The following is a 72,089-nucleotide window of genomic DNA, read 5'->3' as shown; positions in this document are numbered from 1 at the left end:
CTAATCTAGGGTTTGAGACTTGCCGGTTGTTGCTTGCTTATCTTGTATGCTTGCTTCTCTTTAATCTTTTGTTGCTTGGGTCTCCTATATGCTTGTATGCTTGCTTGCTCTCTTGTATGCTTGTATGCTCTCTTTTCTTATCTTAATGCTTTTTGTGGCTAGATTTAGGGTTTCTTCTCCAAAGAAGATCAACCATGTACAAGCCCTTATCACAAGCATAAGAGGTAAGCCCCTCACCTTGATCTTTTGTATGCTTGTTTTCTCTCTTGAAGGCTTAACTAGTTGTATTAATAGTTTCTTAAATATAAAAACTTTGCTTATTTTATTGCCTTTTATGGCTAGGTTTAGGGTTTCTTCTCCAAAGAAGAACAGCCGTGTACAAGACCTTCTCACAAGCATAAGAGGTAAGCCTCTTATATATGCACAAGACCTTATTCATGCATGAGGCTCTATGCAATGACTAGGCTCTATGTATATTCTCTATGCAGGCATTAGAGTCTATATATAAAGCTCTATTCATGAGGCTTCTATGTATAGGCTTATATGCATAAGGATATATGCATAGAGATTCTATGCATGAGTCCTCATGCATGAGGCCTTATGTATGCATTAGGCTCTATTCATAAATCTTCTATGCATGAGGCTTCTATGTATAGAGCTTCTATGCATAGGCTCTGCTCTATGCATAGCTTCTATGCATGAGTTTCTATGAATAGGCTCTATGCATATGCTCTATGCATGAGGATTTTCTACGCATGAGGCTTCTATGCATAAGGCTCTATGCATGAGATTCTATGCATTAAGCTCTATGCATGGGAGTTTGCATAAATCTCTATGCATTAGAGTCTATGCATGAGGCTCTATGCAAAATCCTTATGCATTAAACTCTTGCATGAGGTATTTGCGTCATTAAGGCTTTATAGATAAGCTTTTTATATAATGTATGCTCTATGTGAGTTGTGTTTTATGCGTTTATGTTAAAAAACAAATTTAGCATATAGATGTAGCCATCATGGGGTTCATCACCAATAGACCAAGATCGGATTTATGGAGGGGCATCCTCTCATGGGATTCCTGACAATTTAATGCTTCAATCATAGAAGATTCCTGACAATACCACTCGAGTTGTTAATAAACCCCACGATGGGTGTCACCGTGGAATGGGACACACTTAGTAATTGCCCATGGGTATTTCGATGACTAGCTTCCATGCCCCTCTACATGTATGTGTTGAAAGATTGGATCTGCATTCACTCATTATGTGAGGGAGGGGACCGTGCTACTAGACTTGTTGATTATGGGGAAGAAAAGGTTCTCCCAAATATGTGTGCATTTTTGGATGGTGTATTTGCCGGTGTATAGCCATATCACTAACCGCATGTATAGCCTCGTGTTGTATAGCCACACTATAGATTACAAAACAAAAACAAAAGGGGGAGGAATGGGGGAGATGTTTCTCCCCCATTCCTTTATGTAATGAACATTGAAAGCATTTAGATATACTTGAAGCCCCAAAAAAGATAAATTTTGAGAGTCCAAAAAAGGGCACAATTACACTTGTTTTAAGGCATCCTTCTAAATTTGGTTCACCAATTTTTGGAAGGTATAGTAGAATCTGATCTTCCCCATATCATCCATGAAGGGCCCACCACCATCACCCCAAGTCATACTATATGCAATGTCCTCAAGCTCCTATATGGCTATAGTCGCTCGTATAGGAGTGTATCACTAGGCTGGTAGCCATGTAGTGTGGAAAAAATCCGAAGATATCTAAGAGAAATTTTCTTAAGCAACCTAATGGGTGGGGATGCCCTAAAGGACAATAGGGTTATATTTGTCTAATGTAGTTTTTTATATATAAATGTCCCCCCCATCAATCATGGGACTTCACCCTCATCATCCAAGGAATGACCCCACACCTATAAGAAGTCAACATGAGTGGTTGTGCCAAAAGACCTCATATTCATGTGAGTGATGCAAGGGAGAAATTGTGCGTTTATGACCTATCATAATAGCATGTGTGGGATTATGGTCGATTCAAAGAAATAACCAATGTGAATTCTTTGGCAAGTATATATGTTAACTTTTTCTCCCATGCATTAGATTGTTCTATTTATAAGATTATGCATGAATATTAGAACAACGATGAGGAGGAGACTTGACATAGAATATGGGATTAAATGCCTTATTACTCTATCATGAGTGGATTATTACGAATGAAATTTAGAGACCTCCAAGATAATATCAGTGTGAATAAGGTCATGATGAGTGAAGAACCCCTACATGATTAAGAATTTAGCATTGCCACATGAAGTCGAGAAGAAAATTTGGCCATGGACAAGATGCTTGATGACTTCTTTGAGAAAGAAAGAGAGTAGGAGAATAAAATCAAGTCAAAATCATATGGGATAAATCATAATTATGACAAGCAATAAGGACTCCACTATACAGGTATTGAGATATTACGATCAACTAGTGTGGATATAGATTCAATTATATGGAGATTAAGGTATCAAGATCAACTAGTGTGGATATAGACTCCACTATATGAGTTGTTAAGATATTAAGCTCAACTAGTGCAGGTAGGATGACATACCAGGATGATATCTCCACACTTACACCCACTAACGTGGTTGGTGAGATTATGGTTATGCGGCCAATGGTTTATAGGTTATGTAATTGCCACTTTGTTTTTGTAAAGATTATGGTTAATATGCGGCCAATGGTTTATAGGTTATGTAATAGCCACTTTGTTTTTGTAAAGTTATGATATAGTTATAGTGCTAGCTCTCTATAGTCAAGTTCACACTATGGACTAATTTCGTATGCTTTTCATAGAAGAGTACCTTCCCTTATAATATATACTCTTATCTTTACATTATGATTGTCAAGAAGTGAAGAAAGAAAGAAAGAAAAGTCATCCATATCTCTCTTATGTTCTTGACTACTCTTATGTGTGTGTGTCAAGAAGTTTGCTTGTAAGGAACTCAAGCTCACCCTCTCCCCCACATTCTTCTCATGGTATGAGAGTGGTAGTTTATGTGAAGATCTTAGAAGCAAGCAAGAGGTAAGCAAAGGAAGTGGTACACAATCGAAGGATATTTTCATCTCTTTCTCTTTAATTCTCAATCAAATCTCTACAGTTAGTTGTTTCCAATTAGGGATAGAAGTAGCAATACACATTAGAAGGGGGAATTGTCATATCTTAGGGATCCCTCTCACTAAAGAAAGAGCATAATTCATACTAAAAAAAGTGCTCAAATATTTATTTAGAGTCATTTTGTGCCCTATTTTGAGTTATAAGGTTTTTGTAGACATTGTGGACAATGTCTATTTTGTCCTATGTAGTGTTTCTATGTAGGTGCCTTGTTGGATGATGTCGTGAAAGGTATATCTGTTTTGTTTGATGAGTCTATGAAGCTTGGTGATGTTGTGAAGTTTGAAGACCATGTTGATATTGAAGAGTGTGTTGGGGAAGATGAGGTGTTGAATGCCATAACTCTCTCATGATACACTTCACAATTCTCTCTCTCTCTCTCGCAATGATACACTTCACAACTCTTTCTCTCTCTCTCTCATGATACACTTCACATCTCTCTCTATCACGATAGGTATGTAGATGAGGAGTGCTTTAGGATTACAAAACATTATTTTTCTCTCTTTAGGAACTCACAAAACTATAAAAAATATCATTTAATGTTTCCTCTCTCTATCTGTCACACCTCTCTCTCTTCCTCCCCCTCTCTCTCTCTCTCTCATTCGATAATGTATACACTTCGTAAGTAATAATGCGCTTGTTGCGGTTGTCTCACGTTCGATAATGTATTGCATGATGTTGAGTTCAGTAATGTTTGATATATTCTGTTTTTGTTTGTTCATTGATAAGTAATGATACACTTATTGCTGTTTTCTCACGTTTGATGATGTATTGGATGATATTGAGTTCATTAAAATTATTTGATATTCCGTTTTTGTATGAACATTGACGATATTGATATACTTGTTGCTGTTCTCTCACGTCTGCTTGATGTTTATTTCAGTAATGTTTGATATTTTGTTTTTTTATGTTTAGTGTTATTTGCTAGATTTACGAAGACGATCAACATGCTTACTCCCGAAGAGCGCAAAATTGTTCTGCGAGCAATTCGCGTTGAAGCGGTCATCACAGTATCACAATGTACTGATGATGTCGTCAAGAAGATCAACGAGTCTGAGATACTCATGCGAGATCTCATAGACCAAATATGGGAAAATGCACAGCGGCGGCTTCGAAGCGGAGGCAACGCTGAGCTGCTGGATAGACAGAAGATAGCAGATTTCAACCATCAGCACATAACACGAACCATTTTGGGGAGCATGCGAGTAGCGTGCAGTGATCTTCGAGATGCTGCCCCGCCTGAAGCCAACATGCAACGTCTACAATTATGGGACGTTGTATGGAGCGAGCAGAGGGCCAAGAGCAAGCGCATGAAGGCGTTGGATGCAGAGTCCCTCCCGAAAAGAGTGCGAATTGCCCAAGACGTCGCTGCAACGTCCAGTCAGGCAGATGCAAGTGGTACAGGTGTCATTAATCGTACCATCTACAATTCTATGTGCACACATCTTATTGGCATCCCGCACGAAGCTCTTCACGAAGGACGAACAATAGGCTCCGGTGTGTTTGGAACAGTAAAAGAGTATGCAATTAAAGGCATATCATTTTTACCGGAGCACATCACTTTTTGCGGAAAGCACTACAAAGGAGAAGGCAGCGCGAAGTTCGAGAGCTTCCAGGCAGAGCAGGGTATGCAAGTGCTACATCCATCGATTGTCCGATGCATTGCCTTTACAAAAGAGGCTCCTTGGATCACAATTTTCCCGTACTTTAATGGCGGCGCTCTTGGTGATACTCTACTGAAGGTTCCCTTCAGATTCAGTGAGTTCACCAGAGCCATTTTTTGTTTGGATCGAGGATGGAGACAACCGCCGCCTGATAATATCCCTTTAGGTCATCTAGAACTTTCAAAAATAAAAGAGGTAGTAATAAACATGCCACATATTATGCATGCCCTGGTGTAAGGTGTAGCGGCAGCGCATATGGCAGGTATTGTACATACCGACCTACATCCTTTTAATGTAGTGTTGGATTATACAAAAGAGCTAAAGCCACGCATAGGTATTATCGATTGGGGATTGCTGCTGAGAGCGCCCAAAAAACGGGTGTCTCTCAATTTTGTTTATGAAGCAGACAAGAACCCCGAGAAGGTGGCACAGGCAGTCTCCCACGCAGACAGAGAGCGAAATAAACGGCCGTGGATAGCCCCAGAGCTTTATGATCCATTTTTGGCAGATGTATACACTCCTGCATCTGATGTTTTTGCCTTGGGATATTTATTACAAACTTTATATGACTTTTGGAAGAAAGTGCAAGAGTTGTGGATGGATAATAGTTCCCATGACAAAGTTACCATGGATACTATTATTCATAGAGTCAAAAATTGGATGTTTCTGCCTAATCGCGATGAGCGAAAATCAATTTTGCAAGTAGTTGAATTTTTTAGGTCACTAAATACTGACCCTACGAGGGCACAACGTCCTCTTGTAGAGCTATCGGTGGCATTCACCCCGACTTTGTAATGATACAGTATCAAGAGATGAAGTTTCAGGAATTTGAGAATTTGATGTGTCCAATGTTTCAAAATTTTGTTTCTCTTCAAAATTTATTGTGTCCAATGTTTCAAAATTTTGTTTCTCTCTTCATTGGGTCTTTGCAATATCTCTCTCCTCTTCTGGTGTTTAAGTTTATGTTTTCTCTTTAAAATTTGATGTGCGAGCATTGTTTGAAGTGTTTTTGGAGTCAAGTGGATATTTCTCATCGAGTCTTTGCAATACATATCTCCTCTCGTTGTGTTTGACTTCAAGATTTTGAGAGCAATGGTCAATTTATCTTACGTTGATCTTTACAGTTCATTAAAATCCTAATGTCGTTTACGTTCATGCAGATATGGAGCAAGCGCAAGCGAGCGAGCATCAGGAGTTAGCCAAGAAGGCATACGAGAGAATGAAGGCCCTTGCACATGGCCTGACAGCCCGCGAAGCTACAAGAACAGCGTGCAGATTATCGAAATGGACAAATCCAACTTATGCCCAATGGAAAGACATAAACAAACGGGTAACCACAGAGATGATAAAGGCAATATGGCCATGTCCAGATGGCGAGATAAAGAAGGGAAGATGGAAGATTTCTCGTTGCACTAACAATGATATCAAAACTAATGCCGAGCGCATTTTCTTGGAGGTGTACGGCCGTCCTCTCCATAACGCCGACGCTCCACTGTATTTTGCTAAAATGCTATATGCTCACTTTGTACTGGAAACTCCAGTGGACTTCGCCTCCAGAGAGGCCACTGTCAACACCCACGACATACGTGAAGAGACAGTTACATTCACAAGAGAAGAACTTGCTCTTATGGTGGAGGGCGCCGGACTGGAGCTAAACCAGGTCAAAGAAAGCTTAGGGGCACAGCTAGCAGAGAAGGAGAAAGAAGCTGACCGATTAACTCAAGCGTCAACTCCTCCCCCGGCCAATAGAGGAATTCAAGAGCAGCTAACAAAGATCAGCCAAGACGTGCAGAGCATCTCTTCACGTATTGCTCCTGTGCGCCAAGGAAATCACATCTCTCATTTTTTGATACATCCTGATCTTGTGGGAGTTTCTGCTGAGGCTACAAGTTCCTCCACCCCCAATGTCCTGTATGTTACAAAGTATTCGATGGGTGGAGCGGCCAGTATATACTACCATGTGGACACTACTACCACTTAATATGTTTAGTGAGACAAATGCAAAATACTTCCACATGTGCATTGTGCAGTGTCCCAATAAATCAAGGTATTTATACAGTGTTCGGCATGGCTAGCGAATATAAACCACCAAGACCTTTAGATGCAACTCCTAGTGCAATTCGCAATTTATTTCAAGATGAGAGCTAAGAAAAACAAATTCTACTTTTGTATTGATAATTTCTCCAAATATGATCATTTGTACAAGTACTTTTTATTAAATTAATGAAGTGACTTCTTCCTCCATGTCAGTATCTTGCTCCAAAATTCTTTCACCGTTTACTCTCTCGTCTGCTAAATTAAGCTCATCTAAGTCAATGTCTAAATTGTCTTCTATCTCAAGGGTGGTGCACAACGTACGTCCAACATCAAAGTTCTCGTCTACATCTTCACAATTGTACATCCATCTGGGCATATCTTCTTCATACTCTTCGCTTTCGATGTCTCGCAAGATCTTTTCATTGCAGTACATGTAAACAAGTTTATCTGCTCGATCCGCAAGAAGTCGATTGTGAATAGTACTATGAATATATTTATACATGCTCCAGTTTCTTTCTGAGCCTGAGTTTGAAGAGCACTGACTTAGAACCTTCATCGCAAGGTTGCGCAATAAAGCATAATGCTCACCACCATTCATCATCCACCACTTCCATGCAGGTTGCTCTTTAGCCATTTGTTGAACAAGGGAGTTGGAAAATAAACCCTCTTTCAATCGAAATGAGGTCATCTCCTTTATGCACTGTACACGATCATCATCATTATTATAGAAAGTGTTTACCACTTTATAAAAATCTTGCACCACCTCAACGTTGGACATCAAATCCATATTCCAATATTCAGGATCTAACATGTAAGCAGCACTGTGCAGTGGTGAATGCGCTCCAATCCATCTAGCATGAAAGTACTTCAACAGAACTTTTCTTTGTCTACTAGAGAATGGTACACGCCATTGCTTCTCCACCACTGAATGCTCTAATTTCTCAGGACACTCCAAACTCCGCTGGACAGTCCACCATTGCATCCATGCTTTTCCGAGATTAGGCGCTCTTTGATCAAGGCTTCGTACAGCATACATAACAGGCATCATTACATGGTATGCATCCATCACACTGTTCCACCAACTTCTTCTCGTAAGCGCTGCCTTCAAGACTTTGATTTTCTCTTTCACTTTTTCAAGTTGAGTGCTCTCCCAGTCATGAAATGCCATGCATGTAAATGTTTCACAAACTGCATCTTTATTTCTAAGAAGAGACTCAAAAGTGTAAAAGTGAGTGCAAAACCTAGTCTCCGCTGGAAGCTTTAACATAACTGACATGCGAGGTCGAAACATATCCAAAACTCTCTGTCTCTTGAGCATGAATTTCACAAGCTGGCGAGCAGTGTCGACGATTGAGGCAAACCATTTGGTATCATCAGATTTATACCAATCTTTTAATACAAGATTCAAACTATGAGTATTACAGCCTACCGGAAAAATATGTGGATATTGTCGCTGTAGGATTCTGGATGCATTTTTACAATTTTTTGCATTGTCCATGACGACTTGGACTACATTTTTGGCACCCACTTCCTCTATCACAGTGCTAATAACTTGAGCAATGTAAGCCCCAGTTTTGATTGAACCAGCTGAATCCACGGCACGGATGAAAGTCTCACCTCTAGGTGAAATAACCATTACATTAATTAATGGTTTTCTTTGCACATTAGACCATCCATCACTTACTATACTACATCCAGAAAGTTCTATATTGCTAAGAATAATTCTTTGTACACGTTCTTTTACCTGCGCATAACATTTCTCTAATAGATCATTTCGCATAGCATGGTACGTAGGCGGTGAAAACCCTGGTCTAAACTCACCAATTTTCTTCCATGCTCTCTTCCAATGCTCACTGTCCACCATCATCATAGCACTCCCAGAAAAGTAAATCGCTTCAGTAAGGACGAGTTGTGCATCATCGAGTCGACCTTGACGTAGGCTTTCTTGCAATGAAGTTTGACGCATGGGTATATTTCCTACGTCAAAGTTTTGCTTGCAAGAAGATGCACTGGGTAGATTACTTTCTGGCTGCATATTGCCGTTCGGGGTACAAGTAGGCGATGTAGAGGGAGTTTGATGATTAGAAGAACAGTGTTCTTGCTGCCTTGATACATTAACGGGAGGAGTGTCATGTTTTCTTGAATCTTTCTTTTGAATTTCTTCTCTTATGCGTTTGGCCACTATAGGTGCAGAGGGGTGGGTACATGACTTTTTCTTCGGTCCGCCTAAAAAGTGTTCTCTTAGTCGAGGCGCCCCACCTGATTTTACTGCATGGCATAGCTTACACTCCCAATCTATGAATCGATCACCAACGTTAATTGCATATTGCCACTCTATCCCAGGTGCCTTTTTTTTCCTGCTATTTGAAATTTGGACTCTATTGGAGGTACCACTGGATCCAACATTGTCCTCCATCTCAACAAATAGCCTATTCAACCAAGCATATAACAATGAATACACAAATGAAAAAACAACAAATCACTCACGTATAACAAAACATACATCTGCAGACAAAGTACTTCGAAACTATCTTGACAAATACAAAAGATCATCACATAACACAAAACTATTTCAAACTATCTTGCAAGGTCTTACTACAAAACTACTTCGAAACTATCATGCACATTGCACCCCCAATGAAGGATGCCTTTTGTACCCAATTAAGGATACTTTACACAATCAAAGATCTATGCTTGCCCAATACTCTAGTATAGGACAATAGACCTTCTCTAACATTCACAAAAAAAATCAAAGATCTATGCTTGCCCAATACTCTAGTATAGGACAATAGACCCTTGTCTACTCTAAACTATATCAAGTATCAAGAACCAATACAAGCCCCTAAGCAGGACTCTTGGCTCCATCAAACCATTCATAAAGCAGAATGAGGTAGATTACGTACGTGGCTCAAATGCAAAGCTGAATGACTCCAAATTTGTCCCTAAATCTCCGCAAGTATTAGCTACGAACCACACCCTGCCCCCAGTTCAAAGAACTAAGGACGAGTGGCCCAATAGCCTTAGGAGTGCCTACAAGGAAAGACGATAGCCCCTAAAATAAGGACGTTCTTCCCAAGAGGACACTTCTAGCAACTCGAGAGCTCTACAAGTACTTTGAGGAGAGATATCACGCCCCCAAAACAAGGACTATCTTCCCAAAAGTTGTACGACGGGTGTCGGGCAGTGTCTATATACAGAATAATACCCCGCCGGTGTTTCTTGTTTTTCCCGGCGGGCCCGCCGGGCTTTTAGCTTTCCCGGCGGGCCCGCCGGGAAAACCTCATACCCCGGCGGGCCCGCCGAGAATGGTGGAAGCCCGGAGGTATTACTGGAATAGTGGGTTCCGGCAGGTCATTTCTCAGGTCGTGTGAATATACATTGTGATCACAAGTTTTAATATGTTAACAATAGGTTTTGTTAACGTGATCACGAAATTGTGAAGACGTTAATGAAATCCCTGGCCATAAGCAAATTGTGGAATGAAGAAGGAGGGGATGTTGACCAGGGGGTAGAGAAAGTTGTTGATTTGGAGAGTGCTGGAAAAGATGTACTCAATAATGATATGAAATGAGAGTACAAGTGAGTAATAAAAAGCCTAGGGCTAAGTGCCCAACACACATAAGTGTGTTCACATGGGGAAAAACCCTATGTCTAGGGAAAAAGGTCATTGTTTTGCCTTAATGGCCTTAAAGAGCATGCAAGATTGGCCCTAGAGCATCAAAGCATGGCCCCAGGGCCATTCTTGCATGACCCCAAGGCACATAGATCATGTTGGAAATGGCCATGGGGCATCCAAGAATGGCCCTAGGGCCACTCTTGATTCTCTTCTACATGCAATAATGGATATGGGGCCATTCTAGCATGGCCTTGGTGGCACCCAACTTTCTTGCATGCTCTTGGGCATCCAAGAATGGCCCTAGGGCCATTCTTTACTTGCATGCTCCTGGGCATCCTAGAATGGCCCTAGAGGCACTCCTGATGCTCTTCTACATGCAATACTGGATATGAGGCCATTCGAGCATGGCCTTGGTGTGGCACCCAACTTTCTTGCATGCTCTTGGGAATCCAAGAACGACCATAGGGCCATTCTTTTCTTGCATGCTCTTGGGTATCCTAGAATGGCCAATCTTGATGCTCTTGTGCATGCGATAATGGCCCTAGTGCCATTCTAGCATGGCCTTCGTGCCACCCAACCTTCTTGCATGCTCTTGGGAAAATAAGAATAGCCATAGGGCCATCCTTTACCTAATAAATAGGTGCAAGAATGGCCCTAGTGCCATTCTTTTCGTATACAATCGGTGCAAGAATGGCCCTAGGGCCATTCTTTCATGGCAAATAAGGCCACTGTTTTGCTTTACAGGCCTCAAAGAGCATGCAAGATTGGCCCTAGGGCATCAAAGAATGGCCCGAGGGCCATTTCTTGCATGACCCCAAGGCACATAGGTCATGTTAGAAGTGGCCATGGGGCATCCAAGAATGGCCCTAGGGCCATTCTTGATGCTCTTCTAAATGCAAGAATGGATATGGGGCCATTCTAGCATTGCCTTGGTGGCACTAGCTTTCTTGCATGCTCTTGGGCATCGAAGAATGGCCCTAGGGCCAATCTTGCTGCTCTTGTGCATGCAATAATGGCCTAGGGCCATTTTAGCATGGCCTTGGTGCCACCCACCAACCGGGCCATCCTTTTCATGCACAACAGGTGCAAGAATGGCCCCAGTGCCATTCTTTTCATGCACAACCAGTGCAAGAATGGCCCTAGGGCTATTCTTTTGTGGCAAATAAGCCCACTATTTTAAAGGCCTCAAAGAGCATGTAAAATTGGCCCAAGGGTATAAAAGAATGGCTCTAGGGCCATTCTTGCATGACCCCAAGGCACATAGGTCACGTTGGAAATGGCCATGGGGCATCCAAGAATGGCCCTAGGGCCACTCTTGATGCTCTTCTACATGCAAGAATGGATATGGGGCCATTCTAGCGTGGCCTTAGTGGCACCAACTTTCTTGCATGCTCTTGGGCATCCAAGAATGGCCCTAGGGCCATTATTGTCTTTTACAATAGGTGCAAGAATGGCCATGGGGCATCCTAGAATGGCCATAGGGCCAATCTTGAAGGTCTTGTGCATGCAAGAATGGCCCTAGGGCCATTCTAGCATGGCCTTGGTGCTACCCAGCCTTCTTGCATGCTCTTGGGCAAACAAGAATGGCCATAAGGCCATCCTTTTTCATAACATGTGTAACAATGGTCCCAGGGCCATTCTTTTCGTGCACAACTGGTGCAAGAATGGCCCTAGGTCCATTCTTTCATGGTAACTAAGGCCACTATTTTTGCTAATATGAATGAATTATATACCTAGATGAATCCAGGAACATGCCCAAATACTCATGGTAGTTAACCCAGAAGACTATATAACTATCAACGACGCCATTATGCATAGTATAGAGTAGATACTCCGTCATCCCACTAATGTCATCAGTGCTGTAGTGGGTGTAGAACTCTATATCAAGATATGCTCTCACACACGCACTCCACACACAACACACACACACACACACACACACACACACACACAAGAGTGTATATTCAGACAAATGCCTTTGTACTAAGTTTCTGTCAAACCTCTGGAGATGCAAGGTAGACTTAGCCATAATGAATGCTAACACTCACGGAAGTAGCAAATAGAAAGAATTAGTACAACAAATAAGTAGTTGATAGGGCAAATACTATATAATGTATATAGTATATATACATTATAATGTATAGTATATATACTATATATATAATGTTTTGTAGACATACATTATATACTATAATACACTATATATTATATGTTATATACTATTAATACAATGCATATTATTTCATGAACATGGATATAAATGACAAGAAATGGTGGTATGTCATACAAGTTTCTCTTCGTTGTTCAAAGAGCATTTTTCAAGATAGGGATGTTGAAGAGTGCATAGGCGAAGTGGCAGTAAAAAATGAACATGCAGAGGATCAAGTACAAGATAAAGAATGTGAGATACCACAAGATGAAGGTGTCTTTATCCAAGAAAATGGGGAAGAAATTGATTCTGAGCATGATGATGATGATGAGTCCACTACTAGTGGGATAGATATTTTTGTTGATCTTGCAATGGGACATATGGATTATGAGATAGACCGGTTAGCATGTATGGTTTTGATAGAAGCTGTAAGAGATATTGGGCCAAGGTCACCCTAATTCATTAAACAATTGCTCAATTTGCCAGTCTTGATTTAGTCCATATTTGATTGTATTACAATATACTTTGTGCTTCTTCTTCTGTGATATTGGGATATTTTCAGCTCTCGGGAATGTTCTCTGTAATTTCTTGATTTTTTCTGTATGCGACTATATATATAACGGCTATAGCTACGTAATAGCAACATGTGGCTATAGCCACATGGACACTGCGTATTGTAACTGTGTACAACCAATGCACCTGCCTGGGCCCCCTCTCTCTACTCTCTCTCCTCATCATGCGCCTATGCTACCCATCTCGTGGAGAGAGAGAGAGAGAGAGAGAGAGCATATTTTATGAAAAGTAAATAAATAAATATATATGTATATAGACACACACACACACACGCACGCACGCACACACACATGTATGTATATAGAAACAAAGTTCTATTAATGTCTACTAAGGAAGACCAAAATGATCCATGAGACTAATACATTATTACATGAATGAAGCCGATAAGGGCCCAAATCCAGTCCATAAAATGGAACAATATCAAAGTGAACAAAAGACTCATAGCTAGAAAGACATGTCCTAATCCTTATCTCTTATCTCACTACAAGATGCAATATTTAGAGTAGGACAAGCTGGTTGTTGGTCATGAGTTGATCTTAATGGTGAGGCAACATTGGAGGGAGGGAGGGGGAGACCACATTCATCAAGAAGAGCAAAGCTAGGTAGACGCAATATGCTCTTCTTTAGCTATATTTTGTTATTATTATCATCGTTATTGCCATAGTAGTAGAGGCCCATTTATTATTCAAGTCACAGTTAAGGCTTTTTGATTCTTTTATTTCAGATAGATTTTGATATCACATTATATCAATGAGTGCCTTTCTTTATTGATTAAGATTACACATAAAAAGTTGACAATATGTTAATAAATTTATACATTCATTAATTTGTTTAAACTATTTGCAATTATTCTTTCAAATTAAGAATAAAGAATATGCTTACATATAAAAGATTAGACAATGGCTTACCTCCATGTTTCAAATAGTGTTGAATCACCAAGTGTTGTTGATCATGTTCACAACAACCATGTGTTAAATGCCTAAGTGTTAGCCACCAAGAGAGAGAGAAAGAGTGAGATGGAGAGAGAGTGTATACGTAAGTATGCCTTTTATGGGAATAATCACTGAGTGTGTATGTGAGTAAGTGTTACCCAAGAGAGCAAAGAGAGAGTGAGTGTATATGTGAGTAAAAAAGAGACGATAGCCGTTTTTGGTTGTGATTTTATGTTTTTTTTAACAGATGATGGGTGACCTAACACGTCACTTTTGTGATGCATAGTATTACAAAAGTGGCACTAAATGTCACTCCCTGAGTGCCATTAAACATTGCTCTTATTACTATCACTTTTATGACACTAAATGTCACAAAAGTGACGTTTTGTGTGACTCATCATTGAGATTATTTGTGTGTAAAGTGATGTTTTGCTGACGTGCACAAAACGTCACTCTTAACGGTGTCGCTCTTTGGAAAATTTTACACATGATGAAGGTGACGTTTGGAGCGGCGCTAAGCCCGCCTTTCCCTTGTAGTGCTTGGATTGGGGGCCATAATATTCTACTGCACCATTCCATAGTATTATCCTATGCAATTCCAGATTGGGAGCTACACATATAATTTAGGGAGGCTCTCTAGGCAATTGGCCCATGTCGTTCATGGCGTGGTACGAGTTTCTCTCCCCATTAAAAGCTTATGCGTAATTTTTCATATGAAACAAGAAGCATAAGAGGGGGAGAGAGAGCATATTCCATAAAAAGTATATATAATAAAGAGAGTTCTCCTAAGTAACACCAAAATCACCCATATGAGACCAATACATTAATACCTGAGTGAAGCCTTCTATAAAGGCCCAAATCCAGTCCATAAGAAGTGAACAAAAGACACAGCTAGAAAGGCACATATCTTATCTCACTACAAGATGTAACATTTAGAGTAGTACAAGCTGGTTGTTGTGGGGACCACACATTCATCAAGAAGAGCGGAGCTAGGTAGATGGCATAATGCTCTTCTTTAGCCATATTTTGTTATTATGATTATGATCGTTATTGCCCTGGTAGAGGGCCGCACCAGATTAAGCGGCTCGAGTCCATCGCCCCACCATCTCTCTTCCCTTGCGAGAATCCACCGCCAAGGCATTGTCCTCGCAGTAGAAAGCTTTGAAACCTAGTGGGTGCAGCACCTCCTCGTACCTGTTGTGCAATAATACGCAGAGTGATCATCATCAGTCGGATAGGTGTATATAAACAACATCCTAGCTATTACATGTATAGATCAGATGGGAGCTGATCATCTTACGCTTCTTTGGATACGGCGTATGGAGGACCTCCCTTGTGATCATCCAGCTGGAAATTAGCAGATCAGTGCACATAAGTTAATGGCGTTGATCCTCATGTCAAAGAGAGGAGATGAAAAAACGGCGTCGACGTTGAAGCATCTACGATGTATTGAGGATATTATGTGCAGGTGTTTTTGACGTACAGGAAACATGAGCGTGAGCAGCTCTCCGTGCGGCGCCAGCAGCTGTGCCATACGCTTTGCCCAAGCCGGCCTCATAGGTGGCTCCATGGCGCAGAAGAACCTGCGCTATAAAGAAGGACAATATAATTATGATTAATCAGATGTCTTAGCTGCAACTAATTAGTATGATTAGTGAATTAATTTTTGTCGGATATATACGTGTAGTCGAAGATGAGGTCGAAAGGCTCCACTGGATCCCAGGCGTAGAAATCGGCATTGACAAACTCAGTCCACTGGCCGTTTGAAGAAGCAGCAGCTAGCTGCAGCAGCATGACATCAATCACAGGGTAAAAAGCATTTCTATATTAAGTCGGTTCTAGTACGCTATTGTGCGCTGTGCAGGGTTACCATCCATCCATCCATACATACACACACATATATATATATATATGTGTGTGTGTGCGCGCACGTGTGTATGTATATCATCGACGTATAAAATCAGTTGTAGTAGACTAGTGTGCACTCATGTGGGTTACCATACATATACATATTATATGTGCAGCTAGTGTGCAGCGGACTAGCTCTAATTAGCCTATAATATAGGCAACATTTGGCTAAGCATCGACTATCAATCAGCTAGTTACCTTTCCTGCGCGCTTGAGGGCCGCTTCTGAGATGTCAAGGCCCACAACATGGCGGCTCGGCCTTGCCAGCGCCAGCACATCATACCCCTGCATCATCATGCACCCTACTTCTTATCCCAAGGTGAATGTATATATAATGTACACATATATGTCATAAAATATAATATAATATAATATATATATATATATATATATATATAATGTACTACACCACATATTATGCCGGAAGACGAAGAAGGCAGTCAGCAGCAGCAGCTGTTATACGATCATCTCCTCACATTGTGGTGGAGAGAGAGAGAGAGAGAGAGAGAGAGAGAGAGAGAGAGAGCAATTAAATTACATTGTTGTGTTGTTGTTGCTGATATTGAGATGATAAAAATGAGAAATTATTGAGAGAATATAATATATTACCGAGCCACAACCGGGCACTAAAGGCCGGCCTTCTGGAAGCACGCCCTCCTGAGCTGCGAGGTGAGCAATCACCGGAGTCACACCCCCCACGTCCCATGGGGTTGCCTTCTCCTCCCAACACTTTTCCCACACATCTAGTCAAACATTTATAAGAACGCTCTTAGTACACGTTAGATCAGACCAGTACAGCAGTAATCACATGATAAGAGTTGGCCAAAAACATGCAAGATATATGCTTAATCGTTATCCCCGGCATATGTGTAGATAAACAGTGGTTATTAACATCGCCACGTCTTTATTACATATTGGCTAATAATATTTCGAGGACCTACACACCTACCCATGGGTTTGCTGTTCACAAGCTCTCTGACCCTCGCTTCGGCCTTGGTGAGGTGGTGGAACAACGCCCCTTGGACCTTGTTCCCCTTCTCATCAACCAGCAGCTCGGACTCGGCAGGGATGGGAGCCATATTCTCTAATTAATGCAAATACTGTTTGTTTGATCACGATGACACACATACCCACACACACACACACGGGCCGGGGAGGGGAGGGGGGGAGAGAGCTATTAGCCACCACCTGCATTTCCAGGCACGCGTTGCCTCGGATTTTATACACGTCCAAGGGGGCACATGTAGGAACTTCATTGGTTCCCTCCGGTGCGGCACGTCATTCGTGACATAGTTTCGGGTGACTTTACATGAGGACGTTCCTTTTCCTTCCGAGGGCCATTTAAATGTAAAAATGTGATGGAAGTGTTCTTTGTTGCAAAACGAGATATTTTAGGCTTCACTTTTGCACTCTCTCAAGGAAAAACACGTATCATTTTCACTGGTCCGTGACACTGTACTACCAGTGCTCTTTTTACCGCCATACATTTTGAGAGGCAATTGCAAAACTGTGAACATACATTTACCATGGATTGGGAAGAGGCAATCGCAATTTCTAACATACATTTTCTTCGTACTTCAAATTCCTCATTGTAATTACTACATCTTGAAATTCTTTTAAGAGCCATTTTTCCACGATTCCCTCGCAAAATGGTCATATCCTTCCCTGTCATTAAGATCGAATTCCGCGCTTCAATCATAGAAGATTCCTCACAATGCCACTCGAGTTGTTAATAAACCCCACCATGGGCGTTGCCGTGGCATGGGACACATCTAGCAACTGCCCATGTGTCTTTCGACTACCTTCCACGTCCCTCTACATGTATGTGTTGAAAGACTCGATCTGCATTCGCTCGTTATGTGAGCCGTGCTGCTCTAGTTGATTATGGGGGAGGCAAGGGTTCTCCCAAATATATGTGTGCGTTTCGATGGTGTATTTCCTGGGTGTATAGCCATATCACTAACCGCATGCATAGCCTTGTGTTGTATAGCCGCACTGTAGACTGCAAAACCAAAAAAAAAAAGGGGCGGAATGGGGGAGATGTTTCTCCCCCATTCCTTTATGTAACAAACATTTACATATACTTGAAGCCCAAAAAAAGGCAGATTTGGAGAGTCCAAAAAAGGACACTGTAAGTATAATTGTTTGAAGGTATCCTTCTAAATTTGCTTCACCAATTCTTGGAAGGCATCGAAGGACACTGTAAGTATAATTGTTTGAAGGTATCCTTCTAAATTTGCTTCACCAATTCTTGGAAGGCATCGAAGAATCTCTTCCCCATATCATCCATGAAGGGCCCACCACCGTCACCCATGTGAGCTATTTGGCAAGTATATATGTTAACTTTTGCTCCCATGTATGCATTAGATTGTGCATTAATTTTAGGACAAGGATGAGGAGGAGACTTGTCATAGAATGAGGGATTAAATGCCTCATTACTCTATCATGAGTGGACGATTATGGATGGAATTTAGAGACCTCCATGAGAATATTAGTGGGAATAAGGTCATGAGTGAAGAACCCCTACATGATTAAGAAGGTAGCATTACCACATGAAGTCACGAAGGATTTGGCCATGGATGAGATGCTTGATGACGTTGTGTGGTCTCCGGGTGATGGCCTCTATACACCATGAGCAAACACACAAGGAAGAAAAGAAAAGGGATCACAACTGGGGGATGCAGAAATCCCAGATCAAAGGACACCTTTCAGACCTGCTCCTATCACCTTAACTCAAACTGACTCACTTGACAATTCACAACTCTTCAAAACCCTCCCAATCTAGCCCACTCAGTTCAACCAAGCAACAACTCCACGAGATTTTGCACTCATCCCGCCGACATAAAGCAGACACAGTCGGGAAGAAACCGATTTGGGACCAAGTATCTAACTGAGGGATCACTTAGAAAACCCACGGATGCATTCTTGGACAATGCTCAGGTCTTCAACTTTGGCACAAACAAACCCTCTCACGCTATGCTGTCCTCCATGATCATTCAACATCTGTAGGATCTCCAGTCCTCCAGTCTTCAACAAAATCAATTCAACTTGCAGCAGGGCGTTGCCGTGGCATGGATAATATATAGTGTATTATAGTATATAATGTATATATACTAAAAATTATATATATAGTATATATACTATACATTATAATGTATATATAGTATATATACTATACATTATAATGTATATAATATACTATATACATTATATAGTATATGTATATATACTATACATTAAATTTAGCGGTGCATTTGCCCTATCAACTACTTATTTGTTGTACTAATTCTTTCTATTTGATACTTCCCTGCTGAGTGTTAGCATTCATTATGGCTAAGTCTACCCTGCACCTCCAGAGGTTTGACAGAAACTTAGTACAAAGGCCTTTGTCTGAATATATACTCTTGTGTGTGTGTGTGTGTGTTGTGTGTGGAGTGCGTGTGTGAGAGCATATCTTGATATAGAGTTCTACACCCACTATTCAGCCCACTGATGACATTAGTGGGGATGATGTAGTATCTAGTCTATACTATGCATAATGGCGTTGATAGATATATAGTCTTGTGGGTTAACTACCATGAGTATTTGGGCATGTTCCTAGATTCATCTAGGTATATAATTCAGTCATATTAGCAAAAACAGTGGCCTTAGTTACCATGAAAGAATGGCCCTAGGGCCATTCTTGCACCGATTGTGCACAAAAAGAATGGCCCTGGGACCATTGTTACACATGTTGTACATGAAAAAGGATGGCCTTATGGCCATTCTTGTTTGCCCAAGAGCATGCCCAAGAGCATGCAAGAAGGTTGGGTAGCACCAAGGCCATGCTAGAATGGCCCTAGGGCCATTGTTGCATGCACATTGGTGTATTTCCTGGGTGTATAGCCATATCACTAACCGCATGCATAGCCTTGTGTTGTATAGCTGCACTGTAGACTGCAAAACCAAAAAAAAAAGGGGCGGAATGGGGGAGATGTTTCTCCCCATTCCTTTATGTAACAAACATTTACATCTACTTGAAGCCCAAAAAAAGGCAAATTTTGAGAGTCCAAAAAAGGACACTGTAAGTATAATTGTTTGAAGGTATCCTTCTAAATTTGCTTCACCGATTCTTGGAAGGCATAGAAGAATCTCTTCCCCATATCATCCATGAAGGGCCCACCACCGTCACCCACGTGAGCTATTTGGCAAGTATATATGTGAACTTTTGCTCCCATGTATGCATTAGATTAGGTTGTGCATTAATTTTAGGACAAGGATGAGGAGGAGACTTGTCATAGAATGAGGGATTAAATGCCTCATTACTCTATCATGAGTGGACGATTATGGATGGAATTTAGAGACCTCCATGAGAATATTAGTGGGAATAAGGTCATGAGTGAAGAACCCCTACATGATTAAGAAGGTAGCATTACCACATGAAGTCATGAAGGATTTGGCCATGGATGAGATGCTTGATGACGTTGTGTGGTCTCTGGGTGATGGCCTCTATACACCACCAGCAAACACACAAGGAAGAAAAGAAAAGGGATCACAACTAGGGGATGAAGAAATCCCAGCTCAAAGGACACCTTTCAGACCTGCTCCTATCACCTTAACTCAAACTGACTCACTTGACAATTCACAACTCTTCGAAACCCTCCCAATCTAGCCCACTCAGTTCCTGAGTCTGTCCTCCCAGGTCAGCATAGGTCACAAAAAGCTCTGATCTCTAGTATGCTCCTGGTCTCTCTGCTCACCTTATTCTCTAACTGAACTAAACTGACCCTCCTCTGATCTTGCTCTGACCCTCCTCTCACTGAACTAAACTGAGTTCTGCCTCAGAATGCTGACACAGAACTAGCTGACAGAAATATACTAAACAGACTCAGAAGACTCATGTGGAGCAGAAGGCACCACACGTGCCATATGACATTCCCCAATCCTCAGGCTACCCTAGACTAATCAAGATATCACTGTGATGACTTCCAGCTGACTGGCCCACAACTGCTTTCGAACTCTGTCCTCTCAAAACTGATCCATCTGCCTCATTTGAAGTAGACACTCTCTCCTCTGAGTCAGCTCACACTCTCAAGCCCTCAAAACATTCAAATCCAACCACGATCCATAATTGCATACCCTCAGCTTATAGTAACAAATAAGTTGTTGCCTCAGAAACACATATCCACTTACCCTTCTGATTTTTTACTACTACTGACAGTCTCGAGACTATCAGACCAAGTTCACAAGAACTTCTTCTAAGCCCACACAAGCCAATCCAAGGTCCCTATACCATCAACTTACCCTTCTAATTTTTGACTAATTGATAGTCCCCAGACTGTCAGACCAAGTTCTCAAGCACTTCTTCTAAGCCGAGACAAGACAATCCAACCATCAACTGACGTTTATGAAGTCCAATTGACATAGAACCAACTTTGTACTTTCTCTTCTGATTCTGTCTTACAATCAGTTCTGACATAGAAGACAACAAATTTTTCCTCAGGTGATCCTCCTCCATTATCTCACTCAAAATAATAGAATTGAAACACCATGGCATGAAAACTCATCAAAACTCATAGGTCTCAAGCTCTACTCACTTTATTCTTCACTGGAAACAAACAAAGAGTCTCAACATCCCTGAGACTTGGGATAAGAAGGAAAAAGAAGAAAACATAGAATATTTATGGGGTCCTCCCTCGGTCCTCCTCAGTTCAACCAAGCAACAACTCCACGAGATTTTGCACTCATCCCGCCGACATAAAGCAGACACAGTCGGGAAGAAACCGATTTGGGACCAAGTATCTAACTGAGGGATTACTTAGAAAACCCACGGATGCATCTCTTGGACAATGCTCAGGTCTTCCAGTTTGGCACAAACAAGCCCTCTCACGCTATGCTATCCTCCATGATCATCCAACATCTATAGGATCTCCAGTCCTCCAGTCTTCAACAAAATCAATTCAACTTGCAGCAGGAGCCCACTCTTTTGCAAGATTTCTCACTTTCTCCTCCATGCTCTTTGCTATTGTCCCTTGAAACTATCTCCTCCGCCTTCCTTATTCAGTCAACATCCTTGATTCTTCTAGAATACGTGTTGCCTAGCTCTTTCAATTGACCATGCACTTTCTATCTTCGTTTTGTGCACCTACACAAATATCCTTGGCTGTCATGCCTTTATACCATCTTGGGATCACACTTTGCTATCATACACACACTGTATCTTCCTTTACATTGTGTTTTGGAGGGGCTCATTTCTCTCCTCACATATAGCCAACCCCCCTAGATGAAACACATTCATGTGTTTCATTGCATTCTACCCGCTGCAAACCCTTCACTCACAAACCATTTTATACAACTTCATATAAAACAAAAAGCATGATCCAGCATCACAGCAACCCCCTAGATCAAAGGGGTAAAACTACATCCTCCCAAGCCACCTAAACAATCCGATCCATTCACTTGGATCAAACTCTTGTAGACAATCTTGAGACAGCATCAGGATCCTACCGCTATCAATTGGCTGCACTTCCACGCATACTTACTATGCTGCCTCCTATTTACCTCTCCACTCCTAATCAACACTGCTCCCTCCATATGACTCAACACTCTCTAAAACTTTGTGAATTTCCACTGTAAGGCAAAATAGTGGCCTTATTTGCCATAAAAGAATAGCCCTAGGGCCATTCTTGCATCGGTTGTGCATAAAAAGAATGGCACTGGGGCCATTCTTGCACCTGTTGTGCATGAAAAGGATGGCCCTGTTGGGTGGCACCAAGGCCATGCTAGAATGGCCCTAGGCCATTATTGTATGCACAAGAGCAGCAAGATTGGCCCTAGGGCCATTCTTGGATTCCCAAGAGCATGCAAGAAAGATGGTGCCACCAAGGCCATGCTAGAATGGCCCCATATCCATTCTTGCATTTAGAAGAGCATCAAGAATGGCCCTAGGGACATTCTTGGATGCCCCATGGCCACTTCTAACATGACCTATGTGCCTTGGGGTCACGCAATAAATGGCCATGGGGCCATTCTTTGATGCCCTAGGGCCAATCTTGCATGCTCTTTGAGGTACATGAAAAGAATGGCACTAGGGCCATTCTTGCACCTATTTATTAGGTAAAGGATGGCCCTATGGCTATTCTTATTTTCCCAAGAGCATGCAAGAACGTTGCGTGGCACCAAGGCCATGCTAGAATGGCACTCGGGCCATTATTGCATGCACAAGAGCATCAAGATTGGCCCTAGGGCCATTCTAGCTATAGGATGCCCAAGAGCATGCAAGAAAAGAATGGCCCTGAAACACTACATAGGACAAAATAGACATTGTCCACAATGTCTACAAAAACCTTATAAGCTCAAAATAGGGCTCAAAATGACTCTAAATAAATATTTGAGCACTTTTTCCACTATGAACTATGCTCTTTCTTTAGTGAAAGGGATCCCTAGGATATGACAATTCCCCCTTCTAATGTGTATGACTACTTCTATCCCTAATTGGCAACAACTAACTGTAGAGATTTGATTGAGAATTAAAGAGAAAGAGATGAAAATATCCTTCAATTGTGTACCACTTCCTTTGCTTACCTCTTGCTTGCTTCTAAGATCTTCACATAAACTACCACTCTCATACGATGAGAAGAATGTGGGGGAGAGAGTGAGCTTGAGTTCCTTACAAGCAAACTTCTTGACACACACACATAAGAGTAGTCAAGAACATAAGAGAGACATGGATGACTTAATTTTTTTTTCTTTCTTCTTCACTTCTTGATAATCATAATGTAAAGATAAGAGTATATATTATAAGGGAAGGTACTCTTCTATGAAAAGCATACAAAATTAGTCCATAGTGTGAACTTGACTATAGAGAGCTAGCACTATAACTATGTCATAACTTTACAAAAACAAAGTGGCTATTACATAACCTATAAACCACTGGCCGCATATTAACCACAATCTCAACAACCATGCTAGTGGGTGTAAGTGTGGAGATATCATCCTGGTATGTCATCCATAGCTGCACTAGTTGAGCTTGATATCTTAACAACTCATATAGTGGAGTCTATATCCACACTAGTTGATCTTGATACCTTAATTTCCATATAATGGAATCTATATCCACACTAGTTGATCTTAATATCTCAATGCCTGTATAGTGGAGTCCTTATTGCTTGTCATAATTATGATTTATCCCATATGATTTTGACTTGATTTCATTCTCCTACTCTCTTTCTTTCTCAAAGAAGTCATCAAGCATCTTGTCCATGGCCAAATTTCCTTCTCGACTTCATGTGGCAATGCTAAATTCTAAATCACGTAGGGGTTCTTCACTCATGACCTTATTCACACTGATATTATCTTGGAGGTCTCTAAATTTCATTCGTAATAATCCACTCATGATACAGTAATGAGGCATTTAATCCCATATTCTATGTAAAGTCTCCTCCTCATCTTTGTTCTAAAATTCATGCATAATCTTATAAATAGCACAATCTAATGCATGGGAGAAAAAGTTAACATATATACTTGCCAAAGAATTCACATTGGTTATTTCTTTGAATCGAGCATAATCCCACACATGCTATTGTGATAGGTCATAAACGCACAACTTCTCGCTTGCATCACTCACATGAATATGAGGTCTTTTGGCACAACCACTCATGTTGACTTCTTATAGGTGTGGGGTCATTCCTTGGATGATGAGGGTGAAGTCCAATGATTGATGGGGGGGACCTTTATATAAAAAAAACTACATTAGACAATTATAACCCTATTGTCCTTTAGGGCATCCCCACCCATTAGGTTTGCTTAAGAAAAGTTCTCTTAGATATCTTCGGAGTTTTTCCACACTACACGGCTATCAGCCTAGTGATACACTCCTATACGAGCGACTATAGCCATGTAGGAGCTTGAGGACATTGCATATAGTATGACTTGGGGTGATGGTGGTGGGCGCTTCATGGATGATATGGGGAAGATCAGATTCTACTATACCTTCCAACAATTGGTGAACCAAATTTAGAAGGATGCCTTAAAACAAGTGTAATTGTGCCCTTTTTTGGACTCTCAAAATTTGTCTTTTTTTGGGCTTCAAGTATATGTAAATGCTTTCAATGTTCATTACATAAAGGAATGGAGGAGAAACGTCTCCCCCATTCCTCCCCCTTTTGTTTTTGTTTTGTAGTCTATAGTGTGGCTATACAACACGAGGCTATACATGCGGTTAGTGATATGGCTATACATCGGCAAATACACCATCCAAAAATGCACACATATTTGGGAGAACCTTTTCTTCCCCATAATCAACAAGAGTAGCACGGCCCCCTCCCTCACATAATGATCGAATGCAGATCCAATCTTTCAACACATACATGTAGAGGGACATGGAAGGTAGTCATCGAAATACCCATGGGTAATTACTAAATGTGTCCCTATCCACGGTGACATCCATCGTGGGGTTTATTAACATAGAAGCATTAAATTGTTAGGAATCTTCTATGATTGAAGCATTAAATTGTCAAGAATCCCATGAGAGGATGCCCCTCTATTGTTGGTGATGAACCCCATGATGGCTACATCGATATGCAAAATTTGTTTTTTAACATAAACGCATAAAAACACAACTCACATAGACCATACATTATATAAAAAGCTTATCTATAAAGCCTTAATGATGCAAATACCTCATGCTAGAGTTTAATGCATAAGGATTTTGCATAGAGCCTCATGCATAGAGATTTATGCACAAACTCCCATGCATATAGCTTAATGCATAGATTCTCATGCATAGAGCCTCATGCGTAGAAAAGCCTCATGCATAGAGCATATGCATAGAGCCTATTCATAGAAACTCATGCATAGAGCATATGCATAGAGCCTATTCATAGAAACTCATGCATAGAAGCTATGCATAGAACAGAGCTGATGCATAGAAGCTCTATACATAGAAGCCTCATGCATAGAAGCTTTATGAATAGAGCCTCATGCATACATAAGGCCTCATGCATGAGGACTCATGCATAGAATCTCTATGCATAGAAGCCTCATGCATATATCCTCATGCATATAAGCCTATACATAGAAGCCTCATGAATAGAGCTTTATATATAGACTCTAATGCTGCATAGAGAATATACATAGAGCCTAGTCATTGAGCCTATGCATAAAGAGCGTGCATAGAATCTCTATGCATAGAGTTTCTACATAACCCTCATGCATAGCAGCTCTATACATAGAGCATATGCATAGAGCTCATGCAGAGAGCATATACATAAATAAGGTCTCATGCATATAGAGCTTAATGCATAAGTCTTTTTCATAGAACTTAATGCATAGACCTCATGCATAGAGCTTAATGCATATACTCTAATGCATATAGCTTTATGCATAGAGCCTCATGTATAGAGCTCATGCATAGAGCTTAATGCATATACTCTAATGCATAGAGCTTTATGCATAAACTCTAATGCATGCATAGAATCTCTATCAATAGAGCTCATGCATAGAGATCATGCATATGCATAAGCCTCACGCATAGAGCTCATGTATAGAAGATCATGCATAGAGCCTCATGCATGAATAAGGTCTTGTGCATATATAAGAGGCTTACCTCTTATGTTTGTTTGACAAGGTCTTGTACACGGCTGTTCTTCTTTGGAGAAGAAACCCTAAACCTAGCCATAAAAAGCAATAAAATAAGCAAATTTTTTATATTTAAGAAACTATTAATACAACTACTTAATCCTTCAAGAGAGAAAACAAGCATACAAAAGATCAAGGTGAGGGGCTTACCTCTTATGCTTGTGATAAGGGCTTGTACGTGGTTGATCTTCTTTGGAGAAGAGACCCTAAACCTAGACACAAAAAGCATTAAGATAAGAAAAGAGAGCATACAAGCATACAAGAGAGCAAGCAAGCATACAAGCATATAGGAGACCCAAGCAACAAAAGATTAAAGAGAAGCAAACATACAAGATAAGCAAGCAACAACCGGCAAGTCTCAAACCCTAGAGTAGTGTTCTTAAAAAAGATAAAAGATTAAAGAAAACAAAGAAGAGAAGAATATTGTTTAGCTTGTACCCATGGAAAGAAATTGGTACTGTGACATGCTTTAGTTCGTCTCACAGAAGGGATATTACTTGTTGACATGAACAGAGATCAGTGAAAGAAACTCTCTTAGAAGCAAGAATTACCTTGAAATTGTAGGAGCTCTGTACAAAAAAGGCATAGGCCAAGTTGTCCACAGTTGTGTGCCAGGCCATCAACAAACATCCGTGCTAAAAGAAGTGCATTAGGGAGTGCTACTATGGAGAAACAACATGCAAGCCGACTTATGGTGGTCCATGGTACTTAATGATGCATGAGATTATGGAAGGAAGTGTGACGTGTGTAAGAGGATCGGTGCCATCAGCTGTGCTAATCGGATGACTCATCAGCCACAGTCCTACCACTTAAACCCTTTCAAAAGCGGGGAATGGATTTTGTAGGACCATTTAAACCCTTGACAAGGATGATTGATAAAAAAATACATCCTTGTGGTGGCAACTGACTATTGCACTAAATGGATGGAGGCAAAAGCCCTTAGGGATAATTTAGCTCTACAACACTAGCCAAATTCTTGTACGAGGACATCATGTCAAGGTTTGGATGTCGAGTGGAGCTGGTTAAGTGATCAAGGAGGATACATCATCAATGAAGTGATTCAAAAGATGACTCAACAACACATGATCCTACAGAAGAAATTAACTGTCTACTATCTGTGCAGGAAAATGGTCAAGAAGAATCTACAAACTAGGTGCTAAAGAGGATCCTCCCAAAGACAAATCAATCAAAATAGTACAAACTAGGATGAAAAGCTGCACTCTACACTCTGGGCATTCCGCACATCACACAAGGTAAGCATTGGGTTCACCCCATTCTCTTTAGTCTATGGCTCAGAGGTAGTAGTTACAATGGAATATGTTTTCCTTAGCATTAGAATAGCCCTCGTTGAAAGGGTCAACCTAGAGGAATCACTCAACAAGAGGATGCAACAAACTACATCGTGCATGGGTGACAGACATCACTTTGAAAATAATAAAGCAATGGGTAGACATGAACAACAAGAACAAGATCTTTTAGGAGGGTGTATTGTTGTTCAATTCAAAGATCGAACCACACCCAGGTAAGCTCAAAATTTGTTGGATGGGTCCCTATCAAATAGTAGAACAATTAAGCTCAGGCACATTTCGGCTACAAACACATTTTGGCCACACACTGCCAGTGAACGAGGGAGAAATCGCAGATTTACTAGGCGCCATTTTTCTGGGCTTATTTGGTTATTTCTACTTCCACAAATCAAATGTCTCTAATTCCTCCTAGCCCAAGGTGTTTTCAAGCACGCTGTACAAGCTGGTGAAGACAGAATTCAGTTTCATCAAGTCTATAGTGAGATCCAAGCTCTTCATCAAATCTGCAGGTGACTTTGATAAAACAAAGATTAAGCTTTCAATATTTGGTCAAATCTTGTGTTTCTTGGCTTAATCCTCTACTAGACTCATTGCTATTGATGGATTTGAAAGCATTTGAGCTCATTTGAAGTCTAAGGCACCAGATCTGGACTCCCCGCATACTCTGTTTTTTGCACACAAAATAGTGGATTAATTTGCTAATCAATGATTAATTAGTACTAATCACTACATTTTGGGACAATTGAGGGTTCAAATTAACCATTAGGTATCTGATACAGATTCCTATAACTTCAGATTGCAATTCGGAGTTGGTTTGATACTCCAACCATTCCGTACAAATTGGTTACCCTTGATTTAATGTAATTTCTGGGAAAATTGTGCTGATAAAATTGTGATAATCATCATTTTGCATTTAACCCTTGGTTAATGCCTGTAAATCTCACTCAAATTCAAGATTATTCACAACCAGAGTTGCATTTGGAATGTGCATGCGAATGAATGCTATACGCATTATGTATTGGGCACATTGCATCAGTGTAAATATGGGATCAGACACTGCCTTTGTCCAAAATAAGGCAAGAAGTAAGACCTCTCGCATAAATTTGGGTTTGCATTGCATAATGACACAAGATAAACATCAAAAACCCAAAGGATATGTTAGCAAAACATTTAAATATGTTGCTCACATGGAGCAAAAAGACCTGACGGACAAGCTCATGGCCCCAGCCATGAAAGAAGAAGAATATCTCTTTCCAAGAGGAAGATCCACACCAAGAAAATCTAAAGGAAGCATTGAAGGAAGACATGGACACGAGAAGAGAAGCTACCCCAAGAAGACTGAAAGAAGACATGGACGCGTGGAGAGAAGCTACCACGACAAGAAGACTGAAGACAACAGAAGATGTGAGGCTCCAAAGAGTGAGGAGCCATGTGAAAATCTCTGAGAGAGAGAGAGAGAGAGAGAGACCCCACAACCCAATGTAATCTGCCCCAACAAAGTAAAACCACCTCTGAGCCACCGATGATGTAGGCCACGTGGTAGATGTATGTGTGAGCACTTTAGTCAAGGTCGCAGGCACTTATAGTAGCCTTGGACACATAGAGAGAGAGAGTGTCAAGGACTATGGAGTTTAGGGACTTGAGGCACTGGTCGTTGCGGACTATCAAGTAAGAGAAAAACTTGGTACAGGGTCCAGGTGTGCTAAGTTAACTTGAGGGGAGGTGTAGGCACTAGTCGCCGCGGATAATCAAGTAAGGGAGGCAAACTTGGTATAGGGTCTAGGTGTACTAAGAGTATTCACTTGAGGGGAGGTGTTGAAAATACAAGTGAATAGGGTGTGTGCGGGAACAAGCCCTTGGTTAGAGGCTGTAAAAGAGAATGAGTAAATGTGAAAGAACCTGTGAAAAGGTGAGAAGAATCTACTGGGAGAGAATAAAGGGTAGCATGAGATATTCTGGGAAGTGTGGAGATATTCTGGGAAAAGTGAAGAGGTGGAGAGAATCAGGAAAAAGAGGTGGAGTGAATCATGGAGAAATCAGTGGGATTTGATGCTTGGATGTAAGCTCTATAAATTGAGGCATTGCCCTAATGAGAATTTGCTGGTTTTTGAGTATCCATGCCTACATTAATCTATTTATTAATTACCCACTAATTACATCTTAATTATTTGCTAATCACTTTGTTAATGATGTTGATTCTAGTGTTTGATCCACCATAGCTCATCACAATGCTCTAATTTCAACATTAATGCCATGTTTGAAAACAATTATGCATCCTTGAGCAGAAACAATGAGGATAATGAAACTTCAAGGTTGTTTGTTATGCAGCATGTTGTTAATGCCATGTTTGAAAATGTTGAAGCAGCACATAAAGATGATGTATGGTACGTTGATTCAGGTGCTTCGAAAACCACATGACAAGTCATGGGGAGTGGTCCAAGGAGATGAAAAACCTTGAAAGACCAGGTTTTGTGGAAATAGGGGATGACACTGCTCATCCAATTGCCCATGTTGGAGATGTGTCATTGTCTATGCACAGGATGGCAAAGTGAAGTACCTTGCAGATGTACTTCCATGTTCCAAACATAACAAAGAATCTGGTTTCAGTTGGCCAAATGATTGAGCAATTTTTGCAGGTTCGATTTAACCCTGATGGTTGTTATGTTGAAGACTTTAAAGACAAGTGTAGGTTGGTTGCAAGAGGCAACAGAGTGGGCAGAATGTTTACATTGAATGTAAACATGCCTGAAGTGAGTGCTGCAATGTTTGCAAATGGTTCACAGACATTTGGCATAAAAGAATTGGACATGTGAATGTGTAGAGAATGAAGTCTATGCAGACTAAAGGAATTGTGACAGGGCTGCCAAAGTTTAAAGTTGAAGGTATGCAGAAAATATGTGAAGCATGCCAATTTGGAAAGCAAACAAAGCATGTATTTCCACGTGACAGAATTGTGAGCAAAAATGCACTAGATGTTGTGCATTCAGATGTATGGGGTCCTACGAAGACCATGTCTATGGGAGGCTACAGGTATTATGTGACATTTATTGTTGATGACCACACAAGGAAAGTGTGGGTATACTTCATGAAGGAGAAGAGTGAGGTGTTCACTCATTTTCAAAATTTATGAGTTATGGTTGAAAAGCAAACAGGGAAATATGTAAAGTGCCTAAGGTCAGATGGAGGGGGAGAGTGCTTCTCCAATGCGTTCTCTGAATTTTTGAAGAAGAATGGTATTCGGAGACAGTTTACATGCAGATACACTCCGCAGCAAAATGGAGTTACTAAGCGAAAAAACAGGCACATTGCTGAGATTGCGTGAGCATTGATGGGAGAGAAGCATATGCCGCATAGCTATGGGGCTGAGGCTGTTTCTACAGCAGTTTAGATCATGAACAGGACTCCAACTGCAGCCATACATGATGTAACTCCAGAGGAGAGGTTTACTGGCAGAAAACCTGATTTGTCTTATCTAAAAGTCTTTGGATGCATTGCATATATGCATGTGCCAGATGAGCTGAGAACTAAGCTGGATCCAAAAGCTGAAAAATGTGTGTTTATTGGGTATTCCCTTGAGCAAAAGGGATACAAGTGTTATAACCCTGCTACACGTGAGTTGAGGGTAAGCAAGAGGGTAAGCAGGGATGTTGTTTTTGATGAGATGAGCAGCTGGTATGCTACTGAAAAAGAAGCTGTATAGGGGCTGATATGAGTGGAAATGTGGTTGCACAGAATGAGCAGATGAGCAGCTGGTATGCTACTAAAAAAGAAGCTGTATAGGGGCTGATATGAGTGGAAATGTGGTTGCACAGAATGCAAGTCAGCAATCACATTCTTTGAGTGGACCAGGAGAGTCCTCATCTAGTGGTTTAGTTGATAGACCATGGAGTGGCAGGCTACGTCATAATACCAGCCCTGCAAATGTGATTAGTACATCACATAAAGGCAAAGAGAAAGTGATTGAGCCCCTTAGTATGCCTGACATTTCTGCAGGGCATTCTCATGTTGATGGAGAGTCTAGTGGCTCAGAGATGAGCCTTGATGACGATCTTGGGATACCAGCAATGAGAACACCTGGTGTGAAGAAGGCTATGGAAGCCATGAATGCAAAGATGCGAAGATCTGGGAGAGTGAAGAACCCTATGTAGAGGTTTACCTATGATGGTTATGTGGCACATCACTATGCATACATGGCAAAAGTTGTACAGGTTGTAGAGCCCACATGCATTGATGAGGCTGTTGTAAATGTGTGTTGGGAGAAAGCTATGGATGAGGAGATGGATGGACTATATGGAAATGAGACTTGGGATTTAGTGCAATTGCCTAAAGGTAAGAAAGCCATTGGATGCAAGTGGGTGTATAAAGTAAAACATAACAGTGATGGAAGCATAAGCAGGTACAAGGCTAGATTGGTAGCCAAAGGATATGTGCAGAAATATGGCATTGATTATGAGGAAACTTTCAGCCCAGTTGCCAAGATGGCAACAGGATGAAAATTTTCATCTTCTTTATGTATCTATGTTTTTATTCAAGCCTTATGTGGCTATGATCATGTATGGATAACTTTTTGGATATAAAATGTAATTTCTCATCTCTCTCTCTCTCTCTCTATCTCTCTCTCTCTCTCTCTGCAATAGTTGGGGAGCATAGCTGTGTGATGAGGAGAGATAGTAGAGAGAGGGGGGACCGGGACATGTGCGCACGGTGTACACAATTATAATACACGGCTACAGTCACGCACTGCTAATACGTAGCTATAGCTACATATATAGCTGCGTACTAGGAAAAAATCTAGACATTCTCGAGAGCTGAAAATATCCTAATATCACAGAAGAAGAAGCACAAAATGTATTGTATTATAATCAAATATGGACTAAATCAAGACTGGAAAAATGAACACTTGTTTAATGAATTAGGGTCAGCTTGGCCCAATATCTCTCACATCTTCTATCAAATCCATACATTCTAACTAGTCTATCTCAAGATCCATATGTCCCATTGCAAGATCAACAAAAAGATCTATCCCACTAGCAATGGACTCAACATCATCATCATCATCATCATCATGCTGGGAATCAATTCTTTCCGACATTAGCTTGGATAAAGACACCTTCATCTTGATTAGTTGGTGGTATCTGTTGAGATATCGAGCTCGTCTAGTGAGGCGGTGGCCACTGATGACCCGCCTGGGGGATAGGCCCCACACTTACACCACTGGCATGGTTGGTGAGATCTTGGGTGATATGCGGCCAGTGGGATGACAGGCTGTGTGACAGCCATTCTAGAGACTGGCATAGTTATAGCGCGAGCTCACTTAGTCGGGTTCACACTATAGAGAACCCGTGTATGTATTTGCTTGAGTACCTTTCATATTGTGTGTACTCTTATTATTGTATATGGTGTGTTGAGTGTTGAGTAGAGAAGAAGAAGATTTTCAGCCTCTCACCTTGTGTGTTCTCTATTAGGGTTTTGTGAGTGTGTGTGTGTGCTTGCAAGAGCTCAAGCTCTCTTCCCCCCTGCATCTTTTGATGGTATCAGAGCCTGGTTCGTGGTAAGGGCTGAGCTGCAAGCAAGAGAACCACAGGAAGCGGTACGAGGGTAAGAGCTTCAACTACTCTTCCCTATTGTGTTGGTGACTACACCCTTGTCGGGAGCTCTACGGGAGGCACCGGCAAACGGTCTCTGATTGAGGAGATTTCTTCGCGGGAGTAAAGCTATAGGACAACTATACAGTCCTATCGGATTGACTGTCCTATCGGACTGAGATTTTCGGGCTGAAAACGCGTTTCGGGCGCGTCTGGACCTCCGTTTTTTAGAAAGCAGACGATTTCGAGCACTGCGGGTAAGTCATTCTGCAGAACTCTGTTTTAAGAACTGCAGGAAGACAGATTGACTGTGCAGACATTGTGGGTGCTGCAAAGAGGTCTACAGTTGCCATTGGGTGTATGTATGCACATTGAAGTCACTGGTTGTGACATTTGAGAGTACTACAGTACCGCTGCAGGAAATACAGCATTTGTGCAGGAAAAACCAGAGTGCAGTTTCTAGTAAAATTGTGTGTTTGGCAAGATGTCTAATGATGGCATAACACAGATTGTGGCTGAGAAGCTGGATAAGAATAACTTCCATGCTTGGAGGTTCAGGTTGACGAATTTCCTGATGGGAAAAGGCTATTGGGACTACATAGAAGGTGTGAACATGAAGAGGCACCGGAGATACCGGATATAAATCTAACTGCTGCAGATGTAAAAGAGTTTAAAGACTGGAACCAAGGAGCCAGGAAGGTTATGTATTGGCTCTCCATTAGTATACAGGACACCATGATTGGGCACATTCAGGATGCCAAGTCCCCCAAGGAGGCGTGGGACACCTTGGTAAAGCTCTATGAAACAAATACCAAGGCACGTAAGATATAGTTGAAGAATGAACTTCATACTGTGGAGAAAAAGAGCATGTCTGTGAATGACTATACGCTGAAGATAAAGGGTATTGTGGAATCCCTTGCATCTATTGGTGTGTCAGTAGATGATGATGATAAGTTGGAAGTCTGTCTACGTGGTCTCGGGCCACAATACAAGGCATTCAAGACGTCCATTCAGACTTGGGAAAACATTCCCAACTTTACAGATTTGGTGTCTATGCTGATTATCAAAGAGAAGAGCTTGGGTGAAGACCAACAGTCTTCACAAAGCAAAAACAGTTCAGAGCAACAGGCCTTCTACACGAGTTTAGGAAGAGGACGAGGTAGAGGAGGCCGTGGACGCGGTCAAGGAGGTGGCCGAACAGGTAATCAGAATTATGGCCAGTAGCAGCAACAACAGTCCCAGAATCAACAACAACAACAACATGCAGGTGGTGGAAGAGGCAAATTCAGAGGCAGGAGGAGTCAAAGAGGCCGTGGAAGTTGGCAAAGGCAATATAATGATGCACGTGAATGCTATTATTGTGGTAAGCTTGGACATGTGCAGGCAGAATGCTATAAGAAGCAGGCTGACATGCAAAATGGGAAAGTGCAGCAAAACAACTATGCATCCTCAAGCAGAAATAATGAGGATAATGAAAGGTTGTTTGTTATGCAGCATGTCGTGAATGCCATGTCTGAAAATGTTGATGCAGTACAAAAAGATAATGTCTGGTATATGGATTCAGGCGCTTCGAACCACATGACGAGTCATGGGGAGTGGTTCAAGGAGATGAAAAACCCGAAAAGACCAGGTTTTGTGGAAACAGGGGATGACACTACTCATCCAATTGCCCATGTTGGAGATGTGCCATTGTCTATGCAAGATGGCAAAGTGAAGTACCTTGCAGATGTACTTCATGTACCGAACATAACAAAGAATCTGGTTTCACTTGGCCAGATGATTGAGCAGGGTTTGCAGGTTAGGTTTAACCTTGATGGGTGTTATGTTGAAGATTTCAAAGACAAGTGCAGGTTGGTTGCAAAAGGCAACAGAGTGGGCAGAATGTTTACGTTGAATGTAGACATGCCTGAAATGAGTGCTGCGATGTTTGCAAATGGTTCAAGAATTGTTGCAGACACAGACATTTGGCATAAAAGGATTGGACATGTAAATGTGCAGAGATTAAAGTCTTTGCAGACAAAAGGAATTGTGACAGGGCTGCCAAAATTTAAAGTGGAAGGTATGCAGAAAATATGTGAAGCATGCCAATTTGGGAAGCAAACAAAGCATGTGTTTCCACGGAACAGATATGTGAGCAGAAATGCACTAGATGTTGTGCATTGAGATGTATGGGGTCCTACGAAGACCATATCTATGGGAGGCTGCAGGTATTATGTGACTTTCATTGATGACCACACAAGGAAAGTGTGGGTATATTTCATGAAGGAGAAGAGTGAGGTGTTCACTCACTTTCAGAATTTCAGAGTTTTGGTTGAAAAGCAAACAGGGAAATATGTAAAGTGCCCAAGGTCAGATGGAGGGGGAGAGTACTTCTCTAATGAGTTCTCTGAATTTTTGAAGAAGAATGGTATTCGGAGACAGTTTACATGCAGATACACTCCACAGCAAAATGGAGTTGCTGAGCAGAAAAACAGGCACATTGCTGAGATTGCGCGAGCATTGATGGAAGAGAAGAATATGTCGCATTGCTATTGGGCTGAGGCTGTCTCTACAGCACTATACATAATGAACAGGACTCCAACTGCAGCCATACATAATGTAACTCCAGAGGAGAGGTTTACTGGTAGAAAACCAGATCTGTCTCATCTAAAAGTCTTTGGTGGATGCATTGCATATGTGCATGTGCCAGATGAGCTGAGAACTAAGCTGGATCCAAAAGCTAAAAAATGTGTGTTTATTGGATACTTCCTTGAGGAAAAGGGATACAGGTGTTATAACCCTGCTACACGTGAGTTGAGGGTAAGCAGGGATGTTGTTTTTGATGAGATGAGCAGCTGCTGGTATATTGCTGAAAAAGAAGCTGTTGGGGCTGATGTGAGTGGAAGTGTGGTTGCACAGAATGCAGGTCAGCAATCACAGTCTTTGAGTGGACCAGGAGAGTCCTCATCTAGTGGGTCTATTGATAGACCATGGAGTGGCAGGCTGCATCATAATACCAGTCCTGTAAATGTGATTAGTACATCACGTAAAGGAAAAGAGAAAGTGGTTGAGCCCCTTGGTATGCCTGACATTTTTGCAGGGCATTCTCATGTTGATGGAGAGTCTAGTGGCTCAGATATGAGACTTGATGAGGAGCTTGGGATCCCAGCTATGAGAACACCTGGTGTAAAGAAGGCTATGGAAGCCATGAATGAAAAGTTACGAAGATCAGGGAGAGTGAAGAACCCTGTGCAGAGATTTACATATGATGGTTATGTGGCACATCACTATGCATATATGGCAAAGGTTGTACAGGTTGTAGAGCCCACATGCATTGATGAGGCTGTTGGAAATGTGTGTTGGGAGAAAGCTATGGACGAGGAGATGGATGCACTATATGGAAATGAGACTTGGGATTTAGTGCAATTGCCTGGAGGCAAGAAAGCCATTGGATGCAAGTGGGTGTACAAAGTTAAACATAACAGTGATGGAAGCATAAACAGGTACAAGGCTAGATTGGTAGCCAAAGGATATGCGCAGACATATGGGATTGATTATGAGGAAACTTTCAGCCCAGTTGCCAAGATGGCAACGGTGAGAGTTGTGATAGCAGTGGCTGCGTCAAAGCAATGGTCTTTACATCAGATGGATGTAAAGAATGCATTCTTGCATGGGGATTTGCAAGAAGAGGTGTATATGTTGCAGCCACCTGGATATGAGGATGTGGGTCACCCCGAGCATGTTTGCAGGTTGAAGAAAGCCTTGTATGGCTTAAAGCAAGCACCAAGAGCATGGTTTGACAAGATTTCTGAATATCTTGTCACTATTGGCTTTCATGTAGCCAATGCAGATTTCTCATTGTATGTGAGACATGGTGATAGAGGAGTTGTGCTTGTTGTCATCTATGTAGATGACTTGATCATTACGGGGGACCATGATGCAGAGATCTTTGATGTAAAGATCTTGCTAAGACAGAAGTTTGAGATGAAGGATCTGGGGGAGCTCAGATATTTCTTGGGCATTGAGGTGATTAGATCACCACATGGTATTGGATTACTACAGAGGCAGTATGGCTTGGACATGTTGTCCAAGTATGGTATGACAGGCTATAAGCCTATTTCTGTGCCATTCGATCAAAATGGCAAGTTGAGTGCAGATTCAGGAGAGATGTTGGAGGATCCTACTATGTATAGGCGCATAGTAGGAAGTTTGATCTACATGACAATCACCAGACCAGATTTGAGCCATGCTGTTGGGTTGGTGAGTCAGTTTATGCAGGTTCCACGGAAACCGCATTTGGATGCAGTGAGACACATACTGAGGTATGTGAGGTCTACTTTGCATTGTGGACTATTCTATGAGACTGGGACAGAGATATGTGTACATGGGTACACAGATGCTGATTGGGCTGGTAGTATCTCAGATAGAAGATCTACCAGTGGATTCATGTTTTCTTTGGGGAGTGCTGCTGTGACTTGGAGCAGCAAGAAGCAGCCTACGGTTGCTCTATCTAGTACATACAGAGGCCGAGTACAGAGGAGCTGCTATGGCAGCATGTGAGGTAGCTTGGTTGAGAAAGCTACTTGCAGATTTGGGTCTATCAGTGGATAGACAAGTTGTCATTTTTTGTGACAACATTAGTAGTATACGGTTGGCCAGGACCCCAGTCTTTCATGCTCGTACGAAGCACATAGAGGTCCACTACCACTTCGTCAGAGAGAAGGTCTTTGCAGGAGATCTTGACCTTGTTTATGTCAGCACAGAGGATCAGGTAGCTGACATCTTCACCAAAGCATTGGGTACAGAGAAGCTTCGCAGATTCAGGGCTTCGCTTGGTGTACATGAGATGGAGTTGAGCTCGAGGGGGAGTGTTGAGATATCGAGCTCGTCTAGTGAGGCGGTGGCCACTGATGACCCGCCTGGGGGATAGGCCCCACACTTACACCACTGGCATGGTTGGTGAGATCTTGGGTGATATGCGGCCAGTGGGATGACAGGCTGTGTGACAACCATTCTAGAGACTGGCATAGTTATAGCGCCAGCTCACTTAGTCGGGTTCACACTATAGAGAACCCGTGTATGTATTTGGTTGAGTACCTTTCATATTGTGTGTACTCTTATTCTTGTATATGGCGTGTTGAGTGTTGAGTAGAGAAGAAGAAGATTTTCAGCCTCTCACCTTGTGTGTTCTCTATTAGGGTTCTGTGAGTGTGTGTGTGTGCTTGCAAGAGCTCAAGCTCTCTTCCCCCCTTCATCTTTTCAGTATCTTGCATTCTTCATCTTGTACTTGATCCTCCACATGTTCATTTTTTACTCCCACTTCATCCATAAGATCTTCAACATCCCTATCTTGAAAATTTCTCTTTAAATGAGGAGCGACTTGCATGAGATATCACCATTTCTCTTTAAATGAGGAGCGACTTGTATGATATATCACCATTTCTTGTCATTTATATCTGCTTGAAGCACAACCTTATAAGAAGAAACACATTGATTAAACATGCATAAGTATGATATAATAAAACCTTATTGGCTGGAATTTACTTGTTCATAATGGTGAGTTAGCACAAATGTGTCCCTCTCTTTTTGCCAAAATTTTATAGAATCGATCATCATCATAAATCTAATTGGATGCCTTTTCAGAGTTGCTTGAGTGCCTCCATACACATCCTTAAACCACTTCACATCCCATATAAAAATTAGGAATGTCTTGAATCCAACCTTTTCATAGTTGCTTGAGTGCCTCCATACACATCCTTAAACCACTTCACATCCCATATAAAAATTAGGAATGTCTTGAATCCAACCTTTAGGATATTTTGAATCATGCCAAAAAAATCAAGCATTGATCCACTTTCTTGCTCAAAGTTTGCCATAACCCCACAATCTTGGGTATTTCTCTTTGTATCTATATGTTGACTGCTGCTGCAGAAATGCCTTCCTTCAGACTACATGGCATTGTATACCTTATACTACCACAAACACCGGATGAAATATATTTATGTTATTGAATAACAATATCATGATATTCTACATAAATAAAAAGAGAGAAAGTAGAGACACACTTACATGAGACGTGTCCTCTTGCATACTCCTACTCTTCTTTTGTCACACTATCCCTCCATGTTCTTCGGCCTTTTTCCATTTCTTCATAAAGCCAATCAATAGTACAATATTTTAGAAGTGACGCAACCTCCAGAGGAAATGGCAAGCCTCTCAAACATATCCGAAATTCTCTTCTCTCCTCATATTGGTTTCTCCTCACCTCTTCATACCTTGCCACCCACCTCTTCATAACTTCACTATTGAGAATAAAAAATGTATTCACCTTCTTCAACATTGATGTGTCCATTCTCCTTGCTCTCCCATTTACTTGTGGTATGTGGGATGCCATACCCTCATCTTCCTCATTACTCCACAATCGTGGCATTGTAGGATCCACTCGAGAGAGATACTCTGAAATGTGGACACATGCTTCCTCCTACACTAACCAACTCTCTGCCATGCTTCCTTCTGGCCTAGCTCTTTGCCTAGAAAAATCCTTCAAGGTCTTCATGAAATGCTAAAGAAATAATATCCACCAAGTATGCACAACACCACACATCGACACTTCATCTATCAAGTGTACCAGAAGATGTAATTGACTCTTGGGAGTTTCTCCTCCATCATGTATACTTCCTCCACTGTCATTACTCGGGCTGCATTAATAGTGGATGGATAGATCTCCTTAGAACTTATGTACCTAAGATGGACTTGATTCCATTTAATTAGCATAAAATGTCTCACAAACTAGCACAACACGTGTTAGAATTTTAGTTTTTTCATACTTCACCGCCGTCCCCATTTGTAGATGGCCTCACGTACTTTTTGATCTCCACACCCAATAATGCATATGGGAAGAATGAACTATGTAACACAAAACATTTCAATCAATGATATGTAATTACAATGAAAGACCATCATGCCACTTAGTGGGTAAATTGAACATACCTGAAATATCTTGTGCCAATCATGTGTTTTTAGACCATACAATTGAGTTGCTCCTTTCTTCTTTGTTTTTGTGAATTCCCCCTTTAAAGAATGCATGACACCCTAGGGATACGAAAGGAGCCAATTTGATACTTTCATGTGCCATTGATGGGAGACATTTCTTCCCCATGTCGAGCTTGCGGGCTCACCCCTCTAAAGCCTTCACGTAGTTGTCCACCACTACACTGAGTAATGAGGTATAGACTCCCTTATCCTATGATATGTCGCGTCCACGTTCTAAAAAAACATGGACTACCTTATTAATACCTAAATCATGTCCATAAAAACTTGTGATAGAGAATATATACACTCACTGAACTAGCCACATGTCGTACATCTTCGAATCAGCCATAATCTGGCATAGGTTTATTGTGATTCATCACAATTTCTCCCTTGCATGTCTTGCATGTACATGGAAATTCTGGCATAACCACTCATGCTGACTTTGCACAAGTGCCTCATCATCATTAGAAGAATAAGGCATCGAGGATGACAGTCATCTATGCATGGTGGGCACCTAAAAATCATGCCACATAATACAAGTATGTGAAATTACCATTCAACTTCATCAAACACAAATTTAGCTCTTTGAAATCTATCAAAAATAGCTCTCTGGAATTTTTCCTAGTACGCTGCTATCAGTGTGGCTATAGACCCGGCTAGAGCCATGTCCATAGATGTGCCCATAGCCATGTACTGGGAAAAAGAAATGAGATACTTCCCTCTCGTGTTGCACTTGCTTTCGTATTCTTACGTTTACTGTTTGCAGGCTATTTTGGAGGGAGCGGAGGCTACCTAATCTCCAACCCTTTTCTATCACCTTCACAACCCCTTCTCCTCATCTCCCTCACAAGCCCTCCTCCTCTTCTCCCTTCCAACTTTCACAAGCCCTCCTCCTATCAAGGTATGTACAATATTCTTCTCTTCTTTGTTTTCTTTAATCTTTTATTTTTTTAAGTGCACTAATCTAGGGTTTGAGACTTGCCGGTTGTTGCTTGCTTATCTTGTATGCTTGCTTCTCTTTAATCTTTTGTTGCTTGGGTCTCCTATATGCTTGTATGCTTGCTTGCTCTCTTGTATGCTTGTATGCTCTCTTTTCTTATCTTAATGCTTTTTGTGGCTAGATTTAGGGTTTCTTCTCCAAAGAAGATCAACCATGTACAAGCCCTTATCACAAGCATAAGAGGTAAGCCCCTCACCTTGATCTTTTGTATGCTTGTTTTCTCTCTTGAAGGCTTAACTAGTTGTATTAATAGTTTCTTAAATATAAAAACTTTGCTTATTTTATTGCCTTTTATGGCTAGGTTTAGGGTTTCTTCTCCAAAGAAGAACAGCCGTGTACAAGACCTTCTCACAAGCATAAGAGGTAAGCCTCTTATATATGCACAAGACCTTATTCATGCATGAGGCTCTATGCAATGACTAGGCTCTATGTATATTCTCTATGCAGGCATTAGAGTCTATATATAAAGCTCTATTCATGAGGCTTCTATGTATAGGCTTATATGCATAAGGATATATGCATAGAGATTCTATGCATGAGTCCTCATGCATGAGGCCTTATGTATGCATTAGGCTCTATTCATAAATCTTCTATGCATGAGGCTTCTATGTATAGAGCTTCTATGCATAGGCTCTGCTCTATGCATAGCTTCTATGCATGAGTTTCTATGAATAGGCTCTATGCATATGCTCTATGCATGAGGATTTTCTACGCATGAGGCTTCTATGCATAAGGCTCTATGCATGAGATTCTATGCATTAAGCTCTATGCATGGGAGTTTGCATAAATCTCTATGCATTAGAGTCTATGCATGAGGCTCTATGCAAAATCCTTATGCATTAAACTCTTGCATGAGGTATTTGCGTCATTAAGGCTTTATAGATAAGCTTTTTATATAATGTATGCTCTATGTGAGTTGTGTTTTATGCGTTTATGTTAAAAAACAAATTTAGCATATAGATGTAGCCATCATGGGGTTCATCACCAATAGACCAAGATCGGATTTATGGAGGGGCATCCTCTCATGGGATTCCTGACAATTTAATGCTTCAATCATAGAAGATTCCTGACAATACCACTCGAGTTGTTAATAAACCCCACGATGGGTGTCACCGTGGAATGGGACACACTTAGTAATTGCCCATGGGTATTTCGATGACTAGCTTCCATGCCCCTCTACATGTATGTGTTGAAAGATTGGATCTGCATTCACTCATTATGTGAGGGAGGGGACCGTGCTACTAGACTTGTTGATTATGGGGAAGAAAAGGTTCTCCCAAATATGTGTGCATTTTTGGATAGTGTATTTGCCGGTGTATAGCCATATCACTAACCGCATGTATAGCCTCGTGTTGTATAGCCACACTATAGATTACAAAACAAAAACAAAAGGGGGAGGAATGGGGGATATGTTTCTCCCCCATTCCTTTATGTAATGAACATTGAAAGCATTTAGATATACTTGAAGCCCCAAAAAAGATAAATTTTGAGAGTCCAAAAAAGGGCACAATTACACTTGTTTTAAGGCATCCTTCTAAATTTGGTTCACCAATTTTTGGAAGGTATAGTAGAATCTGATCTTCCCCATATCATCCATGAAGGGCCCACCACCATCACCCCAAGTCATACTATATGCAATGTCCTCAAGCTCCTATATGGCTATAGTCGCTCGTATAGGAGTGTATCACTAGGCTGGTAGCCGTGTAGTGTGGAAAAAATCCGAAGATATCTAAGAGAAATTTTCTTAAGCAACCTAATGGGTGGGGATGCCCTAAAGGACAATAGGGTTATATTTGTCTAATGTAGTTTTTTATATATAAATGTCCCCCCCATCAATCATGGGACTTCACCCTCATCATCCAAGGAATGACCCCACACCTATAAGAAGTCAACATGAGTGGTTGTGCCAAAAGACCTCATATTCATGTGAGTGATGCAAGGGAGAAATTGTGCGTTTATGACCTATCATAATAGCATGTGTGGGATTATGGTCGATTCAAAGAAATAACCAATGTGAATTCTTTGGCAAGTATATATGTTAACTTTTTCTCCCATGCATTAGATTGTTCTATTTATAAGATTATGCATGAATATTAGAACAACGATGAGGAGGAGACTTGACATAGAATATGGGATTAAATGCCTTATTACTCTATCATGAGTGGATTATTACGAATGAAATTTAGAGACCTCCAAGATAATATCAGTGTGAATAAGGTCATGATGAGTGAAGAACCCCTACATGATTAAGAATTTAGCATTGCCACATGAAGTCGAGAAGAAAATTTGGCCATGGACAAGATGCTTGATGACTTCTTTGAGAAAGAAAGAGAGTAGGAGAATAAAATCAAGTCAAAATCATATGGGATAAATCATAATTATGACAAGCAATAAGGACTCCACTATACAGGTATTGAGATATTACGATCAACTAGTGTGGATATAGATTCAATTATATGGAGATTAAGGTATCAAGATCAACTAGTGTGGATATAGACTCCACTATATGAGTTGTTAAGATATTAAGCTCAACTAGTGCAGGTAGGATGACATACCAGGATGATATCTCCACACTTACACCCACTAACATGGTTGGTGAGATTATGGTTATGCGGCCAATGGTTTATAGGTTATGTAATTGCCACTTTGTTTTTGTAAAGATTATGGTTAATATGCGGCCAATGGTTTATAGGTTATGTAATAGCCACTTTGTTTTTGTAAAGTTATGATATAGTTATAGTGCTAGCTCTCTATAGTCAAGTTCACACTATGGACTAATTTCGTATGCTTTTCATAGAAGAGTACCTTCCCTTATAATATATACTCTTATCTTTACATTATGATTGTCAAGAAGTGAAGAAAGAAAGAAAAAAAAGTCATCCATATCTCTCTTATGTTCTTGACTACTCTTATGTGTGTGTGTCAAGAAGTTTGCTTGTAAGGAACTCAAGCTCACCCTCTCCCCCACATTCTTCTCATGGTATGAGAGTGGTAGTTTATGTGAAGATCTTAGAAGCAAGCAAGAGGTAAGTAAAGGAAGTGGTACACAATCGAAGGATATTTTCATCTCTTTCTCTTTAATTCTCAATCAAATCTCTACAGTTAGTTGTTTCCAATTAGGGATAGAAGTAGCAATACACATTAGAAGGGGGAATTGTCATATCTTAGGGATCCCTCTCACTAAAGAAAGAGCATAATTCATACTAAAAAAAGTGCTCAAATATTTATTTAGAGTCATTTTGTGCCCTATTTTGAGTTATAAGGTTTTTGTAGACATTGTGGACAATGTCTATTTTGTCCTATGTAGTGTTTCTATGTAGGTGCCTTGTTGGATCATGTCGTGAAAGGTATATCTGTTTTGTTTGATGAGTCTATGAAGCTTGGTGATGTTGTGAAGTTTGAAGACCATGTTGATATTGAAGAGTGTGTTGGGGAAGATGAGGTGTTGAATGCCATAAGCAAATTGTGGAATGAAGAAGGAGGGGATGTTGACCAGGGGGTAGAGAAAGTTGTTGATTTGGAGAGTGCTGGAAAAGATGTACTCAATAATGATATGAAATGAGAGTACAAGTGAGTAATAAAAAGCCTAGGGCTAAGTGCCCAACACACATAAGTGTGTTCACATGGGGAAAAACCCTATGTCTAGGGAAAAAGGTCATTGTTTTGCCTTAATGGCCTTAAAGAGCATGCAAGATTGGCCCTAGAGCATCAAAGCATGGCCCCAGGGCCATTCTTGCATGACCCCAAGGCACATAGATCATGTTGGAAATGGCCATGGGGCATCCAAGAATGGCCCTAGGGCCACTCTTGATTCTCTTCTACATGCAATAATGGATATGGGGCCATTCTAGCATGGCCTTGGTGGCACCCAACTTTCTTGCATGCTCTTGGGCATCCAAGAATGGCCCTAGGGCCATTCTTTACTTGCATGCTCCTGGGCATCCTAGAATGGCCCTAGGGGCACTCCTGATGCTCTTCTACATGCAATACTGGATATGAGGCCATTCGAGCATGGCCTTGGTGTGGCACCCAACTTTCTTGCATGCTCCTGGGCATCCAAGAACGACCATAGGGCCATTCTTTTCTTGCATGCTCTTGGGTATCCTAGAATGGCCAATCTTGATGCTCTTGTGCATGCGATAATGGCCCTAGTGCCATTCTAGCATGGCCTTCGTGCCACCCAACCTTCTTGCATGCTCTTGGGAAAATAAGAATAGCCATAGGGCCATCCTTTACCTAATAAATAGGTGCAAGAATGGCCCTAGTGCCATTCTTTTCGTATACAATCGGTGCAAGAATGGCCCTAGGGCCATTCTTTCATGGCAAATAAGGCCACTGTTTTGCTTTACAGGCCTCAAAGAGCATGCAAGATTGGCCCTAGGGCATCAAAGAATGGCCCGAGGGCCATTTCTTGCATGACCCCAAGGCACATAGGTCATGTTAGAAGTGGCCATGGGGCATCCAAGAATGGCCCTAGGGCCATTCTTGATGCTCTTCTAAATGCAAGAATGGATATGGGGCCATTCTAGCATTGCCTTGGTGGCACTAGCTTTCTTGCATGCTCTTGGGCATCGAAGAATGGCCCTAGGGCCAATCTTGCTGCTCTTGTGCATGCAATAATGGCCTAGGGCCATTTTAGCATGGCCTTGGTGCCACCCACCAACCGGGCCATCCTTTTCATGCACAACAGGTGCAAGAATGGCCCCAGTGCCATTCTTTTCATGCACAACCAGTGCAAGAATGGCCCTAGGGCTATTCTTTTGTGGCAAATAAGCCCACTATTTTAAAGGCCTCAAAGAGCATGCAAAATTGGCCCAAGGGTATAAAAGAATGGCTCTAGGGCCATTCTTGCATGACCCCAAGGCACATAGGTCACGTTGGAAATGGCCATGGGGCATCCAAGAATGGCCCTAGGGCCACTCTTGATGCTCTTCTACATGCAAGAATGGATATGGGGCCATTCTAGCGTGGCCTTAGTGGCACCAACTTTCTTGCATGCTCTTGGGCATCCAAGAATGGCCCTAGGGCCATTATTGTCTTTTACAATAGGTGCAAGAATGGCCATGGGGCATCCTAGAATGGCCATAGGGCCAATCTTGAAGGTCTTGTGCATGCAAGAATGGCCCTAGGGCCATTCTAGCATGGCCTTGGTGCTACCCAGCCTTCTTGCATGCTCTTGGGCAAACAAGAATGGCCATAAGGCCATCCTTTTTTATAACATGTGTAACAATGGTCCCAGGGCCATTCTTTTCGTGCACAACTGGTGCAAGAATGGCCCTAGGTCCATTCTTTCATGGTAACTAAGGCCACTATTTTTGCTAATATGAATGAATTATATACCTAGATGAATCCAGGAACATGCCCAAATACTCATGGTAGTTAACCCAGAAGACTATATAACTATCAACGACGCCATTATGCATAGTATAGAGTAGATACTCCGTCATCCCACTAATGTCATCAGTGCTGTAGTGGGTGTAGAACTCTATATCAAGATATGCTCTCACACACGCACTCCACACACAACACACACACACACACACACACACACACACACACAAGAGTGTATATTCAGACAAATGCCTTTGTACTAAGTTTCTGTCAAACCTCTGGAGATGCAAGGTAGACTTAGCCATAATGAATGCTAACACTCACGGAAGTAGCAAATAGAAAGAATTAGTACAACAAATAAGTAGTTGATAGGGCAAATACTATATAATGTATATAGTATATATACATTATAATGTATAGTATATATACTATATATATAATGTTTTGTAGACATACATTATATACTATAATACACTATATATTATATGTTATATACTATTAATACAATGCATATTATTTCATGAACATGGATATAAATGACAAGAAATGGTGGTATGTCATACAAGTTTCTCTTCGTTGTTCAAAGAGCATTTTTCAAGATAGGGATGTTGAAGAGTGCATAGGCGAAGTGGCAGTAAAAAATGAACATGCAGAGGATCAAGTACAAGATAAAGAATGTGAGATACCACAAGATGAAGGTGTCTTTATCCAAGAAAATGGGGAAGAAATTGATTCTGAGCATGATGATGATGATGAGTCCACTACTAGTGGGATAGATATTTTTGTTGATCTTGCAATGGGACATATGGATTATGAGATAGACCGGTTAGCATGTATGGTTTTGATAGAAGCTGTAAGAGATATTGGGCCAAGGTCACCCTAATTCATTAAACAATTGCTCAATTTGCCAGTCTTGATTTAGTCCATATTTGATTGTATTACAATATACTTTGTGCTTCTTCTTCTGTGATATTGGGATATTTTCAGCTCTCGGGAATGTTCTCTGTAATTTCTTGATTTTTTCTGTATGCGACTATATATATAACGGCTATAGCTACGTAATAGCAACATGTGGCTATAGCCACATGGACACTGCGTATTGTAACTGTGTACAACCAATGCACCTGCCTGGGCCCCCTCTCTCTACTCTCTCTCCTCATCATGCGCCTATGCTACCCATCTCGTGGAGAGAGAGAGAGAGAGAGAGAGAGCATATTTTATGAAAAGTAAATAAATAAATATATATGTATATAGACACACACACACACACGCACGCACGCACACACACATGTATGTATATAGAAACAAAGTTCTATTAATGTCTACTAAGGAAGACCAAAATGATCCATGAGACTAATACATTATTACATGAATGAAGCCGATAAGGGCCCAAATCCAGTCCATAAAATGGAACAATATCAAAGTGAACAAAAGACTCATAGCTAGAAAGACATGTCCTAATCCTTATCTCTTATCTCACTACAAGATGCAATATTTAGAGTAGGACAAGCTGGTTGTTGGTCATGAGTTGATCTTAATGGTGAGGCAACATTGGAGGGAGGGAGGGGGAGACCACATTCATCAAGAAGAGCAAAGCTAGGTAGACGCAATATGCTCTTCTTTAGCTATATTTTGTTATTATTATCATCGTTATTGCCATAGTAGTAGAGGCCCATTTATTATTCAAGTCACAGTTAAGGCTTTTTGATTCTTTTATTTCAGATAGATTTTGATATCACATTATATCAATGAGTGCCTTTCTTTATTGATTAAGATTACACATAAAAAGTTGACAATATGTTAATAAATTTATACATTCATTAATTTGTTTAAACTATTTGCAATTATTCTTTCAAATTAAGAATAAAGAATATGCTTACATATAAAAGATTAGACAATGGCTTACCTCCATGTTTCAAATAGTGTTGAATCACCAAGTGTTGTTGATCATGTTCACAACAACCATGTGTTAAATGCCTAAGTGTTAGCCACCAAGAGAGAGAGAAAGAGTGAGATGGAGAGAGAGTGTATATGTAAGTATGCCTTTTATGGGAATAATCACTGAGTGTGTATGTGAGTAAGTGTTACCCAAGAGAGCAAAGAGAGAGTGATTGTATATGTGAGTAAAAAAGAGAAAATAGCCGTTTTTGGTTGTGATTTTATGTTTTTTTAAACAGATGATGGGTAACCTAACACGTCACTTTTGTGATGCATAGTATTACAAAAGTGGCACTAAATGTCACTCCCTGAGTGCCATTAAACATCGCTCTTATTACTATCACTTTTATGACACTAAATGTCACAAAACTGACGTTTTGTGTGACTCATCATTGAGATTATTTGTGTGTAAAGTGATGTTTTGCTGACGTGCCCAAAACGTCACTCTTAACGGTGTCGCTCTTTGGAAAATTTTACACATGATGAAGGTGACGTTTGGAGCGACGCTAAGCCCGCCTTTCCCTTGTAGTGCTTGGATTGGGGGCCATAATATTCTACTGCACCATTCCATAGTATTATCCTATGCAATTCCAGATTGGGAGCTACACATATAATTTAGGGAGGCTCTCTAGGCAATTGGCCCATGTCGTTCATGGCGTGGTACGAGTTTCTCTCCCCATTAAAAGCTTATGCGTAATTTTTCATATGAAACAAGAAGCATAAGAGGGGGAGAGAGAGCATATTCCATAAAAAGTATATATAATAAAGAGAGTTCTCCTAAGTAACACCAAAATCACCCATATGAGACCAATACATTAATACCTGAGTGAAGCCTTCTATAAAGGCCCAAATCCAGTCCATAAGAAGTGAACAAAAGACACAGCTAGAAAGGCACATATCTTATCTCACTACAAGATGTAACATTTAGAGTAGTACAAGCTGGTTGTTGTGGGGACCACACATTCATCAAGAAGAGCGGAGCTAGGTAGATGGCATAATGCTCTTCTTTAGCCATATTTTGTTATTATGATTATGATCGTTATTGCCCTGGTAGAGGGCCGCACCAGATTAAGCGGCTCGAGTCCATCGCCCCACCATCTCTCTTCCCTTGCGAGAATCCACCGCCAAGGCATTGTCCTCGCAGTAGAAAGCTTTGAAACCTAGTGGGTGCAGCACCTCCTCGTACCTGTTGTGCAATAATACGCAGAGTGATCATCATCAGTCGGATAGGTGTATATAAACAACATCCTAGCTATTACATGTATAGATCAGATGGGAGCTGATCATCTTACGCTTCTTTGGATACGGCGTATGGAGGACCTCCCTTGTGATCATCCAGCTGGAAATTAGCAGATCAGTGCACATAAGTTAATGGCGTTGATCCTCATGTCAAAGAGAGGAGATGAAAAAACGGCGTCGACGTTGAAGCATCTACGATGTATTGAGGATATTATGTGCAGGTGTTTTTGACGTACAGGAAACATGAGCGTGAGCAGCTCTCCGTGCGGCGCCAGCAGCTGTGCCATACGCTTTGCCCAAGCCGGCCTCATAGGTGGCTCCATGGCGCAGAAGAACCTGCGCTATAAAGAAGGACAATATAATTATGATTAATCAGATGTCTTAGCTGCAACTAATTAGTATGATTAGTGAATTAATTTTTGTCGGATATATACGTGTAGTCGAAGATGAGGTCGAAAGGCTCCACTGGATCCCAGGCGTAGAAATCGGCATTGACAAACTCAGTCCACTGGCCGTTTGAAGAAGCAGCAGCTAGCTGCAGCAGCATGACATCAATCACAGGGTAAAAAGCATTTCTATATTAAGTCGGTTCTAGTACGCTATTGTGCGCTGTGCAGGGTTACCATCCATCCATCCATACATACACACACATATATATATATATATGTGTGTGTGTGCGCGCACGTGTGTATGTATATCATCGACGTATAAAATCAGTTGTAGTAGACTAGTGTGCACTCATGTGGGTTACCATACATATACATATTATATGTGCAGCTAGTGTGCAGCGGACTAGCTCTAATTAGCCTATAATATAGGCAACATTTGGCTAAGCATCGACTATCAATCAGCTAGTTACCTTTCCTGCGCGCTTGAGGGCCGCTTCTGAGATGTCAAGGCCCACAACATGGCGGCTCGGCCTTGCCAGCGCCAGCACATCATACCCCTGCATCATCATGCACCCTACTTCTTATCCCAAGGTGAATGTATATATAATGTACACATATATGTCATAAAATATAATATAATATAATATATATATATATATATATATATATAATGTACTACACCACATATTATGCCGGAAGACGAAGAAGGCAGTCAGCAGCAGCAGCTGTTATACGATCATCTCCTCACATTGTGGTGGAGAGAGAGAGAGAGAGAGAGAGAGAGAGAGAGAGAGAGAGCAATTAAATTACATTGTTGTGTTGTTGTTGCTGATATTGAGATGATAAAAATGAGAAATTATTGAGAGAATATAATATATTACCGAGCCACAACCGGGCACTAAAGCCCGGCCTTCTGGAAGCACGCCCTCCTGAGCTGCGAGGTGAGCAATCACCGGAGTCACACCCCCCACGTCCCATGGGGTTGCCTTCTCCTCCCAACACTTTTCCCACACATCTAGTCAAACATTTATAAGAACGCTCTTAGTACACGTTAGATCAGACCAGTACAGCAGTAATCACATGATAAGAGTTGGCCAAAAACATGCAAGATATATGCTTAATCGTTATCCCCGGCATATGTGTAGATAAACAGTGGTTATTAACATCGCCACGTCTTTATTACATATTGGCTAATAATATTTCGAGGACCTACACACCTACCCATGGGTTTGCTGTTCACAAGCTCTCTGACCCTCGCTTCGGCCTTGGTGAGGTGGTGGAACAACGCCCCTTGGACCTTGTTCCCCTTCTCATCAACCAGCAGCTCGGACTCGGCAGGGATGGGAGCCATATTCTCTAATTAATGCAAATACTGTTTGTTTGATCACGATGACACACATACCCACACACACACACACGGGCCGGGGAGGGGAGGGGGGGAGAAGCTATTAGCCACCACCTGCATTTCCAGGCACGCGTTGCCTCGGATTTTATACACGTCCAAGGGGGCACATGTAGGAACTTCATTGGTTCCCTCCGGTGCGGCACGTCATTCGTGACATAGTTTCGGGTGACTTTACATGAGGACGTTCCTTTTCCTTCCGAGGGCCATTTAAATGTAAAAATGTGATGGAAGTGTTCTTTGTTGCAAAACGAGATATTTTAGGCTTCACTTTTGCACTCTCTCAAGGAAAAACACGTATCATTTTCACTGGTCCGTGACACTGTACTACCAGTGCTCTTTTTACCGCCATACATTTTGAGAGGCAATTGCAAAACTGTGAACATACATTTACCATGGATTGGGAAGAGGCAATCGCAATTTCTAACATACATTTTCTTCGTACTTCAAATTCCTCATTGTAATTACTACATCTTGAAATTCTTTTAAGAGCCATTTTTCCACGATTCCCTCGCAAAATGGTCATATCCTTCCCTGTCATTAAGATCGAATTCCGCGCTTCAATCATAGAAGATTCCTCACAATGCCACTCGAGTTGTTAATAAACCCCACCATGGGCGTTGCCGTGGCATGGGACACATCTAGCAACTGCCCATGTGTCTTTCGACTACCTTCCACGTCCCTCTACATGTATGTGTTGAAAGACTCGATCTGCATTCGCTCGTTATGTGAGCCGTGCTGCTCTAGTTGATTATGGGGGAGGCAAGGGTTCTCCCAAATATATGTGTGCGTTTCGATGGTGTATTTCCTGGGTGTATAGCCATATCACTAACCGCATGCATAGCCTTGTGTTGTATAGCCGCACTGTAGACTGCAAAACCAAAAAAAAAAAGGGGCGGAATGGGGGAGATGTTTCTCCCCCATTCCTTTATGTAACAAACATTTACATATACTTGAAGCCCAAAAAAAGGCAGATTTGGAGAGTCCAAAAAAGGACACTGTAAGTATAATTGTTTGAAGGTATCCTTCTAAATTTGCTTCACCAATTCTTGGAAGGCATCGAAGGACACTGTAAGTATAATTGTTTGAAGGTATCCTTCTAAATTTGCTTCACCAATTCTTGGAAGGCATCGAAGAATCTCTTCCCCATATCATCCATGTGAAGGGCCCACCACCGTCACCCATGTGAGCTATTTGGCAAGTATATATGTTAACTTTTGCTCCCATGTATGCATTAGATTGTGCATTAATTTTAGGACAAGGATGAGGAGGAGACTTGTCATAGAATGAGGGATTAAATGCCTCATTACTCTATCATGAGTGGACGATTATGGATGGAATTTAGAGACCTCCATGAGAATATTAGTGGGAATAAGGTCATGAGTGAAGAACCCCTACATGATTAAGAAGGTAGCATTACCACATGAAGTCATGAAGGATTTGGCCATGGATGAGATGCTTGATGACGTTGTGTGGTCTCCGGGTGATGGCCTCTATACACCATGAGCAAACACAAAAGGAAGAAAAGAAAAGGGATCACAACTGGGGGATGCAGAAATCCCAGATCAAAGGGCACCTTTCAGACCTGCTCCTATCACCTTAACTCAAACTGACTCACTTGACAATTCACAACTCTTCAAAACCCTCCCAATCTAGCCCACTCAGTTCAACCAAGCAACAACTCCACGAGATTTTCCACTCATCCCGCCGACATAAAGCAGACACAGTCGGGAAGAAACCGATTTGGGACCAAGTATCTAACTGAGGGATCACTTAGAAAACCCACGGATGCATTCTTGGACAATGCTCAGGTCTTCAACTTTGGCACAAACAAACCCTCTCACGCTATGCTGTCCTCCATGATCATTCAACATCTATAGGATCTCCACTCCTCCAGTCTTCAACAAAATCAATTCAACTTGCAGCAGGAGCCCACTCTTCTGCAAGATTTCTCACTTTCTCCTCCATGCTCCTTGCTATTGTCCCTTGAAACTATCTCCTCCGCCTTCCTTATTCAGTCAACATCCTTGATTCTTCTAGAATACGTGTTGCCTAGCTCTTTCAATTGACCATAAACTTTATGTCTTCGTTTCATGCACCTACACAAATATCCTTGGCTGTCATGCATTTTCACCATCTTGGGATCACACTTTAATATCATACACACATTGTATCGTCCTTTGCATTGTGTTTTGGAGGGGCTCATTTCTCTCCTCACATATAGCCAACCCCCCAGATGAAACACATTCATGTGTTTCATTGCATTCTACCTACTTCAAACTCTTCACTCACAAACCATTTTATACAATTTCATATAAAACAAAAAGCATGATCCAGCATCACAGCAACCCCTTGGATCAAAGGGGTAAAACTACAATATCCTTCCAAGCCACCTAAACAATCAGATCCATTCACTTGGATCAAACACTTGTAGACAATCTTGAGACAGCATTAGGATCCTACCGCTATCAATTGGCTGCACCATCCACGCATACTTACTATGCTGCCTCCTATCTACCTCTCCACTCCTAATCAACACTGCTCCCTCCATATGACTCAACACTCTCTAAAACTCTGTGAATTTCCATAAAACCTTCATATTCATTCCCATACTCCTCCCCACTATCAAATTAAACTCCTAGCACTACCTGAGCACTACCATACCCGTTCACACCATTCACTTGAGGGGGGTTTGTTGGTCATATCCACTCTCGACGGCTAGTTCAGGTGTGAGCCCAGCTTACTCACAGGCACTTTTTCCTTATGACTATATCACTGCTCGAACAAAAATATTTCTAGAAAAAGTAGAAAACCCTTAATCTAAAATTTCAAAAATTATCACTTGAGAAATTTTTGAAAATTAAAAATTATTACTACTATAATCCTTGAAAATTTGAAGGCAACTCAAATTTCAAAAGGTAATTTTTAAAATTTGAAGTTGGGCTTACAGTAAACCTTAATTTTTTAGCACTGTACTATATTATAGTATAGCATATACTATATTATATATACTATACTATATATATATAAAGTATAGAATATATATGTAAAAAGTATAGTATACATATAAAGTAAAGTATAGTATAGTATAGTATATATAAACATTATATATAATTTTTAGTGTGTATAATATGCATTGTATTAATAGTATATAACCATTAATATATAGTGTACTATAGTATATAATGTATATATACTAAACATTATATATATAGTATATATACTATACACTATAATGTATATATACTATATACATTATATAGTATATGTATATATACTATACATTAAATTTAGCAGTGCATTTGCCCTATCAACTACTTATTTGCTGTACTAATTCTTTCTATTTGCTACTTCCCTGAGTGTTAGCCTTCATTATGGCTAAGTCTACCCTGCATCTCCAGAGGTTTGACAGAAACTTAGTACAAAGGCCTTTGTCTGAATATATACTCTTGTGTGTGTGTGTGTGTGTGTGTGTGTTGTGTGTAGAGTGCGTGTGTGAGAGCATATCTTGATATAGAGTTCTACACCCACTGTTCAACACTAATGAAATTAGTGGGGATGAGGTAGTATCTAGTCTATACTATGCATAATGGCTTTTTTTTCCTATATAGTCTTGTGGGTTAACTACCATAAGTATTTGGGCATGCTCTTGGATTCATCTAGGTATATAATTCAGTCATATTAGCAAAAACAGTGGCCTTAGTTACCATGAAGGAATGGCCCTAGGGCCATTCTTGCACCGGTTGTGCACGAAAAGAATGGCCCTGGGACCATTGTTACACATGTTATACATGAAAAAGGATGGCCTTATGGCCATTCTTGTTTGCCCAAGAGCATGCAAGAAGGTTGGGTAGCACCAAGGCCATGCTAGAATGGCCCTAGGGCCATTGTTGCATGCACAAGACCTTCAAGATTGGCCCTATGGCCATTCTAGGATGCCCCATGGCCATTCTTGCACCTGTTGTAAAAGAAAAGAATGGCCCTAGGGCCATTCTTGGATTCCCAAGAGCATGCAAGAAAGTTGGTGCCACTAAGGCCACGCTAGAATGGCCCCATATCCATTCTTGCATATAGAAGAGCATCAAGAGTGGTCCTAGGGCCATTCTTGGATGCCCCATGGCCATTTCCAACGTGACCTATGTGCCTAAAGAGAAAGAGATGAAAATATCCTTCAATTGTGTACCACTTCCTTTGCTTACCTCTTGCTTGCTTCTAAGATCTTCACATAAACTACCACTCTCACCATGAGAAGAATGTGGGGGAGAGGGTGAGCTTGAGTTCCTTACAAGCAAACTTCTTGACACACACACATAAGAGTAGTCAAGAACGTAAGAGAGACATGGATGACTTATTTTTTTTTCTTTCTTCTTCACTTCTTGATAATCATAATGTAAAGATAAGAGTATATATTATAAGGAAAGGTACTCTTCTCTGAAAAGCATACAAAATTAGTCCATAGTGTGAACTTGACTATAGAGAGCTAGCACTATAACTATGTCATAACTTTACAAAAACAAAGTGGCTATTACATAACCTATAAACCATTGGCCGCATATTAACCACAATCTCACCAACCATGGTAGTGGGTTTAAGTGTGGAGATATCATCCTGGTATGTCATCCATACCTGCACTAGTTGAGCTTGATATCTTAACAACTCATATAGTGGAGTCTATATCCACACTAGTTGATCTTGATACCTTAATTTCCATATAATGGAATCTATATCCACACTAGTTGATCTTAATATCTCAATGCCTGTATAGTGGAGTCCTTATTGCTTGTCATAAGTATGATTTATCCCATATGATTTTGACTTGATTTCATTCTCCTACTCTCTTTCTTTCTCAAAGAAGTCATCAAGCATCTTGTCCATGGCCAAATTTCCTTCTCGACTTCATGTGGCAATGCTAAATTCTTAATCATGTAGGGGTTCTTCACTCAATGATGACCTTATTCACACTGATATTATCTTGGAGGTCTATAAATTTCATTCGTAATAATCCACTCATGATAGAGTAATGAGGCATTTAATCCCATATTCTCTGTCAAGTCTCCTCCTCATCGTTGTGCTAAAATTCATGCATAATCTTATAAATAGCACAATCTAATGCATGGGAGAAAAAGTTAGCATATATACTCGCCAAAGAATTCACATTGCTTATTTCTTTGAATCGACCATAATCCCACACATGCTATTGTGATAGGTCATAAACGCACAATTTCTCCCTTGCATCACTCACATGAATATGAGGTCTTTTCGCACAACCACTCATGTTGACTTCTTATAGGTGTGGGGTCATTCCTTGGATGATGAGGATGAAGTCCCATGATTGATGGGGGGACATTTATATAAAAAAAACTACATTAGACAAATATAACCCTATTTTCCTTTAGGGCATCCCCACCCATTAGGTTTGCTTAAGAAAAGTTCTCTTAAATATCTTCGGATTTTTTCCACACTACACGGCTATCAACCTAGTGATACACTCCTATATGAGTGACTATAGCCATGTAGGAGATTGAAGACATTGCATATAGTATGACTTGGGGTGATGGTGGTGGGCCCTTCATGGATGATATGGGGAAGATTAGATTCTACTATACCTTCCTACAATTGGCGAACCAAATTTAGAAGGATGCCTTAAAACAAGTGTAATTGTGCCCTTTTTTGGACTCTCAAAATTTATCCTTTTTTGGGCTTCAAGTATATGTAAATGCTTTCAATGTTCATTACATAAAGGAATGGGGGAGAAACATCTTCCCCATTCCTCCCCCTTTTGTTTTTGTTTTGTAGTCTATAGTGTGGCTATACAACACGAGGCTATACATGTGGTTAGTGATATGGCTATACACCGACAAATACACCATCCAAAAATGCACACATATTTGGGAGAACCTTTTCTTCCCCATAATCAACAAGAGTAGCACGGCCCCCTCCCTCACATAATGATCAAATGCAGATCCAATCTTTCCACACATACATGTAGAGGGACATGGAAGGTAGTCATCGAAATACCCATGGGCAATTACTAAATGTGTCCCATTCCACGGTGACACCCATCATGGGGTTTATTAACAACTTGAGTGGTATTGTCAGGAATCTTCTATGATTGAAGCATTAAATTGTCAGGAATCCCATGAGAGGATGCCCCTCCATAAATTCGATCTTGGTCTATCGGTGATGAACCCCATGATGGCTACATCTATATACAAAATTTGTTTTTCAACATAAACGCATAAAAACACAACTCACATAGAGCATACATTATATAAAAAGCTTATCTATAAAGCCTTAGTGACGCAAATACCTCATGCAAGAGTTTAATGCATAAGGATTTTGCATAGAGCCTCATGCATAGAGATTTATGCACAAACTCCCATGCATAGAGCTTAATGCAGAGAATCTCATGCATAGAGCCTCATGCGTAGAATAGAGCATATGCATAGAGCCTATTCATAGAAACTCATGCATAGAAGCTATGCATAGAGCAGAGCCTATGCATAGAAGCTCTATACATAGAAGCCTCATGCATAGAAGCTTTATGAATAGAGCCTCATGCATACATAAGGCCTCATGCATGAGGACTCATGCATAGAATCTCTATGCATAGAAGCCTCATGCATATAAGCCTCATGCATAGAATCTCTATGCATAGAAGCCTCATGAATAGAGCTTTATATATAGACTCTAATGCCTGCATAGAGAATATACATAGAGCCTAGTCATTGAGCCTATGCATAAAGATCATGCATAGAACCTCTATGCATAGAGTTTGTGCATAACCCTCATGCACAAAGCCTTATGCATAGAGCTCATGCAGAGAGCATATACATAAATAAGCTCTCATGCATAAAGCTTAATGCATAAGTCTTTTTCATAGAACTTAATGCATAGACCTCATGCATAGAGCCTCATACATAGAGCTCATGCATAGAGCTTAATTTATATACTCTAATGCATATAACTTTATGCGTAGAGCCTCATGTATAGAGCTCATGCATAGAGCTTAATGCATATACTCTAATGCATAGAGCTTTATGCATAAACGCTAATGCATGCATAGAATCTCTATGAATAGAGCTCATGCATAGAGATCATGCATATGCGTAAGCCTCATGCATAGAGCTCATGTATAGAAGATCATGCATAGAGCCTCATGCATGAATAAGGTCTTGTGCATATATAAGAGGCTTACCTCTTATGCTTGTGAGAAGGTCTTGTACACGGTTGTTCTTCTTTGGAGAAGAAACCCTAAACCTAGCCATAAAAAGCAATAAAATAAGCAAAGTTTTTATATTTAAGAAACTATTAATACAACTAGTTAAGCCTTCAAGAGAGAAAACAAGCATACAAAAGATCAAGGTGAGGGGCTTACCTCTTATGCTTGTGATAAGGGCTTGTACGTGGTTGATCTTCTTTGGAGAAGAAACACTAAACCTAGTCTCACAAAAAGCATTAAGATAAGAAAAGAGAGCATAAAAGCATACAAGAGAGCAAGCAAGCATACAAGCATATAGAAGACCCAAGCATATAGAAGACCCAAGCAACAAAAGATTAAAGAGAAGCAAGCATATAGAAGACCCAAGCAACAAAAGATTAAAGAGAATCAAGCATACAAGATGGGTGGTGAAGTATGAAAAAACTAAAATTCTAACACGTGTTGTGCTAGTTTGTGAGACATTTCATGCTAATTAAATGGAATCAAGTCCATCTTAAGTACATAAGTTCTAAGGAGATCGATCCATCCACTATTAATCCAGTCCGAGTAATGACAGTGGAGGAAGTATACATGATGGTGGAGAATCTCCCAAGAGTCAATTACATCTTCTGGTACACTTGATAGATGAAGTGTCGGTGTGTGGTGTTGTGCATACTTGGTGGATATTATTTCTTTAGCACTTCATGAAGACCTTGAAGGATTTTTCTAGGCAAAGAGCTAGGCCAGAAGGAAGCATGGCAGAGGGTTGGTTAGTGTAGGAAGCATGTGTCCACATTTCAGAGTATCTCTCTCGAGTGGATCCCACAATGCCACGATTGTGGAGTAATGAGGAAGATGAGCATATGACGTCCCACATACCACAAGGAAATGGAAGAGCAAGGAGAATGGACACATCAATGTTGAAGAAGGTGAATACATTTTTTATTCTCAATAGTGAAGTTATGAAGAGGTGGGTGGCAAGGTATGAAGAGGTGAGGAGAAACCAATATGAAGAGAGAAGAGAATTTCGGATATATTCGAGAGGCTTGCCATCTCCTCCGGAGGTTGCGTCACTTCTAAAATATTGTACTATTGATTGGCTTTATGAAGAAATGAAAAAAGGTTGAAGAATATGGAGGGATAGTGTGACAAAAGAAGAGTAGGAGTATGCAAGAGGAAACATGTCTCATGTAAGTGTGTCTCTACTTTCTCTCTTTTTATTTATGTAGAATATCATGATATTGTTATTCAATAACATAAATATATTTCATCCGATGTTTGTGGTAGTACAGCAGCAACAGTCAACGTATAGATACAAAGAGAAATACCCAAGATTGTGGAGTTATGGCAAACTTTGAGCAAGAAAGTGGATCAATGCTTCTACATGCAATAATGGATATGGGGCCATTCTAGCATGGCCTTGGTGGCACCCAACTTTATTGCATGCTCTTAGGCATCCAAGAATGGCCCTAGGGCCATTCTTCTCTTGCATGCTCTTGGGCATCCTAGAATGGCCCTAGGGCCACTCTTGATGCTCTTCTACATGCAATAATGGATATGGGGCCAATAGAGCATGGCCTTGGTGTGGCAGCCAACTTTCTTGCATGCTCTTGGGCATCCAAGAGCATGGCCTTGGTGTGGCACCCAACTTTCTTGCATGCTCTTGGGCATCCAAGAACAACCACAAGGTCATTCTTTTCTTGCATGCTCTTGGGCATCCTAGAATGGCCCTAGGGCCAATCTTGATGCTCTTGTGCATGCAATAATGCCCCTAGTGCCATTCTAGCATGGCCTTGGTGCCACCCAACCTTCTTGCATGCTCTTGGGAAAATAAGAATAGCCATAGGGCCATCCTTTACCTAATAAATAGGTGCAAGAATGGCCCTAGTCCCATTCTTTTCATGTGCAAATAAGGCCACTATTTTGCTTTACAGGCCGCAAAGAGCATGCAAGATTGGCCCTAGGGCATCAAAGAATGGCCCAAGGGCCATTTCTTGCATGACCCCAAGGCACATAGGTCATGTTAGAAGTGGCCATGGGGCATCCAAGAATGGCCCTAGGGCCATTCTTGATGCTCTTCTAAATGCAAGAATGGATATGGGGCCATTCTAGCATTGCCTTGGTGGCACCAGCTTTCTTGCATGCTCTTGGGCACCCAAGAATGGCCCTAGGGCCAATCTTGTTGCTCTTGTGTATTGACGCGTGAGTAGGGTGGAAAGTGGGAGGATGGAATGCCCCGAAGGTACCATCCTACTACGGACGGCGGGTGGACCCGATTAGTCGGGTAGCTTTCCAACAGATTAAGTGAAAGCCCTACGCTAGATAATTAGGTTCTTGGGGGTAACTCTATTCTAGAAAACTAGGTCAGCGGCCGTGCCTTGCATGGATGAGGAAAAAGTGTTGCCTCTAGAAATCAACTCTAGTAGTTGCCAAATTTATGATAAATTATCTTATGGGTGATTTGACTTTTAGAAGATCACGCTTCCCCTGTGGGATAGAACTAGGTCTTACCTATGAATCATATCCTTGAATCTCTGCATGGTCAAGGTGTCGATGAGTAGGAAATTTTCTCCAAGATAAGACTTAGTGGACTATCTTAAGTGTTTTCTCTATTTTTGGAAGGGGGGAACCTTACAAGTGGTATCAGAGCCGATCTTAGTTCTTAGGATTTGTTTTTCAAAGGTTAACTGTCAAGGGATTAAAACAAGTGATTGTTTATCATATGAGGACGAATCAATCATCTCTACTGGCCATAGAAGTTGTTTGAATATCCTCACATGTTGAGACAATCATCCTATGAAATTGTGCTTGTATCTTGGGGGTGCACACGTAAGATATTTGTACAATAAATTTGAGAAATTAGATTGGGGAGAAAACCTTTTGTGAAGAAAAACATAGGGTGATCAAATTAAGAAACTAGTGAGAGACTGAATAGAAGGATAGACCAAAACTTTGTTTAGAGAAATTTTCAGGATATATCTCATTAGTTCGCATATTATAAATTATTAAGATTATAACTCCATTAAGGTTTGAATAGTTGACGTGTAAATGTCATCCATTGGATGCTTTACACTAGGACGATCATCCAAGATCTAGAACCCATCTCAGACAAACACGGGGTCTAACTTCGGATGTGTAATTCCCAGAGGATCATGCTCTTAGATGTGTTAATCCCAAGATACTAGATGTGTAATTTTCACAAAACTAATAATCTCAGATGTGTCAATCCTGATAATCTTTGGATGTGTCAATCCCAAGGCACCAGATGTGTAATTCTCAAAAAGATGAAGATCTCAGATGTATAATCCTGACTGACTTCAAATGTGGTGCTATGATAAGTATTTGATAGTTTTAAACTTTTAATGGATACAATGAAAGAAGCAAGCTCACCCTTGCTCGCGTCTAAAAATCGTAAGAAATGCCAAATTAGTTGGAAGCATTGTCAATCTAACCATTAGAGCTAGAAAGTTAGAAGCATTGTTGTCAATCTAACCACTGGAGCTAGAATCAGTTATGAGATGCCATGAAATTACACCTTCGTGAAAGGTTTTGTCCTCCAAGATTTCGAGAGGATAAAATGAATGAATTTTTGGAGCTGACCCAAGAAAGGAAGACTCTAAAAGAATACCACCAAACTTTTGTTAAACTTCTCCAATTTGCTCTAGAGATGGATGAGGTAACTCTTCTCCATCGATTCATTTGGAAGCTTAATCTACCTTTGAATAACCTCGTCAAGAATGCAAAATCATCCTCTATTTCAGAAGCCATAATTATAGCCAGAGACTATGATAAAGTTTTTTTTATATAGAAAGTGTCGAGAAGGACATGAGTCCTTCCATGTTAATCAAGAAGAGGTTCCCTAATTCAAGAGGAACGTCAAGCCCACCCTTGGCTACAAGGAATCATGAGCTAGAGCAAAAATTAGGTCAAGAAATAGGGATAGCAAGGTTAAAGATAATCGAATTCAACAAGTATTTCTATAAGTAAATAGAAGATGATTGGTACAAGATTCATCTGAAGTAATGTGCATGATGAATAGAGGTATTCTACAAGACGGTACTAAGATTATGAAATTGCTATCATAGGTTAGATTGCGTAAAGGATTGATTCCCTTACGTTTTTTGATAATTTGTTAAGTACCATATTACATGGGGATATAGAATAAGAAATTCGAAGATTCATATCATATGAGAGGTATATGGATGCATGAAATTAGAATAATAAGGCCAATTAACTTTAGAATAATAAAGACCTTTTGGAGGCACAACAAAACGAGCCAAGCACATGAAATAAATGACTCTTTAAGAACAATGTTTAGATAAAAGAAGATTTTTACCTAGTGGAGACACCACTTTGAAAGAGACAGGAGGATTTACTTAGATACTACCCCAGCTCGCGAGATGAGGACATCTCAAATCTTTTAAGTGGGGGAGATTGTAAGGTCCCTCCCAAGCCACGTATGTATGTGTCTCTTTTAATATAGATTTCAAGAAGGAAAGAGAGTGCACTTAGAGAAGAGTGGGACAATAAGGCTAGAAACATTAGGAAAGTGTTAGAATATAAATATTAGCTCCAAAAATCCTAAAAGAAATAAGAACATAAGAATAGTTCTATTAAGAGATAAGTATCCCCAAAAATAGAATTTTGAATTTAGGTGATAAGAGGTCATATTTAGAGTACTTTTACACAATTAGAGTCCATGCATACTAAAAATGTGAAAAAGCAATGCGTTTTTAAAGATGACGCGTTTGTGGCTATATACAGACGTTTTTGCCTATTCTGCTCGCGCAAGCTTGTAGACCAAATGCCTTCCCGTTCTTTTGACTGGTTATATGACTGTATTCTGAGTTTTTATCAGAGAGTTATGGCCGAAACAATTTGTTGTTTTTGTCAGGGTCTCTACACAAAGAAAACTGTGAGAAGGCAGCAAGTAGCCTCAAGACCTTAGAAAGAGAGAAGAGTCACAGTACGAGTAAGAAGAGATAAAGCTTGGGGATGATTGGATAATTTCAATCGTAAGACAAGGTATTAGAAAGCTCTATTCTCATATGTCAAGTTTTAAAGCTCTTGTTAACCAGCAACAAAGACAACGATAAACAACAAATTTCTATAAGGTATATACATATTTTGTTTTTCAATTATATATCATTCTTAGGGGTTGAGGTATGGCCCCGACTTCTCTATTAATTGTTAATAGTGATCTATTTGATTGATTTACTCTATTTAAAGTTTGTATTCTTTTAAGCAATAGCATATGCCTTAATAAAGAATGTCTTATCGCAATCTCAAGTTGAAATGCTAAAATCTTTGTGAAAAGGGTTGTTTTCTTAAATAAGGTGACATGGATCCTAGTCCTATGGTTTAGTGAGTAAATGGATTGTTATCTTGGTTAAATTAAGGTACAGGTATAACTTCTCCCTGCCTTGACGCTGCCCCGTTCTTGTGCTTATGTAGCCGGACGGTGGAGACGTTAGTAAGGCCCGGAGTTGGCCCATGGTATCCCTCATACCATTGGGAGAATGAGGTTTACCGATTGAGACGAGTGATTGTGATGCTGCCTAGTTCTGAGGGCCCAGGCTAGTGCGGTGAATTAGCCCACCCTAGTATGCAGACATCCCTCTGAGGGGCAGGAGGATCGAGCGATGGAGCCTGAGAGGGCGACAGGCCGGCTTGAGTCCTCGCCAGCAGTCGACGATGAGGTGTATGGTCCCGTAGGGTTTTGCCCAGCATGTAGAGGCTGGAAGGCCGAATTCTAGATCATCGGCGGTATAAAGGAAAAGAATAAGAGAGCCGATTAAGCTGTATGGAATTGATTCATGTATAAACTTTATATATATCTTGTCTTTGGCATGGTTATATTGTGTAAAAAGGCTGTCTTAACAAACCTTGTGAAAAGGGCTTTAATTAAGGAACATGTTTATTTGTGTCAAACAGTGTGGTAGGATTAATTAGAAAACAAATTGACACGTGAGTAGGGTGGAAAGTGGGAGGATGGAATGCCCCGAGGGTACCATCCTAGGAACGGGTGGACCCGATTAGTCGGGTAGCTTTCCAACAGATTAAGTGAAAGCCTCACGCTAGATAATTAGGTTCTTGGGGATAACTCTATTCTAGAAAACTAGGTCAGCGGCCGTGCCTTGTATGGATGAGAAAAAAGTGTTGCCTCTAGAAATCAACTCTAGTAGTTGCCAAATTTATGATAAATTATCCTATGGGTGATTTGACTTTTAGAAGATCACGCTTTCCCTGTGGGATAGAACTAGGTCTTACCTATGAATCGTATCCTTGAATCTCTGCATGATCAAGGTGTCGATGAGTAGAAAATTTTCTCTACGATAAGACTTAGTGGACTATCTTAAGTGTTTCCCCTATTTTTAGAAGGGGGGGAACCTTACATCTAGCATGGCCTTGGTGCTACCCAACCTTCTTGCATGCTCTTGGGCAAACAAGAATGGCCATAAGGCCATCCTTTTTCATGTATAACATGTGTAACAATGGTCCCAGGGCCATTCTTTTCGTGCACAACCAGTATGATGAAAATTCCTCTTATGGTGAAACATTCTCTTTTAACACCGAATTTAATTTATGCATTTTCAAATTAGAGTGATGAAAATTCCTCTTTTAAATAAATAAAAATATCCATGTTTTGAAATATGCCAAGAATTCCTCTTTTAATATTTAAATTATTTGTATCTAGAATATCGTGGGAATTCCTCTTTTTTTCATGAAAAAATAAATATAACAAAAATTCCTCTTTTCTCTATTTAAACAATTATGCATAAATACTATAAAAGTATTTTTCATAAATATGACAAAAAGTATTTTTCATAAATATGACAAAAATCATTCTTTTAGCATAAAAATATCTACGCCTAGAATATGATGGGAATTTCTCTTTTTGCTTTATTAAATTTATGCATAAAAATAAAATTCATCTTTTTTCTGGAAAATTTTACCATACTTTCGTTGCAATTTTAGAGAATGTTCAATTTTCCATAAATACTATAAAAGTATTTTCCATAAATATGACAAAAATCATTCTTTTAGCATAAAAATATCTATGCCTAGAATATGATGGGAATTCCTCTTTTTGCTTTATTAAATTTATGCATAAAAAAAAGATTCATCTCTTTTCTGGAAAATTTTGCCATACCTTTGTTGCAATTTTAGAGATTGTTCAATTTTCTAATCTTAAATAAATACTCATAATTGAAATGTGATAGGAATTCCTCTTTTAAACTAAAATTTTATCATGCATACATAACATAATTATATTTAAACCTTTTGATTATTCTTATGCAATGGTGGGTACTTGATTGTATCCTGAGAACCCATCTAAAAAACTATAGGCTTCAGCTTGTGCCACCCATGTTTCCTATGGTAATGGATAATGATCCCTACGGGTTACCACATTTACCTTTTTCAAGTCAACACACACGCGGTGCTTCTTGCTTTTGTTAGGCAATGAAGCACTTTGGTCTATAGTTTCTGAATTGTTCTCATGGACAGTCCCCTATCCATGGGATGCATCTTCTAGGTTCGCACGTTTACTTTCAAGATTTGTGAATCCTTCCGTAGATAGATGTGATCTATGGCCCAATCATGTAACAATTTCGCACTTCTCATAAAAGGCCTTCCAAGAATCACATCGTATGAATCTACATGTCCATTAAAATTCATCACTATAAACGTGTGGTAATAGCGGAAAGAGAAGACTTTTATCTTCAAATTCTGCAGAACTTCCATGGGTCATGACATGGTATCATCTCACAACAATCTTAACAATGAGGTTCGTCCACTCTAAGGAAAGCTTTCCCCATTTTTCCCAACATTGTTTTGTGACGATACTCACTCTAGCTCCTCCATCTAGGACTGCAAGAGCTTGATAACCCTTATGCACCACTGGAAGTGCTGCATTTGTGTCATCACTCTCATAATACTTTCCCATTTGGTAAACTAGAATCTGGACAAGTTTGGGTAGATTATCTCTCCCTTCCTCCATATCTCCATTCTTCCCAAGAGGCAAAGGTACTCCTTTAATGGTTAAAAGATCATCTTGCATTTGGCCCTTCATCCAATCTTTTAGATCAATCCACATTATGGAATTTCCTCTTAGCTAGTTTCCAATTGGCATTTTTAAGGATCATCTTGGTTTAAGGATCATCTTGCATTTGGCCCTTCATCCAATCTTTTAGATCAATCCACATTATGGAATTCCCTCTTAGCTAGTTTCTACAGAGACAAAGGTAGATACTCCCACCACCTCCCTGGGTGCTTGATCCCTTCTAGCCTTATCAATGTATGAGCCTAAAATAAGGCTTGCTAATTCATAAAGAGGATAATTCCCTTCTTCATCAAACATCCATGAGAACAGGTTGTTTCTTCCTTCCTCTTCTAAGTCAACTTCACCCTCACTGTGTTCTAAAACGGTCTCTAGCACATTTAGCCATTTGGCTTCCTGCATGAGATTCTATCTAGGATAGTTTGTAGTCATTCCATCAAGCATATTCTAACTCTCTTGGACTAAAGCTTGTGCAACCTCTAATCTTTTGATCTCGTTTTGGGCATTTGAGTATTCACCCACTCCCCTCACTGTTTGGGTCTCTTCAACGTGCTCAGTTTTCCTAACCTTCCTTGAAACACATCCAAAAAGAGCTTACCTAGTGAACCGCAACTGTCTCGTGAGTGAGGATCTTTCCAATGGCCGAGCTCATGACCCTTGAGGTCTCAAAGCTCTACAACTCCTTGAGAAGCAATTCCACCGCATCTCTCGCAAGCGTTGTCATACCATCGCATTGCACTACGGGTGCTTTCCCTCCTCTCACCTCACTTCACTCACACACACTCACTAGCATGCATTAGGGAGAGAGATTAGCAAGAGGATTAGCAAGAGCAAGACTCAATTGCACAATGGGAGAGTATGTTGTATTATGAGAGAAATTCACTTATATACATGGCCATAAGTGTTCACACTCACTTAAACTATGGCCGGCCGGGCACTTTAGGCTCATAAGAGGCCTAATGCTATTACAATGACTACTCTCATAATATATCCATGAAGTAAATCACTTACGACTTCATCCTAACTTGCTACCACACACTCTTGAAGCGGGAATCGCCACGTAAATACTCCGTCACACCATTACGGGCATCCGTCTCCAAGTTGTAGCTTTGGACACTATTGCTTCATATCTTGAATGTATGACCCTTTGGTGTATCTACCATGACTCCTTGATGTAAGATAATGGCAGTAGCTCTTGTTAATCCTAGAATTGGATTAACATTCCCCCCTTCCTCATGGCGATCGCATCCGCGTGATCGCGTTGAAGACCTTTGTGTGGGGAGAATGAACAAGCTTGTCGATATGGCATTGATGTTGATTGATGTTCAATGGTCTTTATTCCTCCAGAGGAAATAAGAAAAGCTAGTTAATGAATGAAGAGGTTAGTTGTGTATTGGGAATTCCTAACGAGGTGGGGAGGGTTTTGCGAATAATTACATTTTTATATTTGTGTGAGATTTTTTTATTTTTATTTTTTTGCTCACTTTGTTTTTGGCAATCATCGGCAATGTTTTATGTGGTTCTTGTTAGTGGGGACACTAAGAGATGTTAATAATGGGAGAGAAGCGAGAGAAGGATCCGGAGGAACGTAGACTTAATCATCAGAATGAGATGGTGATTCTGAGTTCCTCATTTGATTCATTGAAGCGACATTCATCATTTGAAGTAATTGTCTTGTGATGATGTCCCTTTCTGTGGCAGGATTCTTGTCAAATTTGTTGAGTAGGACTTAATCCTGTCTTCTTCTGCCCATGTGCGTTTTATGTTTTTATGCATATTTAAGTGCTGTTATAAGCAGATTTACATGAATTACAAGAATTGAGTCATATAGACTCTTATAGAACATCTCTATGTGTTGAAGTAGCCACTTGTTGAGGATTGAAAGAATTACGTCGACTTACAAGAGGCTAATATAGATATCTTCACTAAGGATTGAAGATCATTGATTTGTGAAGTTGGTGGCATCGTTTGGAGAGGTTTGTAATTTGAAGGAAAATTCCATGCAATGGGTTCCGTGAGTTGGGTTGGCACTGAGGCTGTAGGTTTGAGACTCATGGGTATTGTTGATGATGAGAAGGTTAGAGTCTCTTGTGGAGTGGCTATCGATGAGACGAGGCCTTTGAGCATGTGGTTGTCTCCTTTGTTGAGGTTTGTTGATAAAGATGCATAGGAGCCGGGGCCTTTCCTTTGAGTTTCCTGTTAGAGTTAGATGGTTGGGCTCTGGGAACTTCAGGAATAGCTGCTAATTGCGAGGTTTTGGCATCAAACTTCGTAGGTGAGGATGGGGTTGAAGGAGTAGAGGCTTTATCCGAGTCAGTCTCGTTGGTGTAGATGGTAGGTCATTGTTGTTGAGATTCAAGCTCGATGCCAACGTGTGCCAACTCTGCTATGTGCTGGCATGTTAGGTAGCAGCATGTGTGAGACATAAATAACCGCGTCTAGCTGGTCATAGTGTGTGGACATTAGCTAGGGTTAGTAGTGTGTGGACACAACACATAGTGTGTCTTGTGTATTATGGATTATGGCTTTATGCATTGTGTGAGAAGGGAGATGGCTTTCCTCTATGGTTAGGGTTTGCAATATACATTAGGGTTTGCTCCTATGTGTGTGTCTCCTCTCCCTCTACCTATTTTTCATCATGGTATCAGAGCCTGTGTGGTGCTCTCTATTAGGGTTTATGAGTGAGTGAGAGAAGAGGGAGAAGAAGCTGTGAAGCTTGCCATTGATGCTGTAAAGCTTGGAGCACACCAATTTCTATCAGATCTGAGAGCTTGGCCTACTGGGTAAGGGGGACTACTAAACACCCTTGAGCGGATTGTAGGTGATTCAAGCAGAAACAAAGCAAATTAGGGTTGCCCAAAGCAAAAGAAAATTCTGGTTTTTTGGAAGCTTTCCATTGGAGCTTGTAAGCGGTGATTTATGGTGAAAATAGATGCAAATCTGGCACAAAGAAACATGTATGTGACAAGGATGAATGTATTGGCAACTCATGTGCAATCCCTACACTGATTTTGGAGCAAATATGATGCATTTAAGTGATTGAAAATCACTGGTTTTGAAGCTCTCACAAAACAGAGAAAAAGAGGTCAACTTTTGATGAAATTAAACCAAGTTTTTGGCAAAAATCATACCATTGATAGATTGTACACTTGCCTAGAAGTGTTGGGCATCTAAATACAACATCAATTATCATTATAATCTCTCCAAATCCCCTCTACAGCAAGCGGCGCAGCTTGGTATGCAGAAACAGAGCATTTTTCTATCTATTTGCTAAGTGGAGGCCATAATTCAACTCTTGTGCTTGATAAATTCCAAAATTGCCTTAGCAATTGGTTGATACATACACCTGAAAAGGAGGCTACATGATTGGTTGGAGCAATTATGATCTATGGAGCTGAAAATGAGCTGATTAAACAGGCTGTCTACTGTGTTCAGTGAAACAGAGTGTGATTAATCGATAAATTACTCTCTCATCTTAAACAATTGGTCTAATTCCTTTTACATGAAGTTAGTGGACATCCTTGCTAAGCTAATGAATGCCTGGTCTCTCAATTTGGACAAGCATTGAAGAAATTAGAGCAAATTTACTACTAGTTTTATTGGTTTTACTGGTTTTTCTCGTTTTTCTCAAAACAAAGAAGGGGGTTTGACAAAATTGGTATGTACACATCTTGGTTGGTGTTGATATGAAACATTAAGGTTGTTTAGGTGTCAATACAAGTTATCCACACTTGGTTGAACCACTACATTGCAATTTGGAGCCTTGGAAAGCGCACCAAAATAGGGTACCTTGGACTGCGTAAGCCAGTTCATTTTGGATGCAATCAGTTTGATTTTCTACATCAAAAGTGAAGTTTGTTGATTACTTTGGAGTATCTAGAACACTTATTAGAGTGTGGTTGAGCTGAGGAAGGCTTGTTTACAGATTTAGACATGTGCGGAAGGTACATTTGCATTGAGCAAATATGTCAGACAATCCAGTACAAATTGTGGGTGAAAAGCTGGATAGGAAGAACTTCCAGGCATGGAAGTACAGAATCAAAAGTTTTTTGAAGGGAAAAGTTTTTTGGAATCTTATTACAGGTGCGGAGCCAGAGCCAAAACTACCCCAATAACCCACACAGCACAGCAGGTTATAGCTCATAAGCAATGGTCAGAAAGAGCATACAAAGTTTTGCATTATCTGTCTATATGTATTTCAGATGCTATACTCATACACATACATGATGCTGAGGATCCCAAGGATGCATGGGATACATTGGTAAAGCTGTTTGATACAGACACTAGTGCTCGTCTCGCAAGTCTCAATCACGACAATAGATTCATAATGTGAAACGGAATAGAAGGAGCATCCATGATTATGTACAAGAGATAAAGAAGTATGCAGATGCATTGGCAACAATCAATGCCCCCATGCCTGATGATGATTTGGTAGACATTACCTTGCGTGGTCTTGGCAAAAGGAGTATAAATCTTTTGATACATCCATCTCGGTTCAGAGTACAGGTTTACCAGCTTTTGATGAGTTGGTTTCACTCTTGCTTGTTAAGGAAATCAAACTTAGTGATTCCTTTCATGGTGCATCTACTAGCCATGATGATAATGGCAAATCAGGCTTTCTATTCACAAAGGGGATTTAGAGGCAGGGGGAGATTTGCATCACGTGGCCGTGGTAATGGTCGTGGATGGCAGGACAGGTCACCACCACAACAGAATTTTCAGCCTACATATGGTGCTAGAGGTGGTCATGGATATACACCTCAGAGAGGCAGAGGTAATCCTTGTGGTAGAGGACGTTGGCAAGGCCAACAAACATCTATGCAAAATGTGGAATGCCATTACTGTGGGAAATTTGGTCATATGGCATGAGATTGTTTCTGCAAACAAAATGATTTGAGAGGGGGTAGAGCACAACATGGTGGACATTATACACAACATGGTGGAAATTATGCATCAAGCAGTAATGATGGC

At 40.6% G+C, this 72,089-nt stretch overlaps 2 protein-coding genes across 3 annotated transcripts; both read right to left on the bottom strand.

Moving 5' to 3' along the window:
* Positions 1–14,883: 14,883 nt before the first annotated feature.
* Positions 14,884–17,229, bottom strand: LOC147632353 (putative thiol methyltransferase 2). The gene is made up of 7 exons (XM_086807174.1): positions 16,986–17,229; positions 16,646–16,779; positions 16,235–16,321; positions 15,810–15,910; positions 15,612–15,711; positions 15,429–15,475; positions 14,884–15,322 (listed from the first exon to the last, which is right to left on the bottom strand). Exons 1-7 carry the CDS (start codon positions 17,113–17,115, stop codon positions 15,205–15,207), a joined length of 717 nt encoding a protein of 238 aa, XP_086663300.1. The 5' UTR covers positions 17,116–17,229; the 3' UTR covers positions 14,884–15,204.
* Positions 17,230–49,586: 32,357 nt separating this feature from the next.
* On the bottom strand, positions 49,587–51,917 carry LOC147632352 (putative thiol methyltransferase 2). 2 transcript variants are annotated; one of them, XM_086807172.1, is made up of 7 exons: positions 51,675–51,915; positions 51,335–51,468; positions 50,924–51,010; positions 50,499–50,599; positions 50,301–50,400; positions 50,118–50,164; positions 49,587–50,011 (listed from the first exon to the last, which is right to left on the bottom strand). In XM_086807172.1, the coding sequence occupies exons 1-7, from the start codon at positions 51,802–51,804 to the stop codon at positions 49,894–49,896; spliced, it is 717 nt and encodes a 238-aa protein (XP_086663298.1). In that variant the 5' UTR covers positions 51,805–51,915; the 3' UTR covers positions 49,587–49,893. The 2 variants fall into 2 exon arrangements, with proteins under 2 accessions (XP_086663298.1, XP_086663299.1); XM_086807173.1 differs by lacking the exon at positions 50,924–51,010 and having other exon boundaries at positions 51,675–51,917.
* Positions 51,918–72,089: the final 20,172 nt, after the last annotated feature.

This window comes from Cibotium barometz, chromosome 13 (genome assembly GCF_041138505.1).
Source record: "Cibotium barometz isolate CiBa-2024 chromosome 13, ASM4113850v1, whole genome shotgun sequence".
NCBI lineage: Eukaryota > Viridiplantae > Streptophyta > Polypodiopsida > Cyatheales > Cibotiaceae > Cibotium > Cibotium barometz.
Note: the sequence above shows the minus strand (reverse complement) of the source record. Positions and strands in the feature narration are given on the sequence as shown.

Bases quoted from the DNA above. Each gene is read 5' to 3' on its own strand.
- LOC147632352 (XM_086807172.1), bottom strand. From the start codon at position 51,804: ATGGCTCCCATCCCTGCCGAGTCCGAGCTGCTGGTTGATGAGAAGGGG. The intron at 50,165-50,300 runs GTACGTCAAAAA...GCTAATTTCCAG, and splicing joins TGCTCACGCTCATGTTTCCT to CTGGATGATCACAAGGGAGG. The intron at 50,012-50,117 runs GTAAGATGATCA...ATTGCACAACAG, and splicing joins TACGCCGTATCCAAAGAAGC to GTACGAGGAGGTGCTGCACC.
- LOC147632353 (XM_086807174.1), bottom strand. From the start codon at position 17,115: ATGGCTCCCATCCCTGCCGAGTCCGAGCTGCTGGTTGATGAGAAGGGG. The intron at 15,911-16,234 runs GTAACTAGCTGA...ATGCTGCTGCAG, and splicing joins CCCTCAAGCGCGCAGGAAAG to CTAGCTGCTGCTTCTTCAAA. The intron at 15,476-15,611 runs GTACGTCAAAAA...GCTAATTTCCAG, and splicing joins TGCTCACGCTCATGTTTCCT to CTGGATGATCACAAGGGAGG.